Genomic DNA, 60,948 nt, shown 5'->3' with positions numbered 1-60,948 from the left:
GTACAACATAGCGAACAATAAAAACTCTAATATGTTTACCATTTCTGTGTGTGCTGTACCGTGAGATATTCATTTTTAATAAAATAATAAATAAAATTATTTTATTATTGTTCTAAATTTTGCACGACAACAAACCAATCCACCGGAGCTACCAAAACTTTCGAATTTCATTGTTACCACGTTTTCTTCATGCATGCATTTTTATTGAAAATAATTGAACCTTCACATTGAGAATCATTCTCAATGTGATTTCAAAGCAATAAGAATACCTTTAGAAATAAATATAAAAACAAGTTACAACCAAAATAGAAATAACCCAACCCAATAAACACAGGATGAGCGTTTTTCAAATGCAACAACTTTTCAGTTTGAGGGTAAATATAATTTTCAACATAAATTCAACTTGACTTGAAATAGCTCGTCTTCAATACATCTTCAAATTGTTTGCAAATTACTTCCAATTTGCCAAAATGTTGACGAAATCTTTGAAAAGGTGTTGAAGATAATATGAGAAAACTTTGACAAAACACTACCCTAAAATGCAACGAAAAAACCATGTGGTTTTCAATACTTATTTGTGCAACGAAGTTCGTGGTCAATTGCAAGAAAATGGAAATTAAAGAAATGGAAAATTTTAGACAAATAACCAAATATTTTATAAAAATAGGTAAGTGAAAATAAAAAATGAAATAAAGCTTTAAGGAAGTCACTAAATGTATATCTCTTTGAAGAAAACTAAAAATTAAAAAGCTGACCGATGAAAAAATGGTGGACAATTAACTGGAACTGCTTCAAATAGTTTATAATAATTGGTACGTCAATATGAAAAATTAAATCAACACTTTAGAGAAGTCACTAAATTTAAATCTCTTTGCAGAAAACTAAAATCTTTGGATGCTACATTCTTGCAAACATTAAGAAGCTGACCAATGAAAAATGACTGGCTTATCGACAAGAAAAAGTTTCTAGAAACATTACAAGTGCAACCAATTAAAATTGTTAAAAAAAACAAATTGTTGAAATCAACAACTTCTGGATGAAAATGTGCATCACATCGTCAGCTTAATTCATACGCTATTATCAGTTTAAAATGGATATTTTGTGAACTCCTTCTGCTGGAAATCAATTCTAACATGCGGTCCAGTACGTTCCTAATTTGTGTGATGTCCAAGGCCAACAAATTTCTCAGAGTATGTCTTTTATTTTTTTTAAGGGCCAAATAAAATGTAAACACATTCGAATTGGTATTTTTCACTACCTCACCAACACTGGTTGAAAATTTACGACTAGTGTAGATACGACTATCAGCTATCATATGGTTAAACCATATGGGAACTGATCATATGGGCTCTCCATATGCTGACGAAGGTGACGTTTTACGTCCCGATTGAGGATACACTCTTTTACTATTCACCACTCGTGCGATACAGTGAGCGAATCGACAGGTTTAAAATCGGGAAATTTCAGTGCAACAATAAAAGTGAAAACCGAGAAAGGAGACAATATAGTTGTAGAGACAATTTTGCGGTACAGGAAATTTCCAACAACAGGTGAGAGTTTTGAATTCTTTTTTTTAGTTAAAAGTGAATGAATCATAAATTTAAAATTTTTGCTGCAATGTTGACTAAAGAATTGTGTTGCATGTATGAAAAACGAAGTTATGAGAATATGATGAAACCATGTTCCACGTTTTGTGGAGACACATTTTTAATTCATGAAATATTGATTTAGTGAGGATTTTGAGGTTAGGTTTTGAAGCAACATTGAAAATTTGCCGTTCACACTACATTTTCTTGAAGTTTTTAATGAGAATAAAAAAAATGTATGCGATTTTTGTAGAAACTATATCCAATAATAATAATAAACTGAGTTTAAACATTTCTGACTTTGATTGGAAAGCCTGAAACGAATTCAGAAAATTTGTGGAAACTGAACGACGAATTTTCAACGTGATGTTAGTGCTGAGAGGCAAAGAAACGTGGTCAATAGTGAGGAAATAGAATGAAGTATGTGTTGACCATGTGCGAACACTTTAAATTGATTTACCATTAATATAGTCTATTTCTCTATTCGCAATGTAATCTGGTAGGAAGTTTGAAAAACACCATCTTTCCTAGTGGAGACAAAAATCCACATATTGTCGGTGGTGGTTTTGTGTGTATACACCACGTGGTTGTGGGAGCACATCAGTAAAGACGTACACTATTCAAGTCCAGTGGTTTCCCAACAGTTGTGGCACAGACAGACCGAATAAATTAAAAATGCACATTGCCGATATTGCCGTTCATGTTGGAAATTTAAACGAGGTAATTAAATCTGTGATCGTCTTGTAGAAAAGTAAAAAGAAAGAAACTCGTGAGTACCTTCGATACCGCAACAGGAGTATCGAAGGTGCTCAACTAAAAAAAAAAAAATAAGTAAATTTAATTTATACATAAAAACAGACAATACTAAAACAAATAAAAAAAAAATACCAAACAAAATTCGAAAATCACTTACAAAATGAATTGTGACTCAATAGATAAATCTTATTATTTGCATATCTATAAAAAAATAAGTCTGCCCTATGTAATAAAACTTAAAAAAATGAGTTACTAAAAATTTCATTAAGTAAACATTATTAATTTCCACAAAACTTTTATAGAGAAAACTGAGAAATGTATAAAAAAAAAACAACAAAACTATTACTAAAAAAAAACAAAAACAACTAGAATATTAAAACTACTTATCTACATTTACATGAATTTATTAAATTCGCCAATTAGACCTTGTAAAATAAATATAAAAGGTTATTAAATGTTATCAAAAACTAAGGATAATCTAAAGAAAAATATTAATGTTAATTATTTTTTTTTGTTAATTATTAAATTGTTTTTTTAATATTGTCATAAATAAGTAAAATCAAAACAAACCTTTATAATTATTTATGTGATTGCATGTGTTATTTATACTTAAGGCCTTAAAATAAATTATATTTCGTTTCAATATTGAACCATAAACTTTATTAAAAACCTCTATATTTAAGAATAAAAATATTTATAATGTGAATTTGAAAAGAATATAAAAACATGTTTTAATTTCTTAAAAAAGTTGAAATGTAACGGTCACAAAAGTAGGCAAATTCAAAATTTGGGATATTTCCAAATATTCCTTAAGGCATAGGAAATATCATGGATGGCAGAAATGTCATATGGGGTGGGCGAGCCTTGAGACTAAAACACCTAAGTCTCACTAAGAAATCCAAACGATGAATTTTAAGTTGTACTCGAGGCAAAACAGTCTGAAAAATGCATACCTGTCGCAAGAAAAATCAAACATAGCCCGAATCAATCATTTTAATACATCCCATCCCTGGACTAACTGGTGGAGAGAGAAACACGTACACACATACTTAGATATGTTCTTCCAGTGAGAACATACCAAATTATATCAGAGCTGTACAGATGTAATTTCTGTTTATAGCCTTTTTGCAACTCCCAGCTCTGGTCCAGGAAGACAATATGGTACGTTAAGAAATTTAAATGTATAACCTAAATAGCGGATAAGAACCTACCCATCCGGCGAGCTAGACCGCAGCATAACACCATAGTACCATTTCCGCTAAGGGGTTATCACATTTTGGCGCCCAACGTGGGGCGACTTTTTTTGATTCTACCATCAATCATAAAATTTTCGCACCCAGAACAGTGGATTTTTTTTACACCTTGGTTCCTGTAGTGTATGATACACAAAAACCAATTTCACCCACATATTATCATCCATTAATTTTTTTATTTCAGCAATAGAATAAGACCAACAAAAGATTTTGTCAAGAACATCGGATGTCACGGAAGGAGCTTTAGCACCATGCCGATTCGCAACGATGTTCAGTCAAATTCCAATGATGTGTCCAAGGACCAAAATTGCAAACAGATTGTTTTAGAGAAATCCTGAAAGCATAGATTATACTGGCTATAAAGCTGAATATATCTATTTGTTTCAGTTTCTCAAAACAAAATGATTGAAATATTGAGTCTTTATCAAAGTAATTAAATATTAATTTTTTATATGATTTTTCAAACCTGTTTTGCCATAATTCCAAGAACCTTAATTAAAAACACCAAAAAATTAAAATTCAATCGAATTTTTGTCTTTGTTTTATTAAAATAAAAAACAAACATTTAAAATTATTTACAATCTAAATTTTTCGTAATATTACAATTCTAAAAAAAAAGAAATTAGAAAATACTTAAAATATTATTGAAAATATGAAAATGATTGCATTTGGATTTCCATTGTCTTCTTTTGATCCGACCAGTTACGAAATTTCAACTTTGCATGTATATGTATCTGAAAAGAAACAAAGAAAAAGAAAACAAAAATTGTTAATATTATTTGTAGTATTATATGTTTAGTTTGTGTGTTACTAACTACTAGAATCAAAATTTAGACTAAAAATATTTATCAACTATATATATTCAAAACAATATTTATTTCAATATTTTTTTTCTAATTTTCTAAAACGTTGAAAACATTTCAAGATTTTGGTTTTTTTTTATATATATATCTCACATATTTTCTTATGTTTTATTTATATTGTGGTCTTATTGAAATTTTCTGTGTCCAAAACAAAAAAAAAGATCTTTTCGACTTGTCAGACTATCACATTCATTTTCATTACCTCTCAATAGAACTACTTACACCATTACATGACCAAAATAGAATTTTATATTTACTGAATTTGAGTTTATTAATCGTCATGCCAAGTAGAATCGCGGCTAGAAATAATCAATTAAGTATTTTGAACCCAAATGCGGAAAATTTTGAACCGAATTTAAATTCTAGCGTTTCACACTTAAATACTTCTGAAACGGCAACTTCGACCAACAATACTCCACATTCTAATTCGATCAATTCAGAATCTAGTGTTAACAGAACTATTTTGAATTCTGCTAATATACCACCTTTGATGTCTGTACGGTTTCAACCCGAATTAGGCCCACAGACAACATCGTCTCCAGAATCGTTACACTCTATAACGACTCCTGAATACAGTAGTATCACGGCTAGATCGATTAGAAGGGAATTTTCAAGCATGAATCGGGCAAGGTTACCAACTTTGGAGGAAAGCGTAAATCCTGATACTGCTGTGAACGCAGATGGATTGAGTTTAAGGGACTATGTCAGTGCATCTGTAGGCGCTGCACAGGCAAATATACTGCAAATTATGGAACAAAGGCTCGCGATAATGATACCACAAGCCATAAGAAATTCCTTAAATTCTCAAGGAACCGTTTCAGTTGAGAATAATAATATTCCTCGCAATGACCGATTACCAAATGACCAGGTAAATAATCGTTATAGACAAGATTCACAAACGCCAAATTTTCGACAGCATAACCAACAACCGCAATTTTCACAACAGATGCAAACTCATCCGCCATACCAACGACAAGGATATACGTCTCATGATATACCTGACCAATACACACCATATGGTCACAAGCCCATGACACCTTTGCAATTGCAAAAATGGGGTTTGAAATTCGATGGCTCTTCAAAGTCAGTCAGCGTCGAAGATTTTGTTTTTCGAGCTGAATGTTTGAGAGTCGATTACAATTGTCCTATGGATATTTTTGTAAAAGGGTTTCACCATCTTCTAACAGGTAGAGCGCACGATTGGATTTGGCAATTTCGCCAACAAAATCCAACATGCCAATGGGACCATTTGAAATACCATTTCATTAGGAAATTCAGAAATTTCGAAACTGATTTCGAAATTCAAAGATGCATAATGGAAAGACGACAATTGCCCTCTGAGACCGCTGACATGTATATATCAGAGAACGTGAAACTCAGAAACCAATTGCGTATTCCAATGCATGAGTATGAGCTTGTACGAATAATGAAGGACAATTTAAAAGAAGGTTTGGTACAATTGATTTTTCCCAAGAATATCGAGACCATTGATGAACTAATAGAAGAATGTAAGAGAGCGGAAAGAAATATTTCAAAGCGAATCTCTTACAGACAACAGAACCAAAATTTTCGGCGAGTTCATGAACTTGAAATAGAGGAAATTGATCCTTCAAATTTTCAACCTGAGGTAGAGGCTTTGTATCCAAATACAGTTCCAGTTAGACAACTTATCTGCTGGAATTGCAAAAAATCTGGCCATACATTTATCGATTGCCCTGACGAACAAAGAAATATATTCTGTTACAAATGTGGGTTCGATGGGACAACATCACCCAAATGTCCAAAGTGCACGGGAAACTCGCTTCGGAACATGACGAGGACTGGGCAAACATGTTCGAAACAGGAATCGACCCAGTAGTTTTGCAACAGAATAGTACCATATTAAATACAGACAATGATTTTTCAAAAAGATTTTTAACCTCGAATAATTTTCCAAGCGGCAATGTAGTTATTTCAAATTCAACAAATTTGTCCAATGTGGAACACAATACATCGAGATTAGAAAACTCACACAATGATGGAAGGGATATGACGAAATCTACAATTGAGAAAAATGGAAATGGGTATCACATTGAAAATCGGAATTCTAAAGGCACCAATATCCTTACAGGAAAATCTGATACAGATGCAGGTAAAAATATAGGAACTATAATACCATACGAAGTCCGATTGGACAATTACAACCGAAAAAGAGAAGAAATTTTTCATGATTTCGTACCTGAGATTAGTAGAAATGTTTTGAAGGCAAGAAAATGACATAAACGGAGAAAACAAGAAAGAAAAGAAATAGCTTCAGCTTGTTTACCTGTAGAGGGTGACATTCGACCATATATGAATGTCAAACTGAACGGAATGGAAATGCAAGGTTTAATGGACAGTGGAGCAGCTGTGAGTTGCTTAGGCAAAAATTGTTTAGAAAATGTTGAGAAGATGAAGGCACGAATTTTAAATTTCAAATCTGTGATAAATACTGCTGGCGGTGAGCCATTGAAAATAATTGGAAAAGTTATATTGTCGATTGAATGTGGAAACATGGATAGAGAAATGGTATTTTATTTAGTACCAACACTAAAACAGACCTTGATTTTAGGATACGATTTTTGGCAGAGACTTGGCATACGAATTTCGATGGGTAATGATATTGTATGTGAAATAGCAGCATCTGATACCGATAGGAAAATGCATGATTTAACCCCGGAGCAGAATTTAATTTTGGAGAATGTGAAGCTCTCGTTTCGTTGCTACACAAAGTACGGACTTGGCAAAACTCATCTGGAAAAGCATTCGATAGATGTAGGAAATGCTGCTCCGAAAAAGATGAGATATTTTCCAGTCAGTCCAGGTGTACAGAAACTTCTATATGAAGAACTGGACAGAATGCTTATGTTAGGTGTAATAGAAGAAGCAACAAATGCAGAGTGGAACAATCGAGTGACACTAGTTATGAGGCCTAACAAGAATCGTCTATGTTTGGATGCAAGAGAACTAAATAAGGTGACTCGCAAAGATGCCTACCCCTTGCCCAACATAGATGGTTTGTTAGCCAGATTAGGTGACACATTTTTCATCACAGCAATAGATCTAAAGGACGCATTTTGGCAAATTCCTCTGGAGGAATCAAGTCGCCCATTGACAGCGTTCACAGTTCAAGGCAGGCCACATTACCAGTTTAAGGTAATGCCTTTTGGACTGTGCAACGCTGCTCAACGGATGTGTAGACTGATGGACAAAGTGATTCCTTCAGAGTTGAAAGACCGTGTTTTTGTGTACCTGGACGATTTATTGATTGTGTCTCCTAATTTCGAGAGCCATATGGAAATGTTGAAGCTAGTGGGAAACAAACTGACAGCAGCTGGATTGACCATAAATATGGACAAATCCAAATTCTGTTATAAAGAATTAAAATATTTGGGGTACATAGTTGGTGAAGGCAAATTAAAACCGGATCCGTCCAAAATCGAGGCAATAATGAATATTAAGCCACCTAATAGCCAAAAGGATGTCCGTAAATTTTTGGGTACTGTGGGATGGTATCGAAGATTCATCCATGACTTTTCGACACTCACAGCATCTCTTACTGATACCTTAAAAAAATCACCAAAATTTACGATGACTCCCGAAGCATTAGATTCGTTTGAAAAACTAAAGTTACGTTTGATCTCTAGCCCAGTGTTGTCAAGTCCGGACTTCGATCGCCCATTTTTTATTCAGTGCGATGCGTCGAATGTTGGCGTTGGAGCAGTACTTTTTCAGAAGGATGATAACGATTGGGAACATCCCATTGAGTACTTCTCAAAAAAGTTAAATACTGCCCAACGAAACTATTCGACCACTGAAAAAGAATGTTTGGCTGTCATTTTGGCGATCGAACGTTTCAGACAATATGTCGAATTAATGGAATTTTCTGTGATTACTGACCATTCAAGTCTCCAATGGTTAATGAGGCAACGTGACCTCAATGGCCGACTTGCTAGATGGAGCTTGAAACTTCAGGGTTATAAATTTACGATAGAACACAGAAAAGGGTCCAAAAATGTTGTTCCAGACATGTTGTCTAGATTGGGTATGGACGAATTGGTCCTAGGGAATCCGGCATTAATTGATTTTGAATCTGGAGAATTTAAAAATTCCAATTATCTTTCGTTAATTGACACGATTGGAAATAATGCAGATCAACTTCCAGATTTGAAAGTATGTGAAGGCATAATTTACAAAAGGGTTACTTTTAATCGCGACGATATTGAATCCGAGAGTAACTGTTGGAGAATTTGGCCTCCACAAGAGTTGACTACTGATTTTATAAAGAGGTCGCATGAAGAGGCGACAATGCATAGTGGAATGGCAAAAACTTTGCAAAGTGTCAGACAATATTTTTATTGGCCCTCTATGGTGACCCAGATAAGGGATTATGTCAATAAATGTGACACTTGCAAAGAAATAAAACATCCAAAATATACTCTAAGGCCACCAATGGGAGTTGAAGTTGTAACCCAAAGGCCTTTTCAAAAGATTTATGTCGATTTTCTTGGTCCTTATCCGCGAACGAAATCAGGCAAGGCATTCATTTTTATAGTATTGGATCATAAAACCAAATTTGTTCTGTTAAAGCCAATGACAAAGGCGACGGCAAAATTTGTCAATAAATTTCTTGTGGAAGAAGTTTTCCATAAATTCGGAGTACCTGAGTGTATACACTCAGATAATGGGAAACAATTTGTCTCCGAATCCTTTCAAGAATTGTTAAAGTTATTTGGTATACGCCACATAAGATCACCTATACACACACCACAGGCAAACGCAAGTGAACGTGTTTATCAGACAATCCTAAGTAGCATCCGATCCTACCTGAAAACGGACCAAACAAAATGGGACGAAAATTTGTCAAAAATAGAATGCTCGTTGAGATCAACAATACATTCGTCGACAGGTACGTCACCATATTTTGCATTGACGGGATACCAAATGATTACACACGCGGACGCATATAAAATATTGAAAAGACTGAATGCATTGGAAGAGGGCGAAATAAATGTACTACCTAAACCGGATCAAATGCGAATATTGCATCAAGGAATTAATAAGAAATTACATGAGACCTATGAAAGGAATGTGAGGTCATATAATAGGAGAAGCCGTTTTACAACCTTTCGTCCAGGACAGGAAGTGTTTAGAAAAAACTTTGTGCAAAGTAATTTTGCCAAAGGGAGAAATGCAAAATTTTGCTAACAATGGCTAAAGTGCCGGATAGGAAAGGCAATCGGTAACTGCCAGTATGAGGTTGAGACACTTAAGGGAGAATACATAGGTGTAATACACGCACAACATCTACGAGTATGAAAATCTGCCTATATATTTCAATAACCTACTGCTACTACATATTTTCTAGATTTCTCACCACTTAAAATTCTGTTTATCCACCGTTGAGTTGTTATCCATAAGATGTATTTTGTTTGTCTGCATTCATGGTGCTTCAAAATTCAATAATGATCCTTTATACTGCATTCATCATCGCCAATTACAATCCACAGTACCTATAGAAAAAGATAAAGCAATATTAGTATAATTGGATAATTTGATTGAATGAATCTGAAAATAGATAAAAAAAATGAATTAGTATATGATCGTTAACCAGACAATACATAATAAAACTTATCTTGTGAAATAAACCGAAGAGTCCACAACATTTGACATCAAAGTGGTTGAAAACAGAAATCACGTATAATCCTGAATGTTTGTTGTTAACCTCTTGCAATAATTACATAGGGATGCTGTATCATAAGATAGCATTTATCCAATTTTTCGAATTCATTTCCTTTTCCTCTGGCCATAGGCCAGGTAATAGGATATTTTTCAAGGTTTTCCAAAAACGCCATGAATCATTCACCCGCTCGTTTTGCAATGATGATAGACATATCATGACAATGACATCGACTGCTTGCATTTGTTTCACTTTCATGACTATACAATAGACCTTGAATGAATATCTGCAACGAGAAAAAAAAACGATGTTAGAAAATTTCAGCAAATGAGAATTAAATTTTGGGTTACCACAATAAAATGATACCTTTTGTCAACCGACAGTCATACACAGGTATATAGTGCAATCGTATTGGGAAAGTTGAATACCATTCCGATTTTTGTTTTGTCTTATGCCAAACACCTTTTTTTGCCAAACGCGACATTAACAGCCTAATCAGGTAGCCTGTCATTAACGGATGAATATTTTTTAATATCCACAATTTGGTCGACATGGACGCATTTTGTTTTCCTTTTTATTTGACACACACACGTACAACATACACTTTTTTGTTTTAATGCATTGATATGTACATCATTCCAATGGCATCGGTTCTGTGTGTACAATTTATATATGACCAAACAACAGACATTGATCATGTACATGTAATGATGAAAACCATATTAGGACGTCAGAAATAATGCCTGAAAAAAAATGAAAGAGAAAAAAATTAGAATTTGGATCACTACCAAAAAAAATACACGTATCTTTTATATCCACTTTCAAACACATTATCATGTGCAGGTATAAATCTCGATTAAGTTGGAAATCCAAAAGTGCATATTTTTTGGTATGGAATTTACACCATCCATTATGCATACACTGTTATCCCTTTGTAACACCAATGCACATTTGCAGCCTATATGGCAAATCTTCCACCAACACTGAATGCATTCTGGCATCCACAAGACAAAACAATCACTCCTTGGACACATTAACTTATTTTGTTTTCCTTTTTCTATGCAAAGGCACCCATAAACATAGCATTCATCCATTGTCTTATTACAGCGACATTCGCGAAAATATATTTCAAGCCTTTCTTTAACCTATGGAAATAAATCTTTATTAGAATTTTTGTACACACAAGGATAATTCTTAATACATTACCTTTTTGCGCAGGAACATTTGCATTGATATGGTCGACATGCGGACGGACATGGCGCCATTGCCAACAACCACAACTAGACACACTGAGATGCTTGTTTTTTTTTGTTTGTTTGTTCCCAACACTTTACGCTCCACAGGCTGCGCGAAAAGTATTGGCTTTGTGATGTCCAAGGCCAACAAATTTCTCAGAGTATGTCTTTTATTTTTTTTAAGGGCCAAATAAAATGTAAACACATTCGAATTGGTATTTTTCACTACCTCACCAACACTGGTTGAAAATTTACGACTAGTGTAGATACGACTATCAGCTATCATATGGTTAAACCATATGGGAACTGATCATATGGGCTCTCCATATGCTGACGAAGGTGACGTTTTACATCCCGATTGAGGATACACTCTTTTACTATTCACCACTCGTGCGATACAGTGAGCGAATCGACAGGTTTAAAATCGGGAAATTTCAGTGCAACAATAAAAGTGAAAACCGAGAAAGGAGACAATATAGTTGTAGAGACAATTTTGCGGTACAGGAAATTTCCAACAACAGGTGAGAGTTTTGAATTCTTTTTTTTAGTTAAAAGTGAATGAATCATAAATTTAAAATTTTTGCTGCAATGTTGACTAAAGAATTGTGTTGCATGTATGAAAAACGAAGTTATGAGAATATGATGAAACCATGTTCCACGTTTTGTGGAGACACATTTTTAATTCATGAAATATTGATTTAGTGAGGATTTTGAGGTTAGGTTTTGAAGCAACATTGAAAATTTGCCGTTCACACTACATTTTCTTGAAGTTTTTAATGAGAATAAAAAAATGTATGCGATTTTTGTAGAAACTATATCCAATAATAATAAACTGAGTTTAAACATTTCTGACTTTGATTGGAAAGCCTGAAACGAATTCAGAAAATTTGTGGAAACTGAACGACGAATTTTCAACGTGATGTTAGTGCTGAGAGGCAAAGAAACGTGGTCAATAGTGAGGAAATAGAATGAAGTATGTGTTGACCATGTGCGAACACTTTAAATTGATTTACCATTAATATAGTCTATTTCTCTATTCGCAATGTAATCTGGTAGGAAGTTTGAAAAACACCATCTTTCCTAGTGGAGACAAAAATCCACATATTGTCGGTGGTGGTTTTGTGTGTATACACCACGTGGTTGTGGGAGCACATCAGTAAAGACGTACACTATTCAAGTCCAGTGGTTTCCCAACAGTTGTGGCACAGACAGACCGAATAAATTAAAAATGCACATTGCCGATATTGCCGTTCATGTTGGAAATTTAAACGAGGTAATTAAATCTGTGATCGTCTTGTAGAAAAGTAAAAAGAAAGAAACTCGTGAGTACCTTCGATACCGCAACAGGAGTATCGAAGGTGCTCAACTAAAAAAAAAAAAATAAGTAAATTTAATTTATACATAAAAACAGACAATACTAAAACAAATAAAAAAAAAATACCAAACAAAATTCGAAAATCACTTACAAAATGAATTGTGACTCAATAGATAAATCTTATTATTTGCATATCTATAAAAAAATAAGTCTGCCCTATGTAATAAAACTTAAAAAAATGAGTTACTAAAAATTTCATTAAGTAAACATTATTAATTTCCACAAAACTTTTATAGAGAAAACTGAGAAATGTATAAAAAAAAAAACAACAAAACTATTACTAAAAAAAAACAAAAACAACTAGAATATTAAAACTACTTATCTACATTTACATGAATTTATTAAATTCGCCAATTAGACCTTGTAAAATAAATATAAAAGGTTATTAAATGTTATCAAAAACTAAGGATAATCTAAAGAAAAATATTAATGTTAATTATTTTTTTTTGTTAATTATTAAATTGTTTTTTTAATATTGTCATAAATAAGTAAAATCAAAACAAACCTTTATAATTATTTATGTGATTGCATGTGTTATTTATACTTAAGGCCTTAAAATAAATTATATTTCGTTTCAATATTGAACCATAAACTTTATTAAAAACCTCTATATTTAAGAATAAAAATATTTATAATGTGAATTTGAAAAGAATATAAAAACATGTTTTAATTTCTTAAAAAAGTTGAAATGTAACGGTCACAAAAGTAGGCAAATTCAAAATTTGGGATATTTCCAAATATTCCTTAAGGCATAGGAAATATCATGGATGGCAGAAATGTCATATGGGGTGGGCGAGCCTTGAGACTAAAACACCTAAGTCTCACTAAGAAATCCAAACGATGAATTTTAAGTTGTACTCGAGGCAAAACAGTCTGAAAAATGCATACCTGTCGCAAGAAAAATCAAACATAGCCCGAATCAATCATTTTAATACATCCCATCCCTGGACTAACTGGTGGAGAGAGAAACACGTACACACATACTTAGATATGTTCTTCCAGTGAGAACATACCAAATTATATCAGAGCTGTACATATGTAATTTCTGTTTATAGCCTTTTTGCAACTCCCAGCTCTGGTCCAGGAAGACAATATGGTACGTTAAGAAATTTAAATGTATAACCTAAATAGCGGATAAGAACCTACCCATCCGGCGAGCTAGACCGCAGCATAACACCATAGTACCATTTCCGCTAAGGGGTTATCACATTTTGGCGCCCAACGTGGGGCGACTTTTTTTGATTCTACCATCAATCATAAAATTTTCGCACCCAGAACAGTGGATTTTTTTTACACCTTGGTTCCTGTAGTGTATGATACACAAAAACCAACTTCACCCACATATTATCATCCATTAATTTTTTTATTTCAGCAATAGAATAAGACCAACAAAAGATTTTGTCAAGAACATCGGATGTCACGGAAGGAGCTTTAGCACCATGCCGATTCGCAACGATGTTCAGTCAAATTCCAATGATGTGTCCAAGGACCAAAATTGCAAACAGATTGTTTTAGAGAAATCCTGAAAGCATAGATTATACTGGCTATAAAGCTGAATATATCTATTTGTTTCAGTTTCTCAAAACAAAATGATTGAAATATTGAGTCTTTATCAAAGTAATTAAATATTAATTTTTTATATGATTTTTCAAACCTGTTTTGCCATAATTCCAAGAACCTTAATTAAAAACACCAAAAAATTAAAATTCAATCGAATTTTTGTCTTTGTTTTATTAAAATAAAAAACAAACATTTAAAATTATTTACAATCTAAATTTTTCGTAATATTACAATTCTAAAAAAAAAGAAATTAGAAAATACTTAAAATATTATTGAAAATATGAAAATGATTGCATTTGGATTTCCATTGTCTTCTTTTGATCCGACCAGTTACGAAATTTCAACTTTGCATGTATATGTATCTGAAAAGAAACAAAGAAAAAGAAAACAAAAATTGTTAATATTATTTGTAGTATTATATGTTTAGTTTGTGTGTTACTAACTACTAGAATCAAAATTTAGACTAAAAATATTTATCAACTATATATATTCAAAACAATATTTATTTCAATATTTTTTTTCTAATTTTCTAAAACGTTGAAAACATTTCAAGATTTTGGTTTTTTTTTATATATATATCTCACATATTTTCTTATGTTTTATTTATATTGTGGTCTTATTGAAATTTTCTGTGTCCAAAACAAAAAAAAAAAGATCTTTTCGACTTGTCAGACTATCACATTCATTTTCATTACCTCTCAATAGAACTACTTACACCATTACATGACCAAAATAGAATTTTATATTTACTGAATTTGAGTTTATTAATCGTCATGCCAAGTAGAATCGCGGCTAGAAATAATCAATTAAGTATTTTGAACCCAAATGCGGAAAATTTTGAACCGAATTTAAATTCTAGCGTTTCACACTTAAATACTTCTGAAACGGCAACTTCGACCAACAATACTCCACATTCTAATTCGATCAATTCAGAATCTAGTGTTAACAGAACTATTTTGAATTCTGCTAATATACCACCTTTGATGTCTGTACGGTTTCAACCCGAATTAGGCCCACAGACAACATCGTCTCCAGAATCGTTACACTCTATAACGACTCCTGAATACAGTAGTATCACGGCTAGATCGATTAGAAGGGAATTTTCAAGCATGAATCGGGCAAGGTTACCAACTTTGGAGGAAAGCGTAAATCCTGATACTGCTGTGAACGCAGATGGATTGAGTTTAAGGGACTATGTCAGTGCATCTGTAGGCGCTGCACAGGCAAATATGCTGCAAATTATGGAACAAAGGCTCGCGATAATGATACCACAAGCCATAAGAAATTCCTTAAATTCTCAAGGAACCGTTTCAGTTGAGAATAATAATATTCCTCGCAATGACCGATTACCAAATGACCAGGTAAATAATCGTTATAGACAAGATTCACAAACGCCAAATTTTCGACAGCATAACCAACAACCGCAATTTTCACAACAGATGCAAACTCATCCGCCATACCAACGACAAGGATATACGTCTCATGATATACCTGACCAATACACACCATATGGTCACAAGCCCATGACACCTTTGCAATTGCAAAAATGGGGTTTGAAATTCGATGGCTCTTCAAAGTCAGTCAGCGTCGAAGATTTTGTTTTTCGAGCTGAATGTTTGAGAGTCGATTACAATTGTCCTATGGATATTTTTGTAAAAGGGTTTCACCATCTTCTAACAGGTAGAGCGCACGATTGGATTTGGCAATTTCGCCAACAAAATCCAACATGCCAATGGGACCATTTGAAATACCATTTCATTAGGAAATTCAGAAATTTCGAAACTGATTTCGAAATTCAAAGATGCATAATGGAAAGACGACAATTGCCCTCTGAGACCGCTGACATGTATATATCAGAGAACGTGAAACTCAGAAACCAATTGCGTATTCCAATGCATGAGTATGAGCTTGTACGAATAATGAAGGACAATTTAAAAGAAGGTTTGGTACAATTGATTTTTCCCAAGAATATCGAGACCATTGATGAACTAATAGAAGAATGTAAGAGAGCGGAAAGAAATATTTCAAAGCGAATCTCTTACAGACAACAGAACCAAAATTTTCGGCGAGTTCATGAACTTGAAATAGAGGAAATTGATCCTTCAAATTTTCAACCTGAGGTAGAGGCTTTGTATCCAAATACAGTTCCAGTTAGACAACTTATCTGCTGGAATTGCAAAAAATCTGGCCATACATTTATCGATTGCCCTGACGAACAAAGAAATATATTCTGTTACAAATGTGGGTTCGATGGGACAACATCACCCAAATGTCCAAAGTGCACGGGAAACTCGCTTCGGAACATGACGAGGACTGGGCAAACATGTTCGAAACAGGAATCGACCCAGTAGTTTTGCAACAGAATAGTACCATATTAAATACAGACAATGATTTTTCAAAAAGATTTTTAACATCGAATAATTTTCCAAGCGGCAATGTAGTTATTTCAAATTCAACAAATTTGTCCAATGTGGAACACAATACATCGAGATTAGAAAACTCACACAATGATGGAAGGGATATGACGAAATCAACAATTGAGAAAAATGGAAATGGGTATCACATTGAAAATCGGAATTCTAAAGGCACCAATATCCTTACAGGAAAATCTGATACAGATGCAGGTAAAAATATAGGAACTATAATACCATACGAAGTCCGATTGGAAAATTACAACCGAAAAAGAGAAGAAATTGTTCATGATTTCGTACCTGAGATTAGTAGAAATGTTTTGAAGGCAAGAAAAGGACATAAACGGAGAAAACAAGAAAGAAAAGAAATAGCTTCAGCTTGTTTACCTGTAGAGGGTGACATTCGACCATATATGAATGTCAAACTGAACGGAATGGAAATGCAAGGTTTAATGGACAGTGGAGCAGCTGTGAGTTGCTTAGGCAAAAATTGTTTAGAAAATGTTGAGAAGATGAAGGCACGAATTTTAAATTTCAAATCTGTGATAAATACTGCTGGCGGTGAGCCATTGAAAATAATTGGAAAAGTTATATTGTCGATTGAATGTGGAAACATGGATAGAGAAATGGTATTTTATTTAGTACCAACACTAAAACAGACCTTGATTTTAGGATACGATTTTTGGCAGAGACTTGGCATACGAATTTCGATGGGTAATGATATTGTATGTGAAATAGCAGCATCTGATACCGATAGGAAAATGCATGATTTAACCCCGGAGCAGAATTTAATTTTGGAGAATGTGAAGCTCTCGTTTCGTTGCTACACAAAGTACGGACTTGGCAAAACTCATCTGGAAAAGCATTCGATAGATGTAGGAAATGCTGCTCCGAAAAAGATGAGATATTTTCCAGTCAGTCCAGGTGTACAGAAACTTCTATATGAAGAACTGGACAGAATGCTTATGTTAGGTGTAATAGAAGAAGCAACAAATGCAGAGTGGAACAATCGAGTGACACTAGTTATGAGGCCTAACAAGAATCGTCTATGTTTGGATGCAAGAGAACTAAATAAGGTGACTCGCAAAGATGCCTACCCCTTGCCCAACATAGATGGTTTGTTAGCCAGATTAGGTGACACATTTTTCATCACAGCAATAGATCTAAAGGACGCATTTTGGCAAATTCCTCTGGAGGAATCAAGTCGCCCATTGACAGCGTTCACAGTTCAAGGCAGGCCACATTACCAGTTTAAGGTAATGCCTTTTGGACTGTGCAACGCTGCTCAACGGATGTGTAGACTGATGGACAAAGTGATTCCTTCAGAGTTGAAAGACCGTGTTTTTGTGTACCTGGACGATTTATTGATTGTGTCTCCTAATTTCGAGAGCCATATGGAAATGTTGAAGCTAGTGGGAAACAAACTGACAGCAGCTGGATTGACCATAAATATGGACAAATCCAAATTCTGTTATAAAGAATTAAAATATTTGGGGTACATAGTTGGTGAAGGCAAATTAAAACCGGATCCGTCCAAAATCGAGGCAATAATGAATATTAAGCCACCTAATAGCCAAAAGGATGTCCGTAAATTTTTGGGTACTGTGGGATGGTATCGAAGATTCATCCATGACTTTTCGACACTCACAGCATCTCTTACTGATACCTTAAAAAAATCACCAAAATTTACGATGACTCCCGAAGCATTAGATTCGTTTGAAAAACTAAAGTTACGTTTGATCTCTAGCCCAGTGTTGTCAAGTCCGGACTTCGATCGCCCATTTTTTATTCAGTGCGATGCGTCGAATGTTGGCGTTGGAGCAGTACTTTTTCAGAAGGATGATAACGATTGGGAACATCCCATTGAGTACTTCTCAAAAAAGTTAAATACTGCCCAACGAAACTATTCGACCACTGAAAAAGAATGTTTGGCTGTCATTTTGGCGATCGAACGTTTCAGACAATATGTCGAATTAATGGAATTTTCTGTGATTACTGACCATTCAAGTCTCCAATGGTTAATGAGGCAACGTGACCTCAATGGCCGACTTGCTAGATGGAGCTTGAAACTTCAGGGTTATAAATTTACGATAGAACACAGAAAAGGGTCCAAAAATGTTGTTCCAGACATGTTGTCTAGATTGGGTATGGACGAATTGGTCCTAGGGAATCCGGCATTAATTGATTTTGAATCTGGAGAATTTAAAAATTCCAATTATCTTTCGTTAATTGACACGATTGGAAATAATGCAGATCAACTTCCAGATTTGAAAGTATGTGAAGGCATAATTTACAAAAGGGTTACTTTTAATCGCGACGATATTGAATCCGAGAGTAACTGTTGGAGAATTTGGCCTCCACAAGAGTTGACTACTGATTTTATAAAGAGGTCGCATGAAGAGGCGACAATGCATAGTGGAATGGCAAAAACTTTGCAAAGTGTCAGACAATATTTTTATTGGCCCTCTATGGTGACCCAGATAAGGGATTATGTCAATAAATGTGACACTTGCAAAGAAATAAAACATCCAAAATATACTCTAAGGCCACCAATGGGAGTTGAAGTTGTAACCCAAAGGCCTTTTCAAAAGATTTATGTCGATTTTCTTGGTCCTTATCCGCGAACGAAATCAGGCAAGGCATTCATTTTTATAGTATTGGATCATAAAACCAAATTTGTTCTGTTAAAGCCAATGACAAAGGCGACGGCAAAATTTGTCAATAAATTTCTTGTGGAAGAAGTTTTCCATAAATTCGGAGTACCTGAGTGTATACACTCAGATAATGGGAAACAATTTGTCTCCGAATCCTTTCAAGAATTGTTAAAGTTATTTGGTATACGCCACATAAGATCACCTATACACACACCACAGGCAAACGCAAGTGAACGTGTTTATCAGACAATCCTAAGTAGCATCCGATCCTACCTGAAAACGGACCAAACAAAATGGGACGAAAATTTGTCAAAAATAGAATGCTCGTTGAGATCAACAATACATTCGTCGACAGGTACGTCACCATATTTTGCATTGACGGGATACCAAATGATTACACACGCGGACGCATATAAAATATTGAAAAGACTGAATGCATTGGAAGAGGGCGAAATAAATGTACTACCTAAACCGGATCAAATGCGAATATTGCATCAAGGAATTAATAAGAAATTACATGAGACCTATGAAAGGAATGTGAGGTCATATAATAGGAGAAGCCGTTTTACAACCTTTCGTCCAGGACAGGAAGTGTTTAGAAAAAACTTTGTGCAAAGTAATTTTGCCAAAGGGAGAAATGCAAAATTTTGCAAACAATGGCTAAAGTGCCGGATAGGAAAGGCAATCGGTAACTGCCAGTATGAGGTTGAGACACTTAAGGGAGAATACATAGGTGTAATACACGCACAACATCTACGAGTATGAAAATCTGCCTATATATTTCAATAACCTACTGCTACTACATATTTTCTAGATTTCTCACCACTTAAAATTCTGTTTATCCACCGTTGAGTTGTTATCCATAAGATGTATTTTGTTTGTCTGCATTCATGGTGCTTCAAAATTCAATAATGATCCTTTATACTGCATTCATCATCGCCAATTACAATCCACAGTACCTATAGAAAAAGATAAAGCAATATTAGTATAATTGGATAATTTGATTGAATGAATCTGAAAATAGATAAAAAAAATGAATTAGTATATGATCGTTAACCAGACAATACATAATAAAACTTATCTTGTGAAATAAACCGAAGAGTCCACAACATTTGACATCAAAGTGGTTGAAAACAGAAATCACGTATAATCCTGAATGTTTGTTGTTAACCTCTTGCAATAATTACATAGGGATGCTGTATCATAAGATAGCATTTATCCAATTTTTCGAATTCATTTCCTTTTCCTCTGGCCATAGGCCAGGTAATAGGATATTTTTCAAGGTTTTCCAAAAACGCCATGAATCATTCACCCGCTCGTTTTGCAATGATGATAGACATATCATGACAATGACATCGACTGCTTGCATTTGTTTCACTTTCATGACTATACAATAGACCTTGAATGAATATCTGCAACGAGAAAAAAAAACGATGTTAGAAAATTTCAGCAAATGAGAATTAAATTTTGGGTTACCACAATAAAATGATACCTTTTGTCAACCGACAGTCATACACAGGTATATAGTGCAATCGTATTGGGAAAGTTGAATACCATTCCGATTTTTGTTTTGTCTTATGCCAAACACCTTTTTTTGCCAAACGCGACATTAACAGCCTAATCAGGTAGCCTGTCATTAACGGATGAATATTTTTTAATATCCACAATTTGGTCGACATGGACGCATTTTGTTTTCCTTTTTATTTGACACACACACGTACAACATACACTTTTTTGTTTTAATGCATTGATATGTACATCATTCCAATGGCATCGGTTCTGTGTGTACAATTTATATATGACCAAACAACAGACATTGATCATGTACATGTAATGATGAAAACCATATTAGGACGTCAGAAATGATGCCTGAAAAAAAATGAAAGAGAAAAAAATTAGAATTTGGATCACTACCAAAAAAAATCCACGTAACTTTTATATCCACTTTCAAACACATTATCATGTGCAGGTATAAATCTCGATTAAGTTGGAAATCCAAAAGTGCATATTTTTTGGTATGGAATTTACACCATCCATTATGCATACACTGTTATCCCTTTGTAACACCAATGCACATTTGCAGCCTATATGGCAAATCTTCCACCAACACTGAATGCATTCTGGCATCCACAAGACAAAACAATCACTCCTTGGACACATTAACTTATTTTGTTTTCCTTTTTCTATGCAAAGGCACCCATAAACATAGCATTCATCCATTGCCTTATTACAGCGACATTCGCGAACATATATTTCAAGCCTTTCTTTAACCTATGGAAATAAATCTTTATTAGAATTTTTGTACACACAAGGATAATTCTTAATACATTACCTTTTTGCGCAGGAACATTTGCATTGATATGGTCGACATGCGGACGGACATGGCGCCATTGCCAACAACCACAACTAGACACACTGAGATGCTTGTTTTTTTTTGTTTGTTTGTTCCCAACACTTTACGCTCCACAGGCTGCGCGAAAAGTATTGGCTTTGTGATGTCCAAGGCCAACAAATTTCTCAGAGTATGTCTTTTATTTTTTTTAAGGGCCAAATAAAATGTAAACACATTCGAATTGGTATTTTTCACTACCTCACCAACACTGGTTGAAAATTTACGACTAGTGTAGATACGACTATCAGCTATCATATGGTTAAACCATATGGGAACTGATCATATGGGCTCTCCATATGCTGACGAAGGTGACGTTTTACATCCCGATTGAGGATACACTCTTTTACTATTCACCACTCGTGCGATACAGTGAGCGAATCGACAGGTTTAAAATCGGGAAATTTCAGTGCAACAATAAAAGTGAAAACCGAGAAAGGAGACAATATAGTTGTAGAGACAATTTTGCGGTACAGGAAATTTCCAACAACAGGTGAGAGTTTTGAATTCTTTTTTTTAGTTAAAAGTGAATGAATCATAAATTTAAAATTTTTGCTGCAATGTTGACTAAAGAATTGTGTTGCATGTATGAAAAACGAAGTTATGAGAATATGATGAAACCATGTTCCACGTTTTGTGGAGACACATTTTTAATTCATGAAATATTGATTTAGTGAGGATTTTGAGGTTAGGTTTTGAAGCAACATTGAAAATTTGCCGTTCACACTACATTTTCTTGAAGTTTTTAATGAGAATAAAAAAAATGTATGCGATTTTTGTAGAAACTATATCCAATAATAATAATAAACTGAGTTTAAACATTTCTGACTTTGATTGGAAAGCCTGAAACGAATTCAGAAAATTTGTGGAAACTGAACGACGAATTTTCAACGTGATGTTAGTGCTGAGAGGCAAAGAAACGTGGTCAATAGTGAGGAAATAGAATGAAGTATGTGTTGACCATGTGCGAACACTTTAAATTGATTTACCATTAATATAGTCTATTTCTCTATTCGCAATGTAATCTGGTAGGAAGTTTGAAAAACACCATCTTTCCTAGTGGAGACAAAAATCCACATATTGTCGGTGGTGGTTTTGTGTGTATACACCACGTGGTTGTGGGAGCACATCAGTAAAGACATACACTATTCAAGTCCAGTGGTTTCCCAACAGTTGTGGCACAGACAGACCGAATAAATTAAAAATGCACATTGCCGATATTGCCGTTCATGTTGGAAATTTAAACGAGGTAATTAAATCTGTGATCGTCTTGTAGAAAAGTAAAAAGAAAGAAACTCGTGAGTACCTTCGATACCGCAACAGGAGTATCGAAGGTGCTCAACTAAAAAAAAAATAAGTAAATTTAATTTATACATAAAAACAGACAATACTAAAACAAATAAAAAAAAAATACCAAACAAAATTCGAAAATCACTTACAAAATGAATTGTGACTCAATAGATAAATCTTATTATTTGCATATCTATAAAAAAATAAGTCTGCCCTATGTAATAAAACTTAAAAAAATGAGTTACTAAAAATTTCATTAAGTAAACATTATTAATTTCCACAAAACTTTTATAGAGAAAACTGAGAAATGTATAAAAAAAAAAAACAACAAAACTATTACTAAAAAAAACAAAAACAACTAGAATATTAAAACTACTTATCTACATTTACATGAATTTATTAAATTCGCCAATTAGACCTTGTAAAATAAATATAAAAGGTTATTAAATGTTCTCAAAAACTAAGGATAATCTAAAGAAAAATATTAATGTTAATTATTTTTTTTGTTAATTATTAAATTGTTTTTTTTAATATTGTCATAAATAAGTAAAATCAAAACAAACCTTTATAATTATTTATGTGATTGCATGTGTTATTTATACTTAAGGCCTTAAAATAAATTATATTTCGTTTCAATATTGAACCATAAACTTTATTAAAAACCTCTATATTTAAGAATAAAAATATTTATAATGTGAATTTGAAAAGAATATAAAAACATGTTTTAATTTCTTAAAAAAAGTTGAAATGTAACGGTCACAAAAGTAGGCAAATTCAAAATTTGGGATATTTCCAAATATTCCTTAAGGCATAGAAAATATCATGGATGGCAGAAATGTCATATGGGGTGGGCGAGCCTTGAGACTAAAACACCTAAGTCTCACTAAGAAATCCAAACGATGAATTTTAAGTTGTACTCGAGGCAAAACAGTCTGAAAAATGCATACCTGTCGCAAGAAAAATCAAACATAGCCCGAATCAATCATTTTAATACATCCCATCCCTGGACTAACTGGTGGAGAGAGAAACACGTACACACATACTTAGATATGTTCTTCCAGTGAGAACATACCAAATTATATCAGAGCTGTACAGATGTAATTTCTGTTTATAGCCTTTTTGCAACTCCCAGCTCTGGTCCAGGAAGACAATATGGTACGTTAAGAAATTTAAATGTATAACCTAAATAGCGGATAAGAACCTACCCATCCGGCGAGCTAGACCGCAGCATAACACCATAGTACCATTTCCGCTAAGGGGTTATCACATTTGCCCGCATCTTAATAAATTTTAATGCTGTTTTATGACACCAAAAGGAAGGAAATCGAATTATCAATGCAAAAGCGTTTACTAAAAATGTTTAAGATATTTAAAGTTTTGTTGTTTGTGTGTTTTTTTTTTTTTTTTGTTCTTATTTGTTGATATGTTTAATAAGATTATTATTTGGTATTGTAGTGTATTATGTAGTGTAGTGTATTATTATATATTTTATTTTGATGAAAATGAATAAATTATACAAAATTCATGGCATTTTCGCTTTGACTTTCAATTTGAAGTGGGGATATCATTCATACAAATTTAGGTTGAAAAGTATTTGCAACGATGTTAATTTTGAATTTGACTCGCATCGAAAATTGTTTGACAAATTATTGAGTAGCGATGCATTTCAAGTTGAGGATAACACTTGAGATATTATTGCTAATGTGTTGAATTTCACTGTTGAGGGTAATGTCTGTTTTTTGTTGAGAACGCGATTTTCTCAACAATTTCTCAACTTGAATGTAACCCTAATCCTTTGAAAAAATGTTTGAAAAATTTTTGAAATTTAGCATTTTTCAAACGTTTGTGTTTATTGGGTAATGTCTGTTTTTTGTTGAGAACGCGATTTTCTCAACAATTTCTCAACTTGCGTGAAGATACCGACGTAGGTAACTTTTTTAATTACAACAACCACCGAAATAACAGGGTGACACAGAGTTGCAAAAACCATATAAAATGCAAATAGTACGGAATTTATCAACTGTGGTGCCCACAAAAATTATGGAAAAACAAAATATGACCACAAATTTAGCGAATATAATGAATAAAGATATGTTTAACAAAATTATTAATGTTTAGATGTGAAGGTATTACTACCACAAATTGTTTAAACTGTGATTTAAAACAGAATGTGCACCCTTTCCGCGTAAAACAAGAGGACAACCTCAAGCACAAACTTCGCTCCTGGTGCCAAAATAATAGCTTCGTTCAAAATTCCGCTAATGGGACATCAAAGTGGAGGTCATTACCTACATTTTGATGTATGGCATGTGTTCCAACAGTGTTTTTTACGAAGATATCCCTGATTCCAAGTTTTCAACTGGTGGGCAGAACATAGATTATACCATGGCAGCCAGGAACGGGCTTCGTTCAAAATTCCGCTAATGGGACATCAAAGTGGAGGTCATTACCTACATTTTGATGTATGGCATGTGTTCCAGCAGTGTTTTTTTACGAAGATATCTCTGATTCCAAGTTTTCAACTGGGGGGGCAGAACATAGATTATACCATGGCAGCCAGGAACGGGCTTCGTTCAAAATTCCGCTAATGGGACATCAAAGTGGAGGTCATTACCTACATTTTGATGTATGGCATGTGTTCCAGCAGTGTTTTTTTACGAAGATATCTCTGATTCCAAGTTTTCAACTGGGGGGCAGAACATAGATTCTACCATGGAAGCCAGGAACGGACTTCGTTCAAAATTCCGCTAATGGGACATCAAAGTGGAGGTCATTACCTACATTTTGATGTATGGCATATGTTCCAACAGTGTTTTTTTACGAAGATATCCCTGATTCCAAGTTTTCCACTGCGGGGCAGAACATAGATTCTACCATGGAAGCCAGGAACGGACTTCGTTCAAAATTCCGCTAATGGGACATCAAAGTGGAGGTCATTACCTACATTTTGATGTATGGCATGTGTTCCAACAGTGTTTGTTTACGAAGATATCCTGGATTCCAAGTTTTCCACTGGGGGGCAGAACATAGATTCTACCATGGAAGCCAGGAACGGACTTCGTTCAAAATTCCGCTAATGGGACGTCAAAGTGGATGTCATTACCTACATTTTGATGTATGGCATGTGTTCCAGCAGTGTTTTTTTACGAAGATATCTCTGATTCCAAGTTTTCAACTGGGGGGGCAGAACATAGATTCTACCATGGAAGCCAGGAACGGACTTCGTTCAAAATTCCGCTAATGGGACATCAAAGTGGAGGTCATTACCTACATTTTGATGTATGGCATATGTTCCAACAGTGTTTTTTTACGAAGATATCCCTGATTCCAAGTTTTCCACTGCGGGGCAGAACATAGATTCTACCATGGAAGCCAGGAACGGGCTTCGTTCAAAATTCCGCTAATGGGACATCAAAGTGGAGGTCATTACCTACATTTTGATGTATGGCATGTGTTCCAACAGTGTTTTTTTACGAAGATATCTCTGATTCCAAGTGTTCAACTGGGTGGGGGGGGCAGAACATAGATTCTACCATGGAAGCCAGGAACGGACTTCGTTCAAAATTCCGCTAATGGGACATCAAAGTGGAGGTCATAACCTACATTTTGATGTATGTCATGTATTCCAACAGTGTGTTTGGACGAAGTTATCCTAGTTTCAATATATGATACCAAGTCATATTAATTTAATATGCCTTGATTTGATACATTGAAAGCACATTGAGAATGTTTGCACGTGTAAAGGTTCAATTATTCCCAATAAAAATGCTTTCGTGAAGAAAACATGGGGACAATGAAATTCGATTGTATTGGTAACACTGATTGATTGGTTTGTCGTTGTGCGGAATTGGAAAAAAATATTTTATCTATTATTTTATTAAAAGGTGATTGGTACCGCACAAAGAAAAACTGAATTAGTATACCTAACTTCGGTGACATTTTATAAAAAATCGGCATATACTGCTAGGAGGGTATATACTGACATCAACCCAAATCAATGAAATTTGCTCTTCCAATAGGCTCGTGAGGCAAATCTAGGAATCGGTTTATATATAATTATGGAGCGATATGGACCAATTTTGCTGGATTGTTAGGGGGCACGTACCATATTTCAAGCGAATCGGATGAAGTTTGCTCTTCCCAGAGGATCCGCACGACAAGTCTGGGGGTTATACCTAAGAAATATGTGTCTTTTGCAATACCATCCGACCTACATCAATAAAAACTACTTGTATTTCAAGTCAATAGTTTGTTTCGATCGGAAGTAAGTAATTACTACGGTGAGCGTTATAAAAATGTGTGGTTCAATTTTCTCAAATTTCGAGTTTTAAGTAAAATCAAGAAATTTTTATGAAATATAAAAAAGATAAATCTATTGCAGAAATTTTCATGGACTTGTTTGTTATTATTGATTTACTAATCAATCATTATTGTTGTTATTTATTTCAGCTTAGAACCATGCATTGACTAAACTAGAAGTGTAGCTTCACCAACAGAGGAAAAGTATGTTTGTCAAATTTATTTGGGCAAAGTACTATAGACTACAAAATGGTTTGATGGACAGATGTTTCGCAATTACCACATTCCCCATCAGCATTCTCTACTCGCAGCAAACCTATCAACCAATTATCATAGACTTTTTCTGAGGGGTATAAACCATTGGCGAGTTCACTAAAAATATCATTGTAAAGTATGTGATTTATTGAATCAATATAAAAGTTATTTGCCAAATACCCTCGGAAACTTACCAGGTGGAAATTTTGGTTAATTTTAGAAAATGTTAACTACTATGTATAACAAGCGCAGACTTCACAAAATATATAAATATTTTTCGACAAATTGAAGAAAAATTTTTGCACGTTATTATTTTTTTTCGCCTGTTAAAGAAAATTTCGAAGTTTAAAGGATATATATTGGAGTTCAAAATAGTAAAAGTATCTTTAGCCCTATACGAAGTTCACGAGGTGCACATTTGTGGTAAATACTCAATATATTTCAGTGAACAAATTACTGTAATAACTGAGTGTAGTGCGTAGAATACTGATTTTTATATGAATAAATACACCTAGAATAATGTGTTTATGCTTTTTATTACTTTAATAAAATATATGTTTATAAGTTTTTAACGAACATAGTCCATACCTTAAGTCAGTTAATTTTCTCTGGATCGGGGGGTGCTAGGTGGATTTGGTAAAGTATAAAAAAAAGCTATTGAAAAGGTTTATCAAATAAAAATTTCCACATGTTTTCTACAGAAGTTTTTGGTACCCAATTTCTGCAGAAATTGCTGTTTCAAAACCCATTTTTTACATTGGCCAAAAAAACTGCTGTTTTAGCAAACTTCAATTAGAAGATGGAAAGGTCCTCCTAAAATCTCAATACAATACAAGATGATGAATGAGTAGATTTCCACACAACCAAGAGGTACTAAAATGTGGACGAAATCTTTTGAAAAACATAAAAAAACACATAAACATTAAAAAATATATATAAAATTATATCTCTTTGATTTAAATTTTATTATAACTTGATGGGGGAATATCACCAAGCAGTTTCTCATAAAGTTTATACCCAATAAACACAGGCATTGGGGAAATGCTTGTATTCAATTTGAGAAATAGTTGAGAAAATCGCGTTCTCAACAAAAGGCAGACTTACCCTCAACAGTAGAACTTAAAAAAAATCATTTTAAAGCTTCTATGGAAAATTTGTTAAAAGAAAGCAATTTACAATGTCATTTGAATTAGCGTTGAAGATGAATTAGTAGGTAATGACCTCCACTTTGATGTCCCATTAGCGGAATTTTGAACGAAGTCCGTTCCTGGCTTCCATGGTAGAATCTATGTTCTGCCCCCAGTGGAAAACTTGGAATCAGGGATATCTTCGGTAAAAACACTGTTGGAACACATGCCATACATCAAAATGTAGGTAATGACCTGCACTTTGATGTCCCATTAGCGGAATTTTGAACGAAGTCCGTTCCTGGCTTCCATGGTAGAATCTATGTTCTGCCCCCCAGTGGAAAACTTGGAATCCAGGATATCTTCGTAAACAAACACTGTTGGAACACATGCCATACATCAAAATGTAGGTAATGACCTCCACTTTGATGTCCTATTAGCGGAATTTTGAACGAAGTGCGCTCCTGGCTTCCATGGTACAATCTAGCAAATGGCCCATAGTGGAAAACTTGCAATCCAGGATATCTTCGTCCAAAAACACTGTTGGAACACATGCCATACATCAAAATGTAGGTAATGACCTCCACTTTGATGTCACATTAGCGGAATTTTGAACGAAGCTATTGTTTTGGCACCAGGAGCGAAGTTTGTGCTTGAGGTTGTCCTCTTGTTTTACGCGGAAAGGGTGCACATTCTGTTTTAAATTAAACAATTTGTGGTAGTAATACCTTCACATCTAAACATTAATAATTTTGTTAAACATATCTTTATTCATTATATTCGCTAAATTTGTGGTCATATTTTGTTTTTCCATAATTTTTGTGGACACCACAGTTGATAAATTCCGTACTATTTGCATTTTATATGGTTTTTTGCAACTCTGTATCACCCTGTTATTTCGGTGGTCAAAGAGAAAGATGCTCAGTATGCTTTGACATTTCATCATGAATAGACTTACTAACGAGCAACGCTTGCAAATCATTGAATTTTATTACCAAAATCAGTGTTCGGTTCGAAATGTGTTTCGCGCTTTACGTCCGATTTATGGTCTACATAATCGACCAAGTGAGCACACAATTAATGCGATTGTGACCAAGTTTCGCACTCATTTTACTTTATTGGACATTAAACCAACCACACGAATGCGTACAGTGCGTACAGAAGAGAATATTGCGTCTGTTTCTGAGAGTGTTGCTGAAGACCGTGAAATGTCGATTCGTCGCCGTTCGCAGCAATTGGGTTTGTGTTATTCGACCACATGGAAGATTTTACGCAAAGATCTTGGTGTAAAACAGTATAAAATACAGCTCGTGCAGGAACTGAAGCCGAACGATCTGCCACAACGTCGAATTTTCAGTGAATGGGCCCTAGAAAAGTTGGCAGAAAATCCGCTTTTTTATCGACAAATTTTGTTCAGCAATGAGGCTCATTTCTGGTTGAATGGCTACGTAAATAAGCAAAATTGCCGCATTTGGAGTGAAGAGCAACCAGAAGCCGTTCAAGAACTGCCCATGCATCCCGAAAAATGCACTGTTTGGTGTGGTTTGTACGCTGGTGGAATCATTGGACCGTATTTTTTCAAAGATGCTGTTGGACACAACGTTACGGTGAATGGCGATCGCTATCGTTCGATGCTAACAAGCTTTTTGTTGCCAAAAATGGAAGAACTGAACTTGGTTGACATGTGGTTTCAACAAGATGGCGCTACATGCCACACAGATCGCGATTCTATGGCCATTTTGAGGGAAAACTTCGGAGAACAATTCATCTCAAGAAATGGACCGGTAAGTTGGCCACCAAGATCATGCGATTTGACGCCTTTAGACTATTTTTTGTGGGGCTACGTCAAGTCTAAAGTCTACAGAAATAAGCCAGCAACTATTCCAGCTTTGGAAGTCAACATTTCCGAAGAAATTCGGGCTATTCCGGCCGAAATGCTCGAAAAAGTTGCCCAAAATTGGACTTTCCGAATGGACCACCTAAGACGCAGCCGCGGTCAACATTTAAATGAAATTATCTTCAAAAAGTAAATGTCATGGACCAATCTAACGTTTCAAATAAAGAACCGATGATATTTTGCAAATTTTATGCGTTTTTTTTAAAAAAAAAGTTATCAAGCTCATAACAAATCACCCTTTACTATGAGAGAGTAAGAACTTACATTTCGATAGGAAAATAAGCAAACAAAGGAAATTCAGGAAAGTACCAGAAAATGAATAGATGATTCCAACAAGTGATAACGAAATTGTATCGTTACAATTTGAAATTTTAAATTAACGGAAACTAATTTAAATAAACTTAAACCTATAATTATCAAATTCGTAACAATATAATAATAATAATACACTACACTACATAATACACTACAATACCAATTGAAAAATAATAATCTTATTAAACATATCAACAAATAAGAACAAAACAACAAACAACAAAACTTTAAGGGCCAGTTTCTCATTGTCTTCTTATTATTTATCGTGTCGATAAAACAGCTGATCCCATACAAAAATTTTACTAACCGGAGGTCTATCCACCGGTTAAAATTAATCGGAGGATGAGAAACTGGCCATAAATATCTTAAACATTTAAACACTTTTGCATTGATAATTCGATTTCCTGTTGGTGTCATAAAACAGCTTTAAAATTTATTAATATGCGGGCAATTTGAAATTAGAACGTACTGGACCGCGTGTTAGAATGGATTTCCAGCAGAAGGAATTCAAAAATATCAATTTTAAACTGATAATGGGATGTAAATTAAACTGAAGATGTGATGTACATTTTCATCCAGAAGTTGTTGATTTTAACAATTTGTTGTTTTTAACAATTTTAATTGGTTGCACTTTGAAATGTTTCTGGAAACTTTTTCTTGTTGATAAGCCACTCATTTTTCATTGGTCAGCTTCTTAATGTTTGCAAGAATGTAGCATCCAAAGATTTTAGTTTTCTGCAAAGAGATTTAAGTTTAGTGATTTCTCTAAAGGCCGGTATGCACCTCTAGCGAAATTTTCGGTACCAAAAATTTATTTAAGTCTACAACAAAAAAACAGGGCTGTGTTCACAAATTTTAAACCAGCTAATCGCTTTTAAAAATTTTTAATATATGTTCCAAATATTCCTCAAATAAATTGCTTATTATTTACAGACCTTTTAAAACTTTAACGCACACAATGATTGTAATAAATTAAATGTTTGCTGCCAAAATATGCTTTTGACAACCCTGTTATTTTCATTAGAGGTGCGTACCAGCTTACGAAATTGAACGCTACCGAAAATTTCGTTAGCATAAATAGCAATGCATTTCTTATGGGAATGAAATTTTTCGATAGAGGTGCATACCGGCCTTAAAGTGTTAATTTAATTTTTCATATAGACTTACCATTTATTATAAACTATTTGAAGCAGTTCCAGTCAACTGTCCAACATTTTTTCATCGGTCAGCTTTTTAATGTTTTCTGCAAAGAGATATACATTTAGTGACTTCCTTAAAGTTTTATTTCATTTTTTTAATTTCACTTACCTGTTATTATAAACTATTTGGAGTAAATCTAGTTATTTGTCTAAAATTTTCCATTTTTTTTATTTCTTCCAATTGACCACGAATTTAGTTGCACAAATAAGTATTGAAAACCACATGGTTTTTTCGTTGCATTTTAGGGTAGTGTTTGCGTGGATGCGTGGATACCTGCAAACCCTTCTGACCATGAATCTATTTTAAATAGACTGAAACGATGCAATCCAGATCTTCCAACAGCTGATTGGAAGGTTGGCCGTTTGGATGAAGTGGATGGACCAAGACGGCATGCACTGTTTATATTGAACACTCAGTCTTTGCCACATCTAGCAAAGTCCCAGGGCCGTGAATGTTATGGCTTTCATTATATCCAAATGAAGGTATATAAAAACGATCAGCTAAAGGATTCAGAAATGGACAAGCCTCTGTCTGAATCAGAAGTAGGCGGATCCTCTTGCGAAGTCGAGGGAGATACCAAAGTTTGAAGACATGGATAGACACCGTATGCGAGAGGAGGTTTCTATTGCTTCAGAACTCACCAAAGTTGAACCTATGGTTATTGAGAGAGTCACCGAGATCTCTGAAGAGAACATTCTTGATGACTCGATAGAAGCGGCTGATGTGACGGTTGTTGAAAATCTCGATGGTCCTACGGATCCTCCAGATAAATCTTCATCATTGTAAGGCTGCATGTGCTGCCTTAAAAGTTCTCCTGATGAAAGGGGACATAGATACAGTTCTTATTCAAGAACCATATGTTTATAGAAACAAAATATGTGAATTAAGTACTCCGGGGTTCAAACTATTGCAGTATACTGGTAATGATGTAAATCGAGCCTGTATAATTGCTAAAAACAAGCTCAACTTGTTTCTGCTTCCTTCAATGTGCAATACAGACAATGTCGTTGCCAGTTTAGAAATAGCCAAATGCAAATATTGGGTATCTTCGGTCTACATGGGACATGACAGAGAGATGCCTTCATATGCCGTTAAGACCTTAGTGGAGGAGTCACTGAAAACAAAGACGAAACTCATTATGGGATGCGATGCGAATGCACATCATAGTATATGGGGAAGTGGTGATACTAATGCAAGGGGAGAGTCGCTAATAGAGTTTATTTTGAGTACTAATCTGGTAGTTTGCAACAAGGGAGATGCCCCAACCTTTGTCACTAAAAACAGGCAAGAGGTTTTGGGCATCACCTTGGCCTCGCAAGGTGAATGAAATGATATCTGAGTGGCAGGTTTTAAATGAACACAGCTTCTCAGATCATCGCTACATCAGTTTCAAATTTGATGTTCATACCACCAAGACCATATTTCCGCCAAATGTTAGGAAAGCTGACTGGAATAGGTATAGGGAATCGTTCAATATGATGATACCGGAAATACCAGAGACAAATATGAGCACAGTGCAAGTTATCGAACACGCAGTGGAGAGGATTACTAAGGCCTTCAACATTCAACACTAAAAGCTGCATGCCCTAAGGGGAAGCCAAGGGGGAAAAATCGACCACCATGGTGGTCTAAGGAGTTAGGTAATATGAGGAAATCGTGCAGGAAGCTCATTAACACATCAAAGTCCACCAGAGCTCCTGTGGATTGGGACGCTTACAAGAAGAATCTGAGAGGATACCAGCGAGAACTGAGAAAGGCTCAGCATAACTCTTGGAATGATTACTGCAGCAGCATTGAGAATACGTCCGAGGCTTCCAGACTACGGAAGGTTCTAGCATCCACGAGCTCCGCTCCAGGTTTCATTAAAACATCGGAGGGCAATTGGACAACGTCCAGTGAGGAGACGTTGGAGGTACTACTGGACACACATTTTCCCGGAAATCAGACGGTTGAACCATGCACTGGCGGTGCCACAGTGGCTCAGCGGTCGTTTCCTATCGAGGAAATTGTATCAGAATCTAGAATAAAATGGGCGTTAAATAGCTTTGGATCATTCAAATCCCCCGGACCTGATGGAATTACTCCGGCGGAGGAAAATTCCCATCAACAGTTAGAGATATTATACAGAGAGCCCTCCGGATGAATGAGAAATGGGCGAAAGATAATGGTCTTGGGGTAAATCCTGCAAAGACAGAACTTGTCATGTACTGCAAAGATCGCAAAACTCCCACGGTTAGGCCCATTTCCTTAGGGGGTATTGAAATTCCCTTTAGGGAGTGTGCAAAATACCTTGGTGTTATTTTGGACAGGAAGCTGAACTTTAAGCTTAATATTGAAGAAATGGCGAGGAAAGCAACGGTAGCTTTATACTCGTGCAAAAAGGCAATAGGGAAAAAGTGGGGACTAAATCCAAAAATTTTACATTGGCTATACACGGCAGTGGTTAGTGCTATATGGTGTTGTAGTCTGGTGGCCGGCACTTCACCAGCCGACAAGTTTAGACAAAGTTCAGCGTATGGCGTGCGTGTGTATCTCAGGTGCATTCAGCAAGACAGGAACAAATTCCCGTAATGTCATACTGCATCTGTTGCCTTTAGACATTTCGGTCAAACAGTCAGCTGCAACAACGGCTGTGCGGTTGCGCGAGCTATCGCTGTGGTCGGAAAAAAGTTACGGTCACAGTTCGGTCCTCAAAATAATGCCAGATGTGCCTGGCGTAGTGGATTACACTTTGGCGAGTCCACTTTTCGACAAAAAGTTTGAGACTCTAATTCCCAACAGTGAGGCGTGGTGTACACGGACCCCGCGGAATAAAAGATATGTAGATTTCTACACTGATGGCTCCAAATTGGATGGCCAAGTGGGTTTCGGAGTATATTCTAAAGATCTGGAACTTCGAATAGCGAAAAGATTACCCGATCACTGTAGTGTTTTTCAGGCTGAAATATTAGCAATAAGAGAAGTGGTGAATTGGCTGAGAAGTAATGCTCCAAGCAATATTGGCATTAATATATACTCAGACAGTCAACCTGCAATAAAATCCTTGGACTCTGTGTTCCTCAACTCGAAAACGGCCATCGACTGCCGCAAATCTCTCAATGATATGACTGAGCAGCACAATATTCACCTACTGCGAAGCAGATGAGCTAGCAAGGCTAGGAACTACCTTACATATTCCAGGGGAACTAGAATCTGTTGGTATGCCTCTGGCTACCTGCACGCTCTTACTGCGTGAGAAGGCTGTCATGATGGCAAATGTTCGATGGGAGAATTGTAAGGGTTGTAACGACACCAAGCAAATATGGCCCCATTTAAACTTAAACCGCACACTAGATATGCTAGTGTTCTCGAGACGCCAGATATCACTCCTGATATCTGCTATAACGGGTCGCTGCCTGATAGGCGATTTTGCAAAAACTATTGGTGCGAAGTATAATGACTATTGTATGAGCTGTCATGATGCGAAGGAAAAGGAATCAATAAAACACCTCTTGTGTGAGTGTCCTGCATTTTGTGTAAGGCGTAAGCAAATTTTAGGGGCATATAGCTTCAGATTACTGGCGGACCTGGAAAACGTTAACTTAAGCAGTCTGCTAATGTTTTTGGAACAATCTGGTTGGTTCAACAGAAGAAAATAATCGAGAAGGTTCAGCGGTTAAAACTAGAAGTGCCCATATGTAATAGGTACTTTTAGTTAATGTGGTATCACAATGGACTGAATAGTCTAAGTGAGCCTTGATCTTAATCGGGCTGCCACTTTAACCTAACCTAGGATAGTGTTTTGTCAAAGTTTTCTGATATTATCTTCAACACCTTTTCAAAGATTTCATCAACATTTTGGCAAATTGAAAGTAATTCGCAAACAATTTGAATATGTATTGAAGATGAGCTGTTTCAACCTCAAGCAGAAAAGTTGTTGCATTTGAAAAACGCTCGTCGTGTGTTTATTGGGATATTTGGAGCAAGTGCAGTTTATGGGCCCCTCACCGAATTGCTTAAAATTAATATATGTTGTGTCATTCGGTGAGCTGATTCCAACAAAGTGACCCATACCAGGGGGAAGTACCCGGGTCTTGAGATATAGCCCTCCAAAGGGCCAATAAAAACTTGATATATCTCTTTTGTTTTTTGTCCAATCTAGACAAAATTGATATCATATGAAAGCTTAGTCAATGCACTTTTATACGCAAAAAATATTTTAATATTTAATTTAGTTAGGGAGATATAAATAAAAAAAGAAATTTTTTACCCTAATTTTTTGTTATTTTCGTTCTATCCCAAAAACTCTTTGATTATACCCAATGATTTTTTATACATAGCTTGAAAGCCTAGTTTCTGGCCTTTGATGTACTACATGTCTTTATAGGTCCATTTTTAGCAAAGTTATTGAGCTTTTATTCTGAGTAGAACAAAAATTGTTTTATTACTGAAATAATTTTTGTATGTTGTAAGTATTAACCCAAGGGGGAAAAGTGGCCGGCCGGACAGAGTCCAAAGTGGGCTAACGTGGACCCAAGGGGGGAGAGTAGGAGGCCTTCGGCCGGGGTTTAAGACTTTCTCCTATGGACAGTGTCCAAAGGGGGCTAACGCAGACCCAAGGGGGGAAAGTAGACGGCCTTCGGCCGGGGTTTAAGACTTTCTCCTATGGACAGAGTCCAAAGTGGGCTAACGCAGGCCCAAGGGGGGAAATGTAGCCGGCCGGACAGAGTCCAACGTGGGCTAACGTGGACCCAAGGAGGGAGAGTAGACGGCCTTCGGCCGGGGTTTAATACTTTTTCCTATGGACAGAGTCCAAAGTGAGCTAACACAGACCCAAGGGGGGAAAGTAGCCGGCCGAACAGTGTCCAAAGTGGGCTAACGTGGACCCAAGGGGCGAGAGTAGCCGGCCTTCGGCCGCAGACTCAAGGGGGGGAAAGTAGCAGGCCTTTGGGCGGGGTTTAAGACTTTCTTCTATGGACAGAGTCCAAAGCTTATTCAATGCACTTTTATACGGGCTAACGCAAACACAAGGGGAGAAAATATTTCAGTAATAATATATTTTTTTTCTACTCAGAATAAAAACTTCATAACTTTGCTAAAAGTGGACTTATAAAAAATGTTGTACATCATTCGAAAGGCCAGAATATAGGCTTCAATCTATGTGTAAAAAATGTTGTATAATCGAAGACTTTTTGAGATATAACGAAAATAACAAAAAATAGGGTAAAAATTTTCTTTATTTATATCTCCCAAACTAAATTAAATATTAAAAAAATATTTTTTGCGTATAAAAGTGCATTGAATAAGCCCAATAAACACAAACGTTTGAAAAATGCTAAATTTCAACAATTTTTCAAACATTTTTTCAAAGGATTAGGGTAATGTTCAAGTTGAAAAATTGTTGAGAAAATCGCATTCTCAACAAAAAACAGACTACCCTCAACAGTGAAATTCAACACATTAGCAATAATATCTCAAGTGTTATCCTCAAATTGAAATGCATTGCTACTCAATAATTTGTCAAACAATTTTCGATGAGAGTCAATTTCAAAATTAACATCGTTGCAAATAATTTTCAACCTAAATTTGTATGAATGATATACCCACTTCAAATTGAAAGTCAAAGCCAAAATTCTATGAATTTTGTATAATTTATTCATTTTCATCAAAATAAAATATATAATACACTACTCTAAATAATACACTACAATACCAATTGATAAATAATAATCTTATTACACATATCAACAAATAAGAACAAAAAAAAAAAAAAAACAAACAAACAAACAACAAAACTTTAAATATCTTAAACATTATTAGTAAACACTTTTGCATTGATAATTCGATTTCCTTCCTTTTGGTGTCATAAAACAGCATTAACATTTATTAAGATGCGGGCAATTTGAAATTAGGAACGTACTGGACCACGTGTTAGAATTGATTTCCAGCAGAAGGAATTCACAAAATATCCATTTTAAACTGTTAATAGCATATGAATTAAACTGACGATGTGATGCACATTTTCATCCTGAAGTTGTTGATTTCAACAATTTGTTGTTTTTAACAATTTTAATTGGTTGCACTTGTAATGTTTCTGGAAACTTTTTCTTGTCGATAAGCCACTCATTTTTCATTGGTCAGCTTCTTAATGTTTGCAAGAATGTAGCATCCAAAGATTTTAGTTTTCTGCAAAGAGATTTAAATTTAATGACTTCTCTAAAGTGTTGATTTAATTTTTCATATTGACGTACCAATTATTATAAACTATTTGAAGCAGTCCCAGTTAATTGTCCACCATTTTTTCATCGGTCAGCTTTTTAATGTTTTCAAGAACGTAGAATCCATAATTTTAGTTTTCTGCAAAGAGATATACATTTAGTGATTTCCTTAAAGTTTTATTTCATTTTTTTATTTTCACTTACCTATTTTTATAAACTATTAGGTTATTTGTCTAAAATTTTCCATTTTTTTAATTTCTTGCAATTGACCACGAACTTCGTTGCACAAATAAGTATTGAAAACCACATGGTTTTTCGTTGCATTTTAGGGTAGTGTTTTGTCAAAGTTTTCTCATATTATCTTCAACATCTTTTCAAAGATTTCGTCAACATTTTGGCAAATTGGAAGTAATTCGCAAACAATTGAAGATGAGCTATTTCAAGTCAAGTTGAACTTATGTTGAAAATCATATTTACTCTCAAACTGAAAAGTTGTTGCATTTGAAAAACGCTCATCCTGTGTTTATTGGGAGCTTTCATATGATACCAAGTTTGTCTAGATTGGACAAAAAACAAAGAGATATATCAAGTTTTTATTGACCCTTTGGAGGGCTATATCTCAAGGCCCGGGTACTTCCCCCGGGTATGGGTCACTTTGTTGGAATCCAGGATACACTTATTTTAAGTGTATCGTGGTTGGAATCAGCTCACCGAATAACACAACATATATTAATTTTAAGCAATTCGGTGAGGGGCCCATAAACTGCAGTTGAGCCACATATTTTTGGTGCTTTTTGCCTTTCGGGAGTTGGCATTACTGGTTGTTACTTCTTCTTCTTCTTCTTCTTCTTCAATTAGCGCAGTTAGGTGGAATCATAGTAAGCTAAGTCAGTAATTCTCTTTTTCAGTTTAGAAATAACAACCAACGTCGAAAAATATGTTACTACTGCCTATTTAACTTTCCTCTGAAAAGTTTATTTACAAGTTTTTATGCGCGTATATGGAGAATGCTATTTATCGAGGATTGGTTTTTTATAGAACACTATTGGTATTTATAAAAACGTGTATAAACAATAAGAGAAATATGCACTTAGTCATTTTCTCTCGTATCTCGGGTAATTTAATGCAAAGTATAAATTTATTATTAGCGTTACTGTTTCCTTGTTATCAAATATGAGCATGGAAAAATCTTGCTTAAAACGTATGCGTTCTGAGGAGGATGACTTTGTTCTTCAGCGTAAAATGCATGTCAACGAAAAAATTATGGCTTCTCACGACAGCGAAAAAATGAAAAAAATTCATGGTAAGCATGCCCAAACATTTCATTCATCGAACAACTCGGAGTTTCATATGGAATTTCAAACTATCGCTGCATAGCAAAAACAACAAAAATGCTTTTCCAAGGAGCACGTTCTATTAGCAGCAAAAATATTCTACTGGACCATAATAAAAAGACTCCACTCGACAGACTGGTAGTATTGTTTGGTAATGGGCAGATCGAATCCGCCAGAAACGCTGACGAACAAGATGATGAATTTCTTTGGATTCGTCGCAAAGCCAAATGTTGTAATCGAGAAACATATGTCCAGAGCAACTGTACTAATTGTCAAAATTATTTGTGTGAAGAATGCGGTTATTCCTGCACAGAATGTAACTCCTTTATTTGTAACTCTTGTATCTCATTATTGTAAGTAAATACTTTGAAACTTAATTTGTTCAAGCTCATGTGCTATTACATTTCTTTTTAGTGGCACTGGTAACGTCGATCAGCCGTTGTGCGAGAAATGTACACTCTTTACCTAATTCGTAGATACATATTGTTCTATTTCAATTTATTTGTAATACATAGTTGGGGCTTTAAAAACAATTGCTGGTCGATATTAAATATAAATATTTAAAACAAATATACAATTCCGATCTAACTAAATTTTGTAGCCGTTTACTAAAACGCGTCCAAAAATATTCAGGTAAAATGCTTAAGAAATAATAAAGGACGCTGAAGAGTTTTGCCCTTATGCGAAACAATTATATAAAAAAAGAGGAATTTATAACAAATTAACAACAATTTGAACAAAAACTTTTTACTGTGGAATTCATAATTAAACACAACTAGCGGAATTGAACATTAAACACATCGTTTTCAGCTGTTCCTCGATAATCGAAGCCCAACTTACAATCTTTGGTAGGGAGCCACCGTGGTGCAATGGTTAGCATGCCCGCCTTGCATACACAGGGTCATAGTTTCAAATTAGGCTTGCCAGATGGCCGTGATTCGCCTGGATTGTCCCGAAATTTCGTTTGCCAAAAATCCCGGAAACCCAAATCTAGAAACCCAATTTTCTATACGATTTGCCTGAAATTGGAAATCTAGAGGTATTTTAGAACCATGAATAGGTGTGCCGAAAATGGGGTGTATTGGTCTATGGTTTGCTATAACCCCCATATAACCCGATCTCCCGATTTTACTTCTTGAAGTTTAGGAACCGTATTTTTTATCCAATTTGCTCGAAATTTGAATTCTAGAAGTTTTGGAGGACCATAAATAGGTGTTCCGAATAAATTCTGTATCGGTACAAATATTGATATATCCCCCTTATAAACCCGCCCACCGATTTTGTCTAGGTTTTTCAGAACCACAATTAGATGTGCGGAATTTTGTGTATCGGTGCATGTTTTTGGCATAGCACACATATAGACTGATTTCCCGATTTTACTCCTTGGGCTTATATAAACCGTAGTTATTATCGGATTTGCCTGAAATTGTAACGAATTTAGTTTTTATTGCTCCATTTGGTAAGACATCCATATAGACCGATTTCACTTCTTGAGGATATAGAAGACGCACTGATCATGAAAATTGCTTGAAGCTGAATCCAAATTCCCAGTATAGAAAGCACTAGGAAAGAAGCAGCGATTGTCATCTCAGAGTTTAAGTTTGTTTGCTAAAACCGAAAGTAATATGCCAGTAAATATTAGTTTAGGTTTCCTTTAAAAAAATCCCAATATTTACGATTGATATAAAATCATGGGAGAAAGTTTCAGATGTTCCAACATTTTTAGGATTTTCAAAGACTGCATACAATAACGATACGAAATGGTGTATATGCAATTTTACCAAGTTATAAAATATGGGCAACTATTTTCGAAAAATGTGACTGTTTTTGCTTTTCCAGATAAATCCCGGAATGTACGGAGAAATGTCCCGGATTTCCGCAACCCTAGTTCAAACTAGGGCTGTCACCCGGGATAAATCCCGTCCCGAAATCCCGGGATTTTTATTTTGAATCCCGGGATTTTTCGGGATCCCGAAAAATAATTCCAATTTGTTAAATTTGTGGCTTTTTAGAATTATTTGTTAATAAATTGGAGCCTTCATTCAGTGCAAACGGCCCTTAGATTTCATACCCGACAAATTGAGTTAAAAAAAAACATTTATGGTAAACCTTGAGTAAGACAGCGTTACCGTTGGGAATTTTCAAAAAGTGGCAAACGTCGAAAAAAGTGGCACAATTATTCCTTTTATTAACTTATACCAAAACAAAAAACTTATAGTAAGGAATTCTTAAAAATCGGAAAAAAAAATGTTAAGCGTTTAAAAAACCATGGGGTTTTAATTATATCTTTAAACCCATTTACGATATCAAAATAATATAATTATTGGTTTTTAAGGCTATGGTCACACTAGGCAAATATTTGACCAAAATGAGTGTCAAACATTTTTCCAGAACCGTTTTCTAAATACCTGGATACCGGTTTTGGAAAATACCCGTACCATGATAGTACATATCCAATATGAGCTCAAAATGTTTGCTGGTTTGGCTGTGGCGACGGATTCTTTTTCGAATTCTGTCAAATATTTTCCCAGTGTGACCATAGCCTAAGTAATGCGGATCTAAGAATTTTGTATAATGCAATATTTTATTAAATTTGTGTGCTTTTTTGGTTTTTATACGATATTTTCTCTTTCAAATAAATATCAATAGTCTCAAGCTTACAAACTATTGATAATATTTTTTTGACATTTTTGTCTATTCATGATAAAATTTTTGAATATATAGTTTCAGGGATGCTTTCTGAAATAATTTCTGATTTGAATTCGTGGCCTATGTATATTTTCGTAATTTCTTTAATATACAAAGACATTTTATAGTCGATATCTGCTAAATAACTTGCAATATAACTCTTTTTTTTGTATAATGTATGTATATTTGTAATAGAATATTTATTGTGAAATATATTGTATTAGAATTATAGTCTGTCGAATTTGAACAATCAGTCTCCAAGAGCGATTGTAAACTATTTTTACTCAGATCTCATGGGATCCATCATCAATAATTCAAAATTGAATCATAAACCTTCACATATATTAAGAATTAATGGACGATAGCTATTTATCGTTGAGCACAATATTAAATTTACCCGAGTTGGTGCAAGTTTTTGGCGCATTTGGCTAAGCACGGGTCCAACTATAACACATGGTAGCCACCGTGGTGCAAAGGTTAGCATGCCCGCCTTGCATACACAAGGTCTTGGGTTCGATTCCCGCTTCGACCGAACACCAAAAAAAATTTTTCAGCGGTGGATTATCCCACCTCATGTCAAGCAAATATGACCCCATTTAAACTTAAACCGCACACTAGAGACGACAGATATCACTCCAGATATCTGCTATAACGAGTCGCTGCCTGATAGACGATTTTGCAAAAACTATTGGCGCGAAGTATAATGACTATTGTATGAGCTGTCATGATGCGTACACCCAGAAAACAAATTCGTTGCCTCAACCGAATTATTTGCCAACCGAAAGCAGGTGGTTCCATCAACTATCAATGATATCTGTCAGCACAACTAACATTTGGCAATTGTAACTACATGGTAGTATGTTGGATCAACTTTGCATTAGTTGTCGCAATTTCATATTAATTGTTTTGTTTGTTGGTGCAACCGCCCTCGATTTTCTTTACTATTATCCTAACCAAATTCCAATATCAAATGAAAGGGCAGATTATATTGAGATTTTATTAATTTATTACAAGATTTACAATCATAATAAACTACGAAAATAAATACAAAAGGTGCTAACAACAAAGGCTTTTGATCTACATATATGTGAGATCGATTTACATTACAATTTACAATTTCTTATAGGTAATGTTTGTATATTTGTATACCAATGACAGATGGTTATTAGGTTGCAATTATGTGGTCAAACTACAGAACCTAATTCAATATATACCTGCTAGAAATTTCTTCCTTAAGACTCTAGATATAAATACAGATCGACTTAGACTCTTCCTGTATTCTTAATACAATAAAAAAAGCTCGCTTGCCGTAAAAAGTATTTGTGTTTGTTGGTGTATGAAGCCTGCAATTTTTATGGAAACTTTTGTAATATTCCTTTTTTTATAAATCGGTGCGCTACTTACCTGAAGGGAACTTTTATGGCCTGCAATTTTTATGGAAACTTTTGTAATATTCCTTTTTTTTTAAATCGGTGCGATATTTACCTGAAGGCAATTTTATGCAGCATAAAACCAAATTTATCGGCATTGGTTATTGTAACCAATTGAATGATTATGGGAATTTCGTTTTGATCCTGTAAACTTTTTTATGGTCGTGTTGGATGTATAATGGGGAAAATAATCAAACATCATTGACATCATTTCCTCATTGTAATTATAGAATTGCAACCAACCATTTCTCTGGGTGTAGGAAAAGGAATCAATTAAACACCTCTTGTGTGAGCGTCCTGCATTTTGTGTAAAGCGGAAGCAAATTTTAGGGGCATATAGCTTCAGATTACTGGCGGACCTGGAAAACGTTAACTTAAGCCGTCTGCTAATGTTTTTGGAAAAATCTGGTTGGTTCAACAGAAGAAAATAATCGAGAAGGTTCAGCGGTTAAAACTAGAAGTGCACATATGTAATAGATACTTTTAGTTAATGTGGTATCACAATGGACTGAATAGTCAAAGTGAGCCTGAATCTTAATCGAAACCACTTTAACCTAACCTTATCCCACCTCAGTAACATTTGACATTTCTGAGGGTTTCAAAGTTTCTCTAAGTGGCTTCACTGCAATGTGGAACGACGTTCGGACTCGGCAATAAAAAGGAGGTCTCTTGTCATTGAGCTTCACATGAAATCGGGCAGCACTCAGTGATAAGAGAGAAGTTCACCAATGTGGTATCACAATGGACTGAATAGTCTAAGTGAGCCTGATACATAGGGCTGCCACCGAACCTAACCTAACTATAACACATCGTTGGAAATGTGTTTAGAGAGAGCTTTATATCTGTGCAATTGAAAAGAACCCAAAAATAGGAAAATTTGAAATTTTTGGATCACGGAACAAATTTTTTCAAAAGTTCCTTTTTTTGGGAATTAAAAATATGAATTGAAACATTAACAGCTGTTGAACTAATTATGATATCATTATGATTTTTATTGATTTTTGCAGGGAAAATTGGTTTAAGAAATATTGCTGAATATATCATTCCCAAAATTGGTATCAAAAATCCCAAAAGTTGCTTCACAAAAGACGCTCTATCTCACAAACTAATTGACTTACAGACGTCAAATTTTGACACGAATCATTTGAAGGTTGGTACTATATAAAAATAATATGCATTTAATACTAGCGACGCCATCTATGTGTCAGACCGGGGAATTATCAGCTAACCTGTTAAGTGTTTAGCCAGTTAAACCTGATTTGTGTTCGGCATATGTTATGTATATGGGGATTGGTATGTGTGCTAATACGAGTGATACATTTTCGTAGAACTTCGCAAACGTATAATCCTATAGGTGTTAGGTTAGGTTATGTGGCAGCCCGATGTATCAGGCTCACTTAGACTATTCAGTCCATTGTGATACCACATTGTGTTACTTTGGAATCTCTATATATTGTTTAGTTTGAGTGTCTTTTACAATTAGATCTAAAATATTTTCCTACACAGTGTCTTAGTGCTTTTCTCTCCAAAACCTCAAACTCTTTCATGGCTGTGGGTGATACCGAAAATCATATTGGAAATCCGTAAAGAAGACTTAGTCTTATGCTTGTCTTATATATTAATAATTTGGTTATAAGAAATAAGTAACAAATCTATTAAAAAATGTTACGACAGAAAGAATGTACACACAAAAATTTTTTTCTGATTCAATCACGAAATTAATTGATCCAATTAATTTTTTTATTGAAATGTCTTCAATCACGAAACAGTTTTAATTGGGCATAGAAAAAATTCTTGATTAAAAAAAATCTTGATTTCATTAGAAAACTTCAATTGATTTTTTAATTGATTAAATTACAAATTTAATTGAAGTTGGTTGCAAATTAAAAAAGGTAACTATTTTCAATTACTTTCTGAATTGGCTTAGAGTTTTTATTTGGGTTAACAATTGATTGTTTGAAATATATTTTTAATTAAAAATTAAAAAAACGTTCATCATTTTTTTTAACCAAATTTAGTCTTCAAAAGTTAATTGTATCAATTAATTTTTTAATTAAAAATGTTTAAATTTTCAATCATAGACTTAATTAACTTAATGTTAATATCTTGATTAAAAAGTTAATTGTATCAATTAATTATCAATTAATAATAAAAAATTTTCAACTTCAATTGATTTTTAGTTAAAAATATTTTGGTGATATTTTTTCTGTGTATGTGCCCTTTTCCAAAAAATTGTCAAAATTCGATATTTTTTGTGGACTTTACAACTTTTAATCTAAAGCACATGGGTACACATTAGGTTAACATAGGTTAGGTTAAAGTGGCAGCCCGATTAAGATTCAGACTCATTTTGACTATTCAGTCCATTGTGATACCACATTAACTAAAAGTACCTATTACATATGTGCACTTCTGGTTTTAACCGAACCTTCTTGATTATTTTCTTCTGTTGAACCAACTAGATTGTTCCAAAAACATTAGCAGACTGCTTAAGTTAACGTTTTCCAGGTCCGCCAGTAATCTGAAGCTATATGCTCCTAAAATTTGCTTACGCCTTACACAAAATGCAGGACATACACAAGAGGTGTTTTATTGATTCCTTTTCCTCCGCATCATGACAGCTCATACAATAGTCATTATACTTCGCGCCAATAGTTTTTGCAAGATCGTCTATCAGGCAGCAAGCCGTTAAAGCAGATATCAGGAGTGATATCTGGCGTCTCGAGAACACTAGCATATCTAGGTGCGGTTTATGTTTAAATGGGGCCATCGAACATTTGCCAACATGACGGCCTTCTCACGCAGTAAGAGCTTGCAGGTTGCCAGAAACATACCAACAGATTCTAGTTTCCCTGGAATATGTAAGGTAGTTCCTAGCCTAGCTAACTCATCTGCTTGACAGTTCCCCGGTATGTTCCTATGGCCAGGCATCCATATTAGGTGAATAATGTACTGCTCAGCCAAGTCGTTGAGAGATTTGCGGCAGTCGATGGCCGTTTTCGAGTAAAGGAACACAGAGTCCAAGGATTTTATTGCAGGTTGACTGTCTGAGTATATATTAATGCCAACAATTTTTGGAACATTACTTCTCAGCCAATTCGCCACATCTTTTATTGCTAATATTTCAGGCTGAAAAACACTACAGTGGTTAGGTAATCTTTTCGCTATTCGAAGTTCCAGATCTTTAGAATATACTCCTAAAACCACTTGTCCATCCAACTTGGAGCCATCAATGTAGAAATCTATATATCTTTTATTCCCCGGGGTCTGTGTACACCACGCCTCACTGTTGGGAATTAGAGTCTCAATCTTTTTGTCGAAAATTGGTCTCGCCAAAATGTAATCCACTACTTTAGGCACATCTGGCATTATTTTGAGGACCGAACTGTGACCGTAACTTTTTTCCGACCACAGCGACAGCTCAACCGCACAGCCGTTGTTGCAGCTGAGTGTTTGGCCAAAATGTGTAAAGGCAATAGATGCAGTATGGCATTAAGGGAATTTGTTCCTGTCTTACTGAATGCGCCTGAGATACACAAGCACGCCATACGCTGAACTTTGTCTAAACTTGTCGGCTGGTGAAGTGCCGGCCACCAGACTACAACACCATATAGCATTATAGGTCTAACCACTGCCGTGTATAGCCAATGCACAATTTTTGGTTTTAGTCCCCACTTTTTCCCTATTGCCTGCACGAGTATAAAGCTACCGTTGCTTTCCTCGCCCTTTCTTCAATATTAAGCTTAAAGTTCAGCTTCCTGTCCAAAATAACGCCAAGGTATTTTGCACAATCGCCAAAGGGAATTTCAATACCCCCGTTTTGCGATCCTTGCAGTACATGGTTAGGTTAGGTTAGGTTAAAGTGGCAGCCCGATTAATTTTCAGGCTCACTTAGACTATTCAGTCCATTGTGATACCACATTTAACTAAAAGTACCTATTACATATGGGCACTTCTAGTCTTAACCACAGAACCTTCTCTATTATTTACTTTTGTGGAACCAACCAGATTGCTCCAAAAACATTCACAAACTGCTTAAGTTAACGTTTTCCAGGTCAGCCAGTAATCTAAAGCTATATGCTCCTAAAATTCGCTTACGCCTTAAACAAAAAGCAGGACACTCACACAAGAAGTGTTTAATTGGTTCCTTTTCCTCCACATTATGACAGCTTATACCATAGTCATTATACTTCACACCTATAGTTTTTGCAAATTCGCCTATCAGGCAGAGACCCGTTATAGCAGATATCAGTAGTGCTATCTGACGCCTTGAGAACACTAGCATATCTAGTGTGCGGTTTAAGTTTAAATGGGGCCATATTTGCTTGGTGTCGTTACAACCCTTGCAATTTTCCCATCGAATATTGGCCATCATAACAGCCTTCTCACGCAGTAAGAGCTTGCAAGTGGCCAGAGGCATACCAACAGATTCTAGTTCCCCTGGAATATGTAAGGTAGTTCCTAACCTTGCTAACACATCTGCTTTGCAGTTCCCCGGTATGTTCCTATGGCCAGGCACCCATATTAGGTGAATATTGTACTGCTCAGCCATCTCGTTGAGAGATTTGCGGCAGTCTATGGTCGTTTTCGAGTTAAGGAACACAGAGTCCAAGGATTGCAGGTTGACTGTCTGAGTATATATTAATGCCAATATTTGTTGGAACATTACTTCTCAGCCAATTCACCACCTCTCTTATTGTCATTATTTCAGCCTGAAAAACACTACAGTGATTAGGTAATCTTTTCGCTATTCGAATTTCCAGATCTTTAGAATATACTCCGAACCCCACTTGTCCATTCAATTTGGAGCCATCAGTAAAGAAATCTATATATCTTTTATTCCCCGGGGTCTGTGTACACCACGCGTCACTGCTGGGAATTAGAGTTTCAAACTTTTTGTCGAAAAGTGGTTTTGCCAGGGTGTAATCCACTACGTTAGGCACATCTGGCATTACTTTGAGGACCGAACTATGACCGTACATTTTTGCCGACCACAGCGATAGCTCGCGCAACCGCACAGCCGTTGTTGCAGCTGACTGTTTGGCTAAAATGTCTAAAGGCAATAGATGTAGCATGACATTAAGGGAGTCTGTTCCTGTCTTACTAAATGCGCCTGAGATACATAAGCTCGCCATACGCTGAACTTTATCTAAACAAGTCGGTTTCTGAAGTGCCGGCCACCAGACTACAACACCATATAGCATTATAGGTCTAACTACTGCCGTGTATAGCCAATGCACAATTTTTGGTCTTAGTCCCCACTTTTCCCCTATTGCCTTGTTGCACGAGTACAAAGCTACCGTTGCTTTTCTCGCCCTTTCTTCAATATTAAGCTTAAAGTTCAGCTTCCTGTCCAAAATAATGCCAAGTCACCAAAGGGAATTTCAATACCCCCAAAGGATATGGGCCTCACCGTGGGAGTTTTGCGATCTTTGCAGTACATGACTAGTTCTGTCTTTGCTGGATTTACATCAAGACCATTATCTTTCGCCCATTTCTCAGTCATCCGGAGAGCTCTCTGTATAATATCTCTGATTGTTGATGGGAATTTTCCCCTGACTGCTAGCGCCACATCATCTGCGTATGCCACCACTTTTATCCTTTCTTTTTCTAAGGAAACCAGAAGGTTGTTTATATATAGCAACATTCCAAAGAAGAGGTGATAGAACTCCTCCTTGGGGAGTGCCTCTGTTCACATACCATTGTATGTTTGCTTGCCCTAGTGTGGCTGAAATACGTCTCTTTATTAGAAGTTCGTCTAACAGCCTAAGTATACCTGGATCAACATTCAGAGTTGTCAGTCCATTTAATATCGAGCTCGGATGGACATTATTGAACGCCCCTTGTAATGTTCAAAACTGCGATTTTCTAACCTTCCATATAAATGTATTTTGTATATCCATCAAATTATTTGAACTCTAACCGAGAGTGAACATAGATTGAACAGAGATTGAACAGGGATTGCAGGAGGGTATGACATTAACCTCAAATGAACAAATTTCTACTTCAAACAGACTGGGAGTCGTTGATTCTAGCTATCAGTCGGGTGGCGGGGTTCATGTCTGTTGAAATAGTAAACCCGCAATCTCTTACACAAACAAAAATTTTGTTATAGACCCCCTTCAAGAACTTACTAAAAAGAAATTACTACATATGAAACTATATGAGATCCTCCAAAACAAAAAAAAACAAACCCGATACATAAGAGGAACCAAAAAAAAAAAATATGTAAGATAATGGCATTAGTCGATTATCCAAAAAAATTATTCATTCCAGATGTTATGGAACGTTATGTCTCTTAACCCTACCCATCCATGGTCTCATCGACATAGTTGTTACAAAGACCCCTACTTCGTAAATTTACCCTACGCCCTTATCACCTCGTAAGAAAAAAAGATACAAAATTTACTCCATGATAATTTGATTGTGGGAATAATTCAGTTTATTTATAAATTCCATCGAACTGTTATACATCTTACTTTAGGCTATCAAAAGATCGAACATATTCTCGGTCCAAGTCAGTCCAAACATGTTTGATTGTGATTTAAAGTTTTAAGTGGGAATCAGCGCACTACACTGACTTAAAAAAGTTTACATGCGGTTGATTAATTTTGATTTTTGTTTCAATAATTAAATAAAATATTGATATACATGTTTTGGTTTTTTGCAAATTAATTTGAAAAAAAAAACCCCAAAGTATTGGTTAGCTTTCAAGAAAATTTTTCTGGTGTTGGTTATAACCAACAACAAGAAACATGCTTAGATGCGAACAAAAATCGGAATATGTAAACTTGTGAAAGACTATGTATTTCTTCTAAAAATTCATCTCAACCTTCAAACTCAATGCAAATGTCTTTACAATAGAAAATTTGATATGCTTAATTAATAATTTTTATATATTCGATTGAATGTTCTTAGATTAATATTTTTACTATATTCTGTCCATAATCGGAGATTTTTTTTGGTTATATAGAAGAAAAGAATATTTGAAGGACTTATTGAATGCAAAAAAAAAGTAAAACAATAACAAAAAACTAAATCTAGCTTAAGAGAAAAAGGAGGTCTTAGCCTTAGAAAAAGAACTAAAATAGGGCATCTAATCTGGTGTAATTTAGTCAAAAGGAAAAAAAATCTTTATAGACATTAATGGGTACAGTTTCACTTACTTTAATGCGAGATTATTTCAAACGATAGTTATTTAAGAGGCAAAATTTTCAAAGACAAAGAAAAATAAATTAAAAACTCAGTTTACTCACCACCATTTCAACTCCATATTGCTGCACGTCGAGGCCTCGATGAACATGTATATGATGTTGTGGTTTCTTGAAAGCTGGAATATTTAGACTCAGAAAATTTTGCCAGATAGGTGCTGAATCTTCTTGCTTTAATTTTAATAAAAGATGGCTTAGTGCTCGACGGAAAACAAAAGAATGTCCTAATACTTAAGATCTACTGGTGGTAAGATTTGTAGAATTAGTTTTCTCCTTCCATAATGAGTGAAGACCCCATTCGCCAAGGAGTGGCTACCGATACGATCCCACACGCGAGGAGCTTGTGGTAGGTAGGGGGCTCTGCACTGTTAATTGGGGCTTCTCCTTAAGGTTTCTAATCGGTTCCTTCTGATCCCGCTATGCGGGGATCTTCCCCCGTAACGGAAAATCTGAGTTCCTCTAGATGAAAAATTCGGATTTTGGTAGTGGATTTCAGGGGAGAGGTAGGCTCACTCCCAAAAAAAATTGTTTAAGCGGTTGCACGCAAGAATCTCACTAGCGGTCCACACGGAATTCGCGATGATATACCTAGTCATAGAAAGTAAATTTCTCAATACGACGGTCATATACCGCAAACTGGGTTTCTTACCTTTGTAATATAATGCAATTTGTTTTTACGGGAGTTTTCTTAGAAATATCTGTCGCGTAGGAATAAAAATTTTCGAGTATTTTCACTGTGGCCGGACCCTCTGGTGGAAATTTCAGGGATATTAATTTTGTTTGATTATTAGGTATGGAACACTCACTTTGTAAAATTCCGCAAGAAAAAAAAACATACCCACTAGGGGGAAAAACTCCGGTGCATGGAAAAGAGTAATTTGAAATCTCGTCACTCTTGTCTAATTAATTAATTTCACAAACTTTTATAGAAAGACAGAGTAATAACCTTATGGTTTAATAGTTCCAAGCAAAGCAAGTCTGTCACTATCGAATCACACGCAAAATTTAAGCTTCGATTGTCTAAGATGACAGTTTATTCGTTGTCATCCGATTTGTGGTTTTATATGAAATGAAGAGCTCGCAAGTATACAGTTACTGACTGGAAATGTAATACCATAATTGCTTGGTCAATGTTTCGTTAAGATTTCGGTACCTTCTTGTGTTGTTGTAGTTATATATAAAAAAAATGACCAAGGAATAAATAATGTAATGAGAAAAATAAATTTATTAAAAAAAATAAAAATAATAACTATCTGTCCGAACGGGGCTCGAACCTTAATTGCTAGGCTGGCATTTACCCACTCGGCTATGTTAAGCTTGGCTTAAACCGCTGCTAATAGAGAACTAGTGTGGGTGGTATGTTTCATATCTGGTGTTTGGATATTCTTTTCTCTTTTGTGTCTCTAATTTTAAATAGTGGGATTGTTATTGCAAGTGCTAATGTTTGGTCTTTCTCGCTATGTTGGATCATACATTCTGTACTCAGTGATAGTTCTGTTGTGGGCCACAATAACCATAGATACTCTGATATTACATTTTACTACCCAACACACCTTTGTAGAAGTAAATATGTTTAGAAAATGATTAAGATAAAAATATTGCCTTTGAACTTCCGAATACCTATATTACAAACCGGGAAATTTTTTATCCTTGAATGAGGAAATTTACCGGAGATAAATTCAAAAGCGATCGGACCTTACTATGCAAAATGGGAAATCAAAATACTGTAGACTTACATTGTGCTATAATGTAGTATTTTATTGGGTCTATGTAGCATACACATTTCCCCTAACATTTCTCACTTAAGAAGCTTGTTCTATACATACAATGAATGTTATAAGAAATCTAACTTAATGATATATTTTGTTATTAATTATTCTATATTTCGAAATAAGGTAATATTTCAATTATCATTCAACTTAAGGTAAATTAAACCAGTTTTCATCGGTTTTTCTAAATGCGGAAGAAAACTGTCGTGGATTGGATGGAGCATTCGTTTTAAGTTTTTAATAAAAATTTAAATTTAATTTAAGGTGTTTTTTTTTCATTTTGAAATATATGATTTTACATTTTTTTAATTTATGAATTATAATGAAGTATGCATAGTTACTAAGGATTATGCACTCGGAAAAAATGCACTCACAGTAAAATCAATTCAAACAAAAACAAATTTTTGATCAGTAATGTATAATTAAAGAATATTAAATAGGGAAAAATTCACATATATGTAATAGTGATTTACTTATAAGTGTTACGAAAAATAAACTAATAGGGAAAAAAATAAATAAACAAAATTTAATTTGATTAATTGGCGGACATTAGTGAAATGTGCCAACTTTTGGTATTGGTGTACAACCAATAAATGCTCGATGAGATATTAAATTTCTCCAATTTATATAGGATTCCAAAGGGGGTGATTCTTACGAAAATCGTCAATAGCAAACATCGTCCTGTCTAATATGCCTAATATGAAATCAGAGAAAGTTAATTGATGGTTCGGAACAGATCTAAGGCCGCATGTCTTTAGCATGATATGTACCAGTCGATCTCGTTCCAATATCTTCCAAAATGTAATAATTGGTGCCTATCTTCGACATGACTTTTGCCTTGATGAATACAGGGGCCAATTTCGAATTGAAGTAATCAATCGCTTTACTCTGGGCGAAATTTCGCCTATAAACAATTTGTCCGACAGAGTAGGATATGGGACGAGAACGCAGATTGTATTGGTCCCTGTTGGTATCATAGGCACTAGATATATTTTCCCGCAATTTTTCTCTCAGAAGAGTCAAACGGTCCTCCTTATTGAGTGGAAAGGTAGGTTCCTGCAGAATCCGTAGATTCTTGAGTAGGTCATACGAGTTCCCATGTGTAATCATGTGGATTCCGAAAGTCGCGAAGTAGGGGGAGCATCTGATTGCCTGGTGATAAGAGTTTCTCAAAGCACAACTGATCTCACTAATGTGCTCGTCCCATAGCCGCTGATCGTCCTTCAAATAGGCCCTAATCGCTGCAATGATCGATCTATTCACTCTTTCAGATGCGTTTGACTGCGGGGAATATAAAGCAGTGTAAACATGCTTTATACCAAGCTTTGTCAAAAACGCATTGAAATCATTCGACCGAAATTGTGACCCATTATCGGATACCACGGTTTCCGGGACTCCATATAGGTGGAAAATCTGTGTTAAGAGGAAGTCCATGATTTTTTTCGATGTGAATTTTTTCATTGGGCAGAGCCAATGAAATTTAGTCAAATGATCGAGTACGATCAAAAGACCAATGTTTCCATTCCTGGAGCGTGGGTAAGGTCCGAGAAGATCAATGTAAAATCTTTGAAAGGGCCGAGAAGTCTCTACAGGTTTACCCATTTCCGGTTTCAAAATGACATTCGGGGCCTTAGTGGTTTTACATGTTTCGCAGTCGCGTATGTAATTCCGAACGTCGGTCACCATTCCGGGCCAATAAAAATTACGTCGAATCAACTCAAGTGTTTTAAACATTCCCCCATGTGAGAAAATAGCACAATCATGAAATCGGGAAATCATTGCGGCCCGTAAATTCTTCGGTATCCACAGTTTCCATGTGGTTTGCTCCTGTTCCTCCTGTCCCCTGTAGAATTCAGTGCGAATATAAACATATTTCCCAATTATTTGCATATCGGGGTATTTACTCCTGTTGTTTCTAATTTTCTCTCTCAATTCCTCATAGTCAACATCATCGAAAAAGGGGGAATCAAGATCAACGGCAGGCTCGGGTAGCTCAACAGCTGCAATTTCCTCGTAGTTAACCCTGGAGAGCACATCGGGTACCCCGTGATCCTTTCCACTGCGATGGGAAATACTAAATTTAAACGCCTGCAATTTGAATACCCACCGAGCGAGACGACCGCTGAGATCTGGTTGAGTCATAAGCCATAATAGAGACGAGTGATCCGTTACTATCTCGAACTCTTGCAGTTCTAAATAGCAACGGAAACGTTTTACTGCTTCTATAGCGGCGAGGCACTCGCGCTCCGTCACGCTATAGTTGCGCTGCGAAGAGTTCAACTTCTTCGACATGAATGCAACGGGTCGCTCGTTCCCGTTATCGTCGATTTGAACCAATACTGCCCCTATGCCATAATCTGAGGCATCACAGTGGACAAAAAATTTCATTGTGAAATCCGGGTTTGCTAACACTGGTGCGGTGGTAAGACGCTTCTTTATTAACTCGAAGGCTTCGTTGGCTTCCTCGGTCCACTTAAACTTGCGTTTATTGGACAATGTTTCCGTAATAGGGAAAGTCAACGTAGAGAAATTTTGAATGAAGCGCCTGTACCACCCCGCCAGTCCTAGAAAGCCGCGAACTTGGCGTATGGTCTTCGGTACGGGCCACTTCGAGATCGCCTCGACCCTCTCCGGGTCCGTTTGTATCCCACCATGCCCAATTATGTATCCCAAGTATTTAACTTGTGTTACACAAAAGTGGCTCTTTTGGACATTGAGGGTCAAATTGGCTCCTGAATTCGTCAGCAATGCGTACCAAAATGGACAGGTGGGTCTGGAAATCCTTCGACACAATTACCAAATCATCCAAATAACCAAACACTGTATGCCTTAGGTCTGGCGGGATGAGCTGATCCATTAAACGGCACATGGTCTGTGGCGCGTTGCACAGACCAAAAGGCATAACAACGAATTGGTAAAGTGGACGACCGGGTATTGTGAAGGCGGTTAAAGGTTTCGCCTCTTCACTAAGACCCACCTGCCAGTAGGCATCCTTCAGGTCAAGTTTCGAAATTATATTTGCCTGAGGAACCGAGAAAAAATGCCCTCTATGCTGGGGAGAGGGTATGCGTCCTTTTTTGTGACTTGGTTCAGCCTACGTGCATCCAAGCACAATCGCACCTTATTCGGCTTCACCACCAAGCGCATCGGGGAGCTCCACGCCGATGATGATGGTTCAATCACCCCCAAGGACAGCATACGGTCAATTTCCCCAAACATAAGCCTCTCAACGGCAGGGGATACTGGGTAAAAGCGCTGCTTGACAGGCTTTGCCGAACCCACGTCGATTTAATGCGTTATCAGGTTTGTTCTGCCCAGCCCCTGCTTACTGAAATCCGGAAAAAGGCCTATGATCGTCTGTAATTGTTGGGTTTGTATTGGGTTTAGGGGATATTTCTCCTCTGAAGCTTCGTCGACTTTCTTTAAAGTATTTTGGATGCTGGGATCTGGCAATTCGTCTATCACGATATCACAGATATTCATTGGCTCACATTTGCTGGAAATTATAGCCGCGTCAAATATATCAGAAGCCAGTCCAAATGCCTTCCAGAAGTCAAGACCCAATATTAATCTTTGTGTTATTTTCGGAATAATGAGAATTTTCAATGCCCTTGTCTGATTTCGAAAATTCAAATCTACATTTAGATGACCTACAATTTTAAGAACAGTCCCATCCGCAGTTCTTGCTAAAGATTTCATTGAAACAAATTGTTCAAAAATGGAAAAATCAAGGGATGCAAAATCTGAGCCGATGCATGATATATTCGCGCCGGTATCCAGCAAACCACATTCACAAAAATCCAAAAATTTCACCTTTGCATAATATCTATGATCGTTAAGGTTATTCATTATGGAGGATATCGTATATCTGTGTGATGCCTTACGCATTTTATAATATGCCCTCAAACGCAAAGTCGACCTCTTCGGTTTCTTTACCTCTCCTTTCGGATTCGAATTAAGAGAAAACAATTCGTTACGTCGTTTGACATAATTCGCGTATCTCTCGTGATACGGTCGCAGAGGATGAAGGATTTTGGGAGATAATGACTCTGAACTAAATTCTCGCCTCAATATGGAAACTTTACCAAAGTCAAGGGATTTTTCATCGTCGGGTGGTTCAGATAATTTGGACTGAGTTTGGATAGTTATTTTGGAGTTTACCTCCGAAGGGGCTATTGGAAAGGTGGATTTTGATTGGGTCGTATGAAGTTTTTTGAAACGGTCAATTTCCTGGCTGCACATTTACTGCATTGGGGCTTATAGATATTTTTAGCCCCGCATCCGTAACAGAAAACCTTTCTTTCACGAATGCAATCGTCCCAAAAATGACCGGCCTCATCGCAGTTCCAACATTTATGTTGCATTTGATTCTTCTCCAACGCGTCCACATTGACTGAAGTATTGGAGGAATCGACGGCAGTCTCTTCATATTCCACTTCAGCAATATTTCTGTGGGGTGGGGGCTGAGACGATGTATTTGCTCGCATCGGTGGATTTCTGCGGTAGTTCTCTTCAGAAAATAAATTTTCACGCATTTGTACGAGCTTCCGCAAATGAGACACAGAATATACCGGCACATACAGCAACTCGTGCCGAATATCTGGCCTCAAATTCCTAACTAATATTTCTACCAGTTCCGCCTCTTCCAATGGTTCCTCCAATCGGTCTACTATAGAGCAAATAGAATCGTAGAAAGATTCGAATGATTCTCCCAGTTTCATCTTCCGATTTCGCACTTCCTCTTTACGATCATATTTGGATCGTAAATCTTTAAATTCTGCCTTCAATGCAGCACAAAAATCATCCCACTCAATGGAGTCCACCTGCTTGTGATACCTCCAAAACCACTCGTGCGCTTTGTTCGCCAGAATGATATTCAAATTCCGACATATGAGAGTAAAATCGTTACCAAAATGTTGTGTCGTCAATGCCTTCACACGGTATAAAAACTCGTCTACCGTTAAGCCGTTTCTAGACCCGTCAAACTTGACGTTCCAGTTCTGAATTATTGAAGTGACTTTTTCAGCTGGCATTACCGACTGTCTCGGGTTAAATGAGTGAGAATCGTTCCTATTATTAAATGAATTGTCAATAGATTGTTGACTCAATTGAGGATGACTGGATGGAGTCGCTATGGTAACATTTCGAACCTGCCGATCTGAAACGCGATTTTGCGCAAGCTCTAAGCCCTGAAGCATACTTGACAAACTCCTTTCAATCATTCGGCCAATTCTGTCGTAATCCACAGTGACAGTTCCAGTCTGACCAGTATTATTTCCACCCTGCTTTGGAAGGTTGGGAGAAGTGTTATTGAAATTATCCCCCGGGTGATTGCCATGAAGGGGACTCATAGACAAGATGTCATCTATTTCAACATTCAAGTTCCGGTTCACACTTCTTGTGTTATATGGACGTTTAGCCTGGGCACCTCGTGGTTTTCCCCGACCAGGTGGTCTTGACCCTCGGCCTGACCCAGAAGGAATCGAAGTATTCTGAATACTCCGATTAAATAAGGCGAAAGTACACTTTCGGAGATCAGATAGCTCACAGGGGAGCTTACAATAAGGGCATTCAGCGGTAGTAGAAAGAGATTGCTCAATACACGCCCTGTGGAAAATGTGGTTGCAATTCAGTATCCTATAACATTCCTCACTATCAATCCGCATCATCTCCTCACAAATTGAACATATAGTTTCCTCCCCGTCTGTAGGAGCCGCGGCAGCACCCATTTCGTTCGAAGCCCTTGGGCTGTGGGTGGTCGTCATTGTCAAATATTATGTGCTTTAAATCTCCACAATACAAATAAAAATCTTTGTTTTTTTCTTTTCTTTAAATGGGATGTATTAATTATTAACTTTTCTTACGAGTGTAGGTGATAAGATGCAAGGGTAAACGAAGAATAACGACTAACGAAGATTCAAACTGGTCTATGGAATCTAAATACAAAAACCCTATATACTAAGGCATTAAATACGCAAACCAGCAAACTAACTTTTCCGCCAAAACGCACACTAAACTATGTAGACTTTAAAATGCAACGAGCTAATTTAAAGTAAATCCAGCATAATTTAGGATACTGGTATCTAAGTGTATGTTAAGCTTCAGTACACGGGCATAATGAAAATAATCTATAACCCTCTGAGAAAAAATTTAGCTTGACTCAAAATTGCAATGAAAAGCGCAATTATTATCATTCAGGTCCAACAATTGGAATGTCAATTATTTAGAAATCCATAAAAGGTTATTAAGTATTCAAAACCTATCCTGAATCAAACTTTATCCCTTCACAGAGTGTGCATAGTAATATAAGTTAATAGGACTGGGCTATTGTTGGGGCTGTCACAAATCTGTCTAAATTTGTGGACATTTTGGCCCCACGTTGGGCGCCATTTATTTATGTAATGTTCAAAACTGCGATTTTCTAACCTTCCATATAAATGTATTTTGTATATCCATCAAATTATTTGAACTCTAACCGAGAGTGAACAAAGATTGAACAGAGATTGAACAGGGATTGCAGGAGGGTATGACATTAACCTCAAATGAACAAATTTTTACTTCAAACAGACTGGGAGTCGTTGATTCTAGCTATCAGTCGGGTGGCGGGGTTCATGTCTGTTGAAATAGTAAACCCGCAATCTCTTACACAAACAAAAATTTTGTTATAGACCCCCTTCAAGAACTTACTAAAAAGAAATTACTACATATGAAACTATATGAGATCCTCCAAAACAAAAAAAAAACAAACCCGATACATAAGAGGAACCAAAAAAAAAAAATATGTAAGATAATGGCATTAGTCGATTATCCAAAAAAAAATATTCATTCCAGATGTTATGGAACGTTATGTCTCTTAACCCTACCCATCCATGGTCTCATCGACATAGTTGTTACAAAGACCCCTACTTCGTAAATTTACCCTACGCCCTTATCACCTCGTAAGAAAAAAAGATACAAAATTTACTCCATGATAATTTGATTGTGGGAATAATTCAGTTTATTTATAAATTCCATCGAACTGTTATACATCTTACTTTAGTATATTTCATGTTAGCCTGATAACGAAACAGGCAATTGACGTCCAAATGCATTATATCTAATTATACAATTATTTTTCGAGCTTTATGGACAGATATAGATTAAGGAACATGGTTAATAGAGCCATTGAAAAGAAAACGTCAGATACCAATCTATACACGCCTGGACTGTACATGTTTCGGTTCGGGCGAATGAACCTTTCCACAGCCTTTAGTATAGATCTGGCTGGGAGAGATAACTCAATTTTGGGCCCTTTATGCTAACTCCTTATGGAGAAAACATTTGGGAAATTTCCTCTTACAAATTGAATCATCTTTTCTCCCACTGTACATCATCTTTTCATATAACTTACAAGTCCCTTAATCTTATTTTTATTTCGTTTTGTTACATAGTAATGCAACAACACGAAATTTATTTTTAGAAAGCTAATTTGTTAGAATTCACCTAAGTGGTGAACAGTCGAACAATGCTTATTGTTTCTACAGTCAACTACAACATATGACGATTAACAGAAACTGGTTTCCAGGATACAACAACAATTCTAACGCGTACATTAGTCGTGTTTTTTCCTAGTTTTACGACGGGCTCATCGTTGCTTATTATATTTCATGTTAGCCTGATAACGAAACAGGCAATTGACGTCCAAATGCATTATATCTAATTATACAATTATTTTTCGAGCTTTATGGACAGATATAGATTAAGGAACATGGTTAATAGAGCCATTGAAAAGAAAACGCCAGATACCAATCTATACACGCCTGGACTGTACATGTTTCGGTTCGGGCGAATGAACCTTTCCACAGCCTTTAGTATAGATCTGGCTGGCTATCAAAAGATCGAACATATTCTCGGTCCAAGTCAGTCCAAACATGTTTGATTGTGATTTAAAGTTTTAAGTGGGAATCAACGCACTACACAGACTTAAAAAAGTTTACATGCGGTTGATTATTTTTGAATTAAATTAAATAATTAAATAAAATATTGATATACATGTTTTGGTTTTTTGCAAATTAATTTGAAAAAAAACCCCAAAGTATTGGTTAGCTTTCAAGAAAATTTTTCTGGTGTTGGTTATAACCAACAACAAGACACATGCTTAGATGCGAACAAAAATC

At 35.7% G+C, this 60,948-nt stretch overlaps 2 protein-coding genes and 6 long non-coding RNA genes across 8 annotated transcripts; 4 read left to right on the top strand and 4 right to left on the bottom strand.

The window, feature by feature from the left end:
• The first annotated feature begins 385 nt into the window (after positions 1-385).
• On the top strand, positions 386-2,669 carry LOC142229186 (uncharacterized). Its single transcript, XR_012720354.1, has 4 exons — positions 386-667; positions 732-812; positions 878-1,550; positions 2,090-2,669. It is a non-coding gene; the product is annotated as an uncharacterized LOC142229186 (long non-coding RNA).
• A 1,438-nt stretch (positions 2,670-4,107) lies between these two features.
• LOC142229698 (uncharacterized) lies at positions 4,108-11,495 on the bottom strand. The gene is made up of 4 exons (XR_012720468.1): positions 11,363-11,495; positions 10,523-11,301; positions 9,854-10,442; positions 4,108-4,329 (listed from the first exon to the last, which is right to left on the bottom strand). It is a non-coding gene; the product is annotated as an uncharacterized LOC142229698 (long non-coding RNA).
• On the top strand, positions 5,554-13,051 carry LOC142229697 (uncharacterized). Its single transcript, XM_075300271.1, has 2 exons — positions 5,554-6,589; positions 12,448-13,051. Exons 1-2 carry the CDS (start codon positions 6,205-6,207, stop codon positions 12,549-12,551), a joined length of 489 nt encoding a protein of 162 aa, XP_075156386.1. The 5' UTR covers positions 5,554-6,204; the 3' UTR covers positions 12,552-13,051.
• Positions 13,052-14,466: 1,415 nt separating this feature from the next.
• On the bottom strand, positions 14,467-21,853 carry LOC142229611 (uncharacterized). The gene is made up of 5 exons (XR_012720443.1): positions 21,724-21,853; positions 21,325-21,662; positions 20,884-21,260; positions 20,215-20,803; positions 14,467-14,688 (listed from the first exon to the last, which is right to left on the bottom strand). It is a non-coding gene; the product is annotated as an uncharacterized LOC142229611 (long non-coding RNA).
• Positions 21,854-26,874: 5,021 nt separating this feature from the next.
• On the top strand, positions 26,875-28,217 carry LOC142230241 (uncharacterized). Its single transcript, XR_012720615.1, has 2 exons — positions 26,875-27,334; positions 27,520-28,217. It is a non-coding gene; the product is annotated as an uncharacterized LOC142230241 (long non-coding RNA).
• Positions 28,218-31,417: 3,200 nt separating this feature from the next.
• On the bottom strand, positions 31,418-32,483 carry LOC142231965 (uncharacterized). Its single transcript, XR_012720976.1, has 3 exons — positions 32,272-32,483; positions 32,131-32,206; positions 31,418-31,698 (listed from the first exon to the last, which is right to left on the bottom strand). It is a non-coding gene; the product is annotated as an uncharacterized LOC142231965 (long non-coding RNA).
• A 5,561-nt stretch (positions 32,484-38,044) lies between these two features.
• On the bottom strand, positions 38,045-39,200 carry LOC142229867 (uncharacterized). Its single transcript, XR_012720514.1, has 3 exons — positions 38,565-39,200; positions 38,394-38,499; positions 38,045-38,328 (listed from the first exon to the last, which is right to left on the bottom strand). It is a non-coding gene; the product is annotated as an uncharacterized LOC142229867 (long non-coding RNA).
• A 28-nt stretch (positions 39,201-39,228) lies between these two features.
• On the top strand, positions 39,229-40,287 carry LOC142229866 (uncharacterized). Its single transcript, XM_075300445.1, has 4 exons — positions 39,229-39,408; positions 39,509-39,663; positions 39,738-40,047; positions 40,109-40,287. Exons 1-4 carry the CDS (start codon positions 39,368-39,370, stop codon positions 40,161-40,163), a joined length of 561 nt encoding a protein of 186 aa, XP_075156560.1. The 5' UTR covers positions 39,229-39,367; the 3' UTR covers positions 40,164-40,287.
• Positions 40,288-60,948: the final 20,661 nt, after the last annotated feature.

This window comes from Haematobia irritans, chromosome 3 (assembly GCF_050003625.1).
Source record: "Haematobia irritans isolate KBUSLIRL chromosome 3, ASM5000362v1, whole genome shotgun sequence".
NCBI lineage: Eukaryota > Metazoa > Arthropoda > Insecta > Diptera > Muscidae > Haematobia > Haematobia irritans.
This window is presented reverse-complemented; position numbering and strand designations above follow the sequence as displayed.

What these genes read in the sequence shown, in the direction of transcription:
- LOC142229697 (XM_075300271.1), top strand. Translation starts at nt 6,205, where the DNA reads ATGTGGGTTCGATGGGACAACATCACCCAAATGTCCAAAGTGCACGGG. An exon ending in AAAATCTGATACAGATGCAG is followed by an intron (nt 6,590 to 12,447) that starts GTAAAAATATAG and finishes GTAATCTGGTAG; the next exon opens with GAAGTTTGAAAAACACCATC.
- LOC142229866 (XM_075300445.1), top strand. Translation starts at nt 39,368, where the DNA reads ATGCTATTTATCGAGGATTGGTTTTTTATAGAACACTATTG. An exon ending in AAAAATGAAAAAAATTCATG is followed by an intron (nt 39,664 to 39,737) that starts GTAAGCATGCCC and finishes ATCGCTGCATAG; the next exon opens with CAAAAACAACAAAAATGCTT. An exon ending in AACTCTTGTATCTCATTATT is followed by an intron (nt 40,048 to 40,108) that starts GTAAGTAAATAC and finishes ATTTCTTTTTAG; the next exon opens with TGGCACTGGTAACGTCGATC.